Source organism: Triticum aestivum, chromosome 4A (assembly GCF_018294505.1).
Source record: "Triticum aestivum cultivar Chinese Spring chromosome 4A, IWGSC CS RefSeq v2.1, whole genome shotgun sequence".
NCBI lineage: Eukaryota > Viridiplantae > Streptophyta > Magnoliopsida > Poales > Poaceae > Triticum > Triticum aestivum.
The window spans coordinates 631,699,370-631,771,458 of record NC_057803.1 but is presented as its reverse complement, the minus strand read 5'-3'; the positions used below and the strand labels follow the sequence as shown (position 1 = coordinate 631,771,458).

The window sequence follows — 72,089 nt, the reverse complement described above, 5'->3', positions numbered from 1 at the left end:
CATATATTCATGAAAACATAATAGGTTCAGATCTGAAATCACGGCACTCAGGCCCTAGTGACAAGCATTAAGCATAGAAAAGTCGTAGCAACATCAATCTCAGAACATAGTGGATACTAGGGATCAAACCCTAACAAAACTAACTCGATTACATGATAGATCGCATCCAACCCATCACCATCCAGCAAGCCTAGCTACGATGGAATTACTCACGCACGGTGATGAGCATCATGAAATTGGTGATGGAGGATGGTTGATGATGACGACGGCGACAGATTCCACTCTCCGGAGCCCCGAACGGACTCCAGATCAGCCCTCCCGAGAGAGTTTAGGGCTTGGCGGCGGCTCCGTGTCGTAAAACGCGATGAATCCGTCTCTCTGATTTTTTTCTCCCCGAACACGAATATATGGAGTTGGAGTTGAGGTTGGTGGAGCACCAGGGGGGCCATGAGGCAGGGGGCGCGCCAAGGGGGGGAGGCGCGCTCCCCACCCTCGTGGACAGGGTGTGGGCCCCCTGGCCTTGATTCTTTCGCCAGTATTTTCTTATTTTCCAAAAATAAGTTCTGTGGAGTTTCTGGTCATTCCGAGAATGTTTGTTTCTGCACATAAATAACACCATGGCAATTCTGCTGAAAACAGCGTCAGTCCGGGTTAGTTCCATTCAAATCATGCAAGTTAGAGTCCAAAACAAGGGCAAAAGTGTTTGGAAAAGTAGATACGACGGAGATGTATCAACTCCCCCAAGCTTAAACCTTTGCTTGTCCTTAAGCAATTCAGTTGATAAACTGAAAGTGATAAAGAAAAACTTTTACAAACTCTGTTTGCTCTTGTTATTGTAAATATGTAAAGCCAGCATTCAAGTTTTCAGCAAAGATTATGACTAACCATATTCACAATAACAGTTAGGTCTCATGTTTACTCATATCAATGGCATAATCAACTAGCGAGCAATAATAATAAATCTCGGATGACAACACTTTCTCAAAACAATCATAATATTGTCAGTGGAAACGACACCTATGGGATCACCAGAATCCCTACTATGGTTGGCGGGGCGCGGGGTTGAGAGAAGAGCGGATCTAATAGAGAGCACGCGGTTCGTTTATCCAGGTTCGGGCCGCGGAGTGCGTAAAATCCTAGTCCTGCTTTGGTGGATGTATTCTGAGCTCTTGAGCTAGCTACGGGGTGTAACGAGCTCCAAAAAGCCGAATCCTTCTCCTGGTCACCTCGGGCCTCCTTTTATAGGGAAAAAGGGGTTGCCACAGTGGCACACAGGAGGTGGAAAGGGTACAGAGTTGCGAGGTTCTCCCTCCCATTACAAGACAAGATGCATTTAATGCGTAGCTTAGGTGTCCTCTTGCCTTATCAGGGGTGGAAATGGGGCCCGTCCCATCCGTTGCCGCTCCTCCAAGCTTTGACACGCACCCTGGCCAGCGATGCATGTGGTGCCATGTAGGCAGGCAGGCAGTTGAGGTGGCGCGGTGGTAGAGCCTCCATGAAGGGCCGCATGTTGCCACGCAGGTGCCTGCCCAGCGGGTTGGGTCGGCAGCTTCATGCGAACGGCGGCGGAGACTTGGCTAGTGCGGGCTTGATGGTGGCCCTGTTGATGTCCTCGGCAAGGGTCTTGCCGGGGCCCCGGCAAGGGCCTTGCCGTGGCGTTCACTGTCGTCCCCGGCAAGGCGCTTGCCGGGGGTCTTGTGGTTCTCCTTGGCTGGGATCCCGCCAAGGGTCGTCGTCTTCTAATGCTCATTTGATCTTGAATGTTTTTGATCTTGACGAAGATTTGCATGCCACCAAGGAGGTGTCTCCCGATCCCTTGTCTCAATGTAGTAGACTACGCTAGAGGAAGTGGTCTCAAGGGTGACTCGCTCTGTTGGTGTGGGGTGAGCTGCCCCGGCAAGGGTCTCGCCGGGGCTGCTAAGGCTGTCCCCGGCAAGGATCTTGCTGGGGGAGCCTGCCTTGTCCCTTTTCTTCTTGTGGTTTTTGGCCTCGGTGTCGCCCTTGGTCAACTCGCGCTCTGGTCTCACCTTGGCTCTTCTTCCTTGCTCTGCTTGGCGTGGCCGTGGGCGCGGCTCCGACTGCCCGTGCACAGGTATAGGGGTATAAAAAGTGTACCCCTCTTTTTGTACACCGACAGGAGCCCCCGGGCCTGGGCCACACATAAGTGCGACGCGTTGTTGGGCTAGGCCCAGAACGGTGCGCGGGCAGGCGTGGCGGTTTTTACCGTGGTAAGACCTTTCGCGCGCTATGCTTCCCACGACCCACGCGCGCGGCGCAGCGTGGAGGGGTGTGCGTGACATGGGCGGCATGCGTGGGGTGGTTTTCACACGCATGCATCATATCGCAGTAAATGGGCGGCGCGGCCCGCGGCTTTCCCCATAAAAAGGGATAACCGTGGGCACACTGTTTCTTTTACCCTTCGCGCACCCGGCTACGCGCGTCATCCCTGCCGCCTGTGCCGAGCCTGCCTCAAATCGGTATCCCTTCTTCATTGATTATTTTTCTTACGGGCTCTGTCCTCCTTTTTCCAATTTCTTTAGCGACATCATGCACACCTTCGGTTTTCGTCTTTTGGATTTTACTCCGAACGCGGTGGCGTGCATGGCCCTTTTCACGCACCTCTGCCAAGGCTTTGCCGGGGTGTATCCCAACATGGCACTTTTCCGCCACTACTTCTACCCTCGGATCCAGACAGGGGGTGCCACCTCTGGTTGCATCACCTGGATCCCAAGATCCAAGGAGGCGTACCCGGACGACGCCATGAAGGAGAGGTGGGATGAGTGGAGGGGCCGGTGGTGCTGGATTGAGGAGGAGAACCCGACGGCGTTCTGCAAAGATCCCCGGGCACCGCCAGTTCGTGGTAGCGACTGGAGTGATGTTGATGCCGCTGACGGAAGGCTCTCTGTTGCTACCACCAAAATTCTCCGGCTTACTCAGGTTGGGCTCACCCTCGAAATGATCGGGGTGGATTTCATCCGTCGCCAGATCGCTTTGCTGCATAACAAGGGGAGGCCAATCTGGATCTTCATGAACCCTGCTGACATCATGCGACTCCGCCCAGGCCTCGACCACAACTTTACGGTGATGGCGCACTCCCACTTCTGCCAGTGGATTTTCCAGCTTGACGTGGGCCGCAACGGCGAGGTTGAGCGGACCGGCAAGGTTGCGAGGGCCGCCGCGAAGGCCGGCAAGGTCCTCAAGGGGCTGTTGTTCAAGCTGCCAATGGGGGTGGTCCCGTTGTGCAACAACTCGTGTCGGTCCGCGATAATTGCCATGATGCCGGACTGCAACGCGCACGGCCCCGTCCCGAGCTGGAAGGAGCCGAAGGATGCAGAAGTGCAGCAGTTCTTCGACACCCTGCACGAGAGGTATGTTGATGCCGATGCCGAGCGGCTGCTTGTCCAAGACACCTCCCAGGCGGAGCTGGATTACATCGCCACCAAGGCGAGGAAGGCACAGCTCGCCAGGGAGGCCGGCGATGATGGCGGTGTGGAGGACAAGGCCGCGGCGGCCGCGGAGGAGGAGGAGCTTACCCGGTGGGCGGTGGCCGTCGGGGGAGCTAGCAGCGCCGGCACCGAGGTTCCACTGGTTGAGGATGTGACCGGCGAGTCATCATGGTCGGAGCAGGAGGAGACCACAGATCCGGCGCCACCCGTGGGGAGGGGGCGAGTCCTGCGGCGGGCCAGCTCTGGCGAGCCGGTCCGGCCTGGCAGGGCTGCGTAGCCACGGCTGACCTTGGAGGGGTCTCGGCCCTACACGAGGGCCGGGACGGCGAAGAAGCCGGTGAAGGTCACGGTGAAGAAGAAGACAGCCGCCTCTTCTTCATCCAGGCGTGCCCAAACGCCGCCTTCCTCCCCTCCCTCAGCGAACGTCGGTGCGGGGATCACTTATGATTTTGGATCCCTCGGTTCGAGGAGGAAGAGGAAGACCGCAGAGGAGGAGGTGGACGACGAGTAAGTGTCTGGTTCCTTTTTTGTTATCTCTGCCTCCCCACTCTGTGGTACTGATCTTGACTTGTTTTTGTCTTGGCAGGGATGCGGAGACGCTGGCCCAGAGAGCAAAAAGGGCCAAGGTCTCGACGGGTGGCCAGCCCCCGGCCGGTGCTTCGAGGGCGCCCTTGGTGGTGTTGAGCAGCCCGGACAGCAGCCCCCGGCAAAGCCCCTAGCGTAAGTTCATCATTCTTCTCTCTTCGACATGTGTCAGGGCCGCGATGTTTTGGTGCTGACCTTGCTAGGTGTGCAGGAGGGGAGCAGCATCAGGAGGAGCCACAAGGGGCCACTCCCAACATGCCGCCCCCATCAACCACGCCGCCCCGAGGGGCGTCCCCGGCAAGGGCGCCAAGCACCGGGCCCACACCCATGGAGGAGGAGGAAGAGAACTTGGGCGCCGGTGGCTTTGCCTCGGCGCCAAATGTTGACGGGGAGGGGACTTCTGCTTCCCGGCCGGGCACCGGTAGGTCGCTCGCCGTTCGTCCCTGCTTCTTCTTCTTTCTGGTTCTTGGTCTGGGCTTTGTCTCACCCCTGTCTTCGGCGCCCGGATTCCTCTTTGGTAGATCTAGAGGACGTGGACGCCGTGATTGTGGGCGTCGCCAAGGCCGCCGAGGCAGACGCCGAGAGGATCGCCGCGGAAGAGGCCGCCAAGGGGGCTGCCGAGGAGGCCGACAAAGCTGCTGCCGAGGAGGCCGCCAAGGCCGCCGCCGGGGAGGCCACCAAGGCCGCTGATGAGGAGGCCACCGAGGGGCCCACCGGGGAGGCCGACAAGGCTTCCGCTGAGGAGCCCGGCAAGGGGCCTGCCGGGGAGGCCAGCGGGGCCGTAGCCGAGGAGGAGGAGGAGGAGGCTGGCGACCAGCCTTCCTCCTCTGCTGCTTTCGGCTCCGGCAAGTACCTGAGGGTGAGCGACGACTTGTTCGTTCACCTCCCAGGCATGTCGAGCACCAGGGCACCCGCCAAGGGAGAGGTGTTCGACGACGAGGTGCTTGCCGCTGCCGGGCTTGGAGTCGTCGACGAGCCAATTGTTGGTTGTGATGGCTCGCAGGAGGAGCGGCTCCTCCAGGCCATGGGCGCCAGCTTCCGGAAGCTCCAGGCGCTCTACCGCGCCCGCCTGGACAAGGTGAAGTCCAGGACGGCAGTGGTGGAGAAAGCAGAGGCGGGTCTCCAGGAGCGCGTCGCCGAAGCGCAGAACTGGTTCCGCTAGGCCCACGAGGAGCTCAAGGCTGCCCAGGGCGAGCACGCCAGGCACGACGTGGAGCTCACCATGAAGCTCGCCGACGTCGAGAAAGCTCGGGAGGCGGCGAAGAACTCGGCCGAGGCCGCCGAGGCCGTTCGGACCTAGCGCGAGGCCGCGCTGAACTCTCAGGAGGAGGAGCTTGATGCACCCGAGGAGAAGCTCGCCGCCACACTTTGCGGCAAGGATGCAAAGGTGGAGAAGCTCGTCTTGTAGTGGACCGGTGAGCTGGAGCAGAGGCACAAGGAGGCACTCAATGCCCAGGCCCAGGTTCACGCCGGCAAGATGGAGGAGCTGGAGGCAGAGCGCGACAGGCTGAAGGAGCAGGCCCTGAAACTGTCCCAGGAAAAGGACACGCTCAACAGTGCCTTGATGGAGGCGCAGGGCGCGGTTGTCAGCAAGGCTGGGGAGCTCTCCGAGGCCAACAACTCCATCAAAGACCTCAAGCTGAAGCTGGAGGGCCTCGAGAAGGTGTTGTCGGAGGCTACAACCCGAGAAGAAACCCTGGCTAAGGAGCTGTAGGGCGAGAAGCTGTTGCGGAAGACCGAGGGCCTCAACTTTGCAGAGCATGTGGAGGGCGAGAGTCGTTGGCTCGATCGCCTCGCCACCGTCGCCAACCAGGCTGCCGCACAGTTGGCCATCATGGGGATGCCGGACGTGAGGTATGTCCCGGAACGGGGCGTGAGCACCAATTGCAGCCTGACCACGTTCTTTGAGAAGGTCGTCGGTGCTCTGGAGTGCCTCCACGCCAGCTGGGCGGCTAAACTGGCCGATGAGTCCCGGATGCTTTGTCGGGGCGCCATGACCAAGGTTCTCACCAAGGTGGCGCACTGGAACCCCGACCTCGACTTCGACGCCGCGCTGGAGAGCTTGACGGAGGGGACCGACCTTGCGCCGCTCAGGGAGTGCATTGAGCCCATCATCAGCCGAGTCGGCGGAATTCTCAGGGTGGCAGGCCAGCGCCGGGATTAGGCGCCCCGTTTTCTTATCGCTGCTGCGGGTTCACAACTAAGACAATTGCTATCTCTAGTTAGAACCGCGGCAACAATTTGGTGTAATATAACTTTGCAATATTTTGAGATTATGCATGCTATTTTCATGTTTGTTGTACCTTTGTATGTCCACCCTACGCTAGCTGGGTAGGCTTGCTGGCGCGGAAACCCAGGGCGGCGTTTTGGGGACGGGTCCCCATTGGCCTGCCGGGTGTGCGTGCTGCCGGGCGAACCACCTTACCGCCCTTAATGTAGCCGCTCGAACTGTCGAGTTTGACTCGAGTCAGAGTCGAGAGCCTTGCCAATTGCGGAAGGCTACCCTACCGTTTTCAACGTAGCCGTTTGAGCTGTTGAGCGGACTCGAAACAGAACAAAGGCGTTGCCGATTGCGGAGGGCCCCTTTTGCGTACAGGTTTTTCATACAAAGAATGACATCTCCGAGGAGAATAACCTCATATAAAAGAATGGGAATATCCAGGGTTCAGTGTGACTTAGCTTCTGTTTGTAGCTGTACTGGCGCTGATCTTCTGGCCCTCCTTCTTCTTTAAGAGCCATGGCGATGAAGAGCCGCTTGACTAGCTGCTAACGCCGATTCCCACAACTGCGCACCCCCTACCTGGCGCGCCAAAGATGTCGGTGGAAACGACACCTATGGGATCACAAGAATCCCTACTACGGTTGGCGGGGCGCGGGGTTGAGAGAAGAGTGGATCTGACAGAGAGCACGCAGTTCGTTTATCCAGGTTCGGGCCGCGGAGTGCGTAAAACCCTAGTCCTGCTTTGGTGGATGTATTCTGAGCTCTTGAGCTAGCTACGGGGTGTAACGAGCTCCAAAAAGCCGAATCCTTCTCCTGGTCGCCTCGGGCCTCCTTTTATAGGGAAAAAGGGGTTGCCACAGTGGCACACGGGAGGTGGAAAGGGTACAGAGTTGCAAGGTTCTCCCTCCCATTACAAGACAAGACGCATTTAATGCGTAGCTTAGGTGTCCTCTTGCTTTATCGGGGGTGGAAACAGGGCCTATCCCGTCCGTCGCCGCTCCTCCAAGCTTTGACACGCGCTCCGGCCAGCGATGCATGGGGTGCCATGTAGGCAGGCAGGCAGCTGAGGTGGCACGGTGGTAGAGCCTCCACGAAGGGCTTCATGTTGCCACGCAGGTGCCTGCCCAGCTGGTTGGGTCGGCAGCTGCAGGTGAACGGCGGTGGAGACTTGGCTAGTGCGGGCCTGATGGTGGCCCTGTTGATGTCATCGGCAAGGGTCTTGCCGGGGCCCCGGCAAGGGCCTTGCCGTGGCGTTCACTGTCGTCCCTGGCAAGGCACTTGCTGGGGGTCTTGTGGTTCTCCTTGGCTGGGATCCCGCCAAGGGTCGTCGTCTTCTACTGCTCATCTGATCTTGAATGTTTATGATCTTGACGAAGATTTGCATGCCACCAAGGAGGTGTCTCCTGATCCCTTGTCTCAACGTAGTAGACTACGCTAGAGGCCGTGGGCTCAAGGGTGACTCGCTCTGTTGGTGCGGGGTGAGCTGCCCCGGCAAGGGTCTCGCCGGGGCTGCTAAGGCTGTCCCCAGCAAGGATCTTGCCGGGGGAGCCTGCCTCGTCCCTTTGCTTCTTGTGGTTTTTGGCCTCGGTGTCGCCCTTTGTCAAATCGCGCTCTGGTCTCACCTTGGCTCTCCTTCCTTGCTCTGCTTGGCGTGGCCGTGGGCGCGGCTCTGACTGCCCGTTCACAGGTATAGGGGTATAAAAAGTGTACCCCTCTTTTTATACACCGACAAATATGATATAAGAAGATGGTATCTCGCTAGCCCTTTCTGAGACCACAAAACATAAATGTAGAGCACCTTTAAAGATCAAGGATTGACTAGACATTGTAATTCATGGTAAAAGAGATCCAGTCATAGTCATACCCAATATAAATTAATAGTAATGGATGAAAATGATAGCGGTGCTCCCTAACTGGTGCTTTTGAATAAGAGGGTGATGACTCAACATAAAAGTAAATAGATAGGCCCTTCGTAGAGGGAAGCAGGGATTTGTAGAGGTGCCAGAGCTTGATTTTGAAATAGAGATAAATAATATTTTGAGCGGCATACTTTCATTGTCAACATAACAACCAAGAGATGGCGATATCTTCCATGCTACACACGTTATAGGCGGTTCCCAAACATAATGGTAAAGTTTATACTCCCCCACCACCAACAAGCATCAATCCATGGCTTGCTCGAAACAACGAGTGCCTCCAACTAGCAACATCCCCGGGGGAGTTTTGTTTGCAATTATTTTGATTTAGTTTGCATAAAGCGTGGGACTGGGCATCCCGGTGACCAGCCATGTTCTCGTGAGTGAGGAGCGGAGTCCACTCCTCTTGAGAATAACCCACCTAGTATGGAAGATATAGACAGCCCTAGTTGATACATGAGCTATTCAAGCATACAAAACATAATTTCATTTGAAGGTTTAGAGGTTGGCACATACAAATTTACTTGGAACGGCAGGTAAATACCGCATATAGGAAGGTATGGTGGACTCATATGGAATAACTTTGGGGTTTAAGGAATTGGATGCACAAGCAGTATTCCCGCTTAGTACAAGTGAAGGCTAGCAAAAGACCGGGAAGCGACCAGCTAGAGAGCGACAACAGTCATGAACATGCATTAAAATTAATAAACATTGAGTACAAGCATGAGTAGGATATAATCCACCATGAACATAAATATCGTGAAGGCTATGTTGATTTGTTTCAACTACATGCGTGAACATGTGCCAAGTCGAGTCACTCAAATCATTCAAAGGAGGATACCACCCCACTATACCACATCACAACCATTTTAATAGCATGTTGGCACGCAAGGTAAACCATTATAACTCATAGCTAATTAAGCATGGCATAAGTAACTATAATCTCTAATTGTCATTGCAAACATGTTCAGTCATAATAGGCTGAATCAGGAATGATGAACTGATCATATTTACAAAAACAAGAGAGATCGAGTTCATACCAGCTTTTCCCATCTCAATCAATCCATCATATATCGTCATTATTGCCTTTCGCTTGCACGACTGAACGGTGTGTATAATAATAATAGTGCACATGCATTGGACTAAGCTGGAATCTGCAGGCATTCAATAAACAGGAGAAGACAAGGCAATATGGGCTCTTGGTTAAATCAGCAATAATGCATATAAGAGCCACTTCAACAATTTAATTATGGTCTTCTCCTATCGACCCCCAAATAAAAGAAAAGAAATAAAACTATTTACACGGGAAAGCTCCCAACAAGCAAAAGAAGAACGATAAATCTTTTTGGGTTTTCTTTTAATTACTACTACTACAAGCATGAAAGTAAACTAGCTAAAAGCTACAACTGATTTTTTTGGTTTCTCTTAAGGTTTTTCAAACACACAAGAAGAAGACTAAAAAGAAAATAAACTAGCATGGGTAGTACAATGAAAGAGTATGAGCACCGACAACTGGCAATGAGTGTGTGAACATGAATGTAATGTCGGTGAGAAATACATACTCCCCCAAGCTTAGGCTTTTGGCCTAAGTTGGTTTATAGCCACGGATGGCCTGGCGGATATCCAAAATTGTAGTTGGGGTCGTACTGGGATGCAGCGGTTATTGCCTCCTGAGCTGCAGCGTGGCGGCAAGCTGCCTCCGCCCTCCTCTCGTACTCATCTGCCTCCTCTTGGGTAATAACATATCTTCCTTTTGCCTGATAATCAAAGAAGGCAGGAGCAGGAGAGTAATATGGACAGCGCGACGTTTGTCAAAGATTAGTCGGTACTGGAAGGGAGGTCCATCCCTCTCAACAAACTAATGGCGAACCATAACATCATAATCTAAATAAACAGGAGGCAACTCAATATCATTCCCACGTATAGAAATACCAAGAAAGTTAGCTAAACGGGTTGCATGAATCCCACCAAAGAAATCTCCATTAATTTTATTATGATGCAACCTACGTGCAACAATGGCTCCCAAATTGTAATGTTTATCTCCTAGTACAGCACTCCTGAGAACACTGAGATCAGGGACACACATGTGACATGCTTCATCCTTACCATTTATGCACCTACCTATAAAGAGAGCAAAATAATGTATAGCAGGAAAATGAATGCTCCCTATGGTAGCTTGTGTTATATCTCTATATTCCGCCACAGTTATACTAGCAAGAAAATCTCTAAATTCAGATTTGCGAGGTTCACTAGGACTACCCCATTGTCGAAGTTTGCAAGCAGTGGTAAAATCTCTAAGTCCATAGTATAAGAATTTTCATAAAGATCAAACAGGACAGTTTGAGAATTACGTGAAGATGAAAATTCAAACCTCCTCACAAAGGAACTAGTGAGATAGTGGTACTGGCAGCACTTCTCGGCTTCGAAGCTCACAAGATCAGCGTTACGCAAATATGTGTTAAATTCTTCCTTGATTCCTGCTTGATCCATGAAGTCCTCTGAAGGCCATTCACAAGCCCGCACTGGAGCGTCCCTTGGTGGTTCATCGTCCGCATCGCGCATTGCAAGCCTGGGTCCTCGCTTCCTAGAAGAACCACCTTGATACATTTTCCTAAACATATTTCTTCCTCTGAAAAATTTCTGAAATTTTTAGTAACTTCAAATAAAAGTGAACCAAACTCAACAAAATTGATAGCAACTACTCCTACAAGTGCCTAGAGCCTATATCATGCATTAGAACTACTTGTAACCATATAAATTTGACATGCAAGCTCAAGAACCTGGTCACCCAAGCAGCAAAAATATGCAATGAATAAAGCACTAGAACAAAAACTAATTGGACCATTGGAGGAGTCACATACCAAGGAACAATCCCCCAAAGCAGTTTTGTGAATGAGGCTTTGAGCAAGGAGATCGAAAATCACAGCAAAATGAGCTAGAACTCGTGCTTGAGCTAGATGGTGATTTTTTGGGACGAAGAAGGAGTGTGTGGGTGCAGGAATAAGTGGAGGGCAGCCACCGTGGGCCCACGAGGCAAGGGGCGCACCCCAGGTGGGTGGCTGCGCCCAGGACCCTCGTGGCCAGGTGCTTGCTCCCCCTGATGTGTTCTCAGTGCCAGATATTCTCAAATATTCTAGAAAAAATCATATTTCATTTTCGGGGCATTCTGAGAACTTTTATTTTTGGGGTATTTTTTATTGCACAGATAAATCAGAAAACAGACAGAAAATACTATTTTGCTTTATTCCTACTAAATAACAGAAAGTAAAAGGAGAGTACAAAAAGTTGTGCTTTCTAACTTCGTCCATCTCATGCTCATCAAAAGGAATCCACTAACAAGGTTGATCAGGTCTTGTTAACAAACTCATTCTGACTTGCATGAAACCAGAGAATTTTCGAATAGCACTAGGTTACCTCAACGGGGAAATGCACATCCCCAACAATAAGAATATCATATTTCTTCTTGACAGTAGGAAGAGGAAATTCAAAACCTCCAATAATAATCGTTGGAATTTTTCCAATAGAATTGATACTGTGAACTTGAGGTTGTTTCCTCGGAAAATGTACCGTATGCTCATTACAATTAACATGAAAAGTGACATTGCCTTTGTTGCAATCAATAACAGCCCCTGCAGTATTCAAGAAGGGTCTTCCAAGAATAATAGACATACTATCGTCCTCGGGAATATCAAGAATAACAAAGTCCATTAAAATAGTAACGTTTGCAACCACAACAGGCACATCTTCACAAATACCAACAGGTATAGCCGTTGATTTATCAGCCATTTGCAAAGATATTTCAGTAGGTGTCAACTTATTCAATTCAAGTCTACGATATAAAGAGAGAGGCATAACACAAACACCGGCTCCAAGATCACATAAAGCAGTTTTAACATAGTTTCTTTTAATGGAGCATGGTATAGTTGGTATTCCTGGATCTCCTAGTTTCTTTGGTATTCCACCTTTAAATGTATAATTAGCGAGCATGGTGGAAATTTCAGCTTCCGGTATCTTTCTCTTATTTGTAACAATTTCTGTCATATACTTAGCATAAGGATTCATTTTGAGCATATCAGTCAAACGCATATGCAAAAAGATAGGTCTAATCATTTCAGCAAAGCGCTCAAAATCCTCATCATCCTTTTTCTTGGATGGTTTAGGAGGAAAGGGCATGGGTTTCTGAACCCATGGTTCTCTTTCTTTACCGTGCTTCCTAGCAACAAAGTCTCTCTTATCATAACGTTGATTCTTTGATTGTGGGTTATCAAGATCAACATCAGGTTCAATTTCTACATCATTGTCATTACTAGGTTGAGTATCAATATGAACATCATCATTAACATTATCACTAGGTTCATGTTCATTACCAGATTGTGTTTCAGCATCAGAAATAGAAATATCGTTGGGATTCTCAGGTGTGTCTACAATAGGTTCACTAGAAGCAGGCAAAGTCCTATCATTTTTCTTTTTCTTTTTCTTAGAAGGACTAGGTGCATCTATATTATTTCTCTAAGAATCTTGCTCAATTCTCTTAGGGTGGCCTTCAGGATACAAAGGTTCCTGAGTCATTCTACCAGTTCTAGTAGCCACTCTAACATCATAATCATTATTCTTACTATTTAATTCATTGAGCAAATCATTTTGAGCTTTAAGTACTTGTTCTACTTGAGCGGTAACCATAGAAGCATGTTTACTAATGAGTTTAAGTTCACCTTTAACTCTAGACATATAATCACCCAAGTGTTCAAGCATATTAGCATTGCGCTTTATTTCTCTACCAACATAAGCATTGAAGTTTTCTTGTTTAACAATAAAATCATCAAACTCATCTAAGCATTGGCTAGCAAACTTAGTAAGCGGGATTTCAGCTTTATCATATCAATAGAGAGAATTTACCTTTACTACCTGTGTCGGGTTATCAAGATCGTGTGTTTCTTCAATAGGTGAAGGATTAAGACAATGTATTTCTTCAACAGGCGGTAAATTAAGACCATGTATTTCTTTAATAGGAGGTAAATTCTTAACATCTTTGGCTTTAATACCTTTTTCTTTCATAGATTTCTTTGCCTCTTGCATATCTTCAGGACTGAGAAATAGAACACCCCTCTTCTTCTGAGTAGGTTTAGGAATAGGCTCAGGAATTGGCTCGGGAAGTGTCCAATTATTTTCATTAGTCAACATATTATTCAATAGAATTTCAGCTTCATCCGGTGTTCTTTCCCTGAAAACACAACCAGCACAACTATCCAAGTGGTCCTTGGAAGCATCGGTTAGTCCATTATAAAAGATATCAAGTATTTCATTTTTCTTGAGAGGATGATCAGGCAAAGCATTGAGTAATTGGAGAAGCCTCCCCCAAGCTTGTGGGAGACTCTCTTCTTTAGTTTGCCCAAAATTATATATTCCCCTTAAGGCAGCTTGTTTCTTATGAGCAGGGAAATATTTAGCAGAGAAGTAATAAATCATATCCTGGGGACTACGCACACAACCAGGAGCAAGAGAATTAGACAGTATCTTAGCATCACCCTTTAATGAGAACGGAAATATTTTAAGGATATAAAAGTAGCAAGTTCTCTCATCATTAGTGAATAGGGTGGCTATATCATTCATTTTAGTAAGATGTGCCACAACAGTTTCAGATTCATAGCCATAGAAAGGATCAGATTCAACCAAAGTAATTATATCAGGATCAACAGAGAATTCATAATCCTTATCAGTGATAAAGATAGGTGAAGTAGCATAAGCGGGATCATACTTCATTCTAGCATTCAGAGATTTTTATTTAAGCTTAGCCACTAATTTCTTAAGATCACTTCTATCATTGCAAGCAACAAAGTCTCTTTTAGTTTCTTCATCCATAACATAGCCCTCAGGAACAACATGCAATTCATATTTATTAGGGGTAGAGCCTTCATAATCACTATCTTCAATATTATCAATAATTTCATTCTCTCTAGCCCTAGCAAGTTGTTCATCAAGAAATTCACCAAGTGGCACAGTAGTATCAAGCATAGAAGTAGTTTCATCATAAGTATCATGCATAGCAGAAGTGGCATCATCAATAACATGCGACATATCAGTATTAATAGCAGTAGCAGGTTTAGGTGTCGCAAGCTTACTCAAAACAGAAGGTGAATCAAGTGCAGAGCTAGATGGCAGTTCCTTACCTCCCCTCGTAGTTGAGCGATAAATTGTTGTTTTCGCATCTTTCAAGTTCTTCATAATGACCAGCAGATATAAATCCCAAGTGACTCAAAGAATAGAGCTATGCTCCCCGGCAACGGCGCCAGAAATTAGTCTTGATAACCCACAAGTGTAGGGGATCGCAACAGCTTTCGAGGGTAGAGTATTCAACCCAAATTTATTGATTCGACACAAGGGGAGCCAAAGAATATTATCAAGAATTAGCAGCTGAGTTGTCAATTCAACCACACCTGAAAACTTAATATCTGCAGCAAAGTGTTTAGTAGCAAAGTAATATGATAGTAGTGGTAACGGTAGCAAAAGTAACAGTAGCAAAAGTAATATTTTTGGGTTTTGTAGTGATTGTAACAAATAGCAACGGAAAAGTAAATAAGCGAAGAACAATATAGGAAAAGCTCGTAGGCATTGGATCGGTGATGGATAATTATGTCGGTTGCGGTTCATCATGTAACAGTCATAACATAGGGTGACACAGAACTAGCTCCAATTTATCAATGTAATGTAGGCATGTATTCCGAATATAGTCATACATGCTTATGGAAAAGAACTTGCATGACATCTTTCGTCCTACCCTCCTGTGGCAGCGGGGCCCTAATGGAAACTAAGGGATATTAAGGCCTCCTTTTAATAGAGTACCGGAACAAAGCATTAACACATAGTGAATACATGAACTCCTCAAACTACGGTCATCACCGGGAGTGGTCCCTATTATTGTCACTTCGGGGTTGCCGGATCATAACACATAGTAGGTGACTATAGACTTGCAAGATAGGATCAAGAACTCACATATATTCATGAAAACATAATAGGTTCAGATCTGAAATCATGGCACTCGGGCCCTAGTGACAAGCATTAAGCATAGCAAAGTCATAGCAACATCAATCTCAGAACATAGTGGATACTAGGGATCAAACCCTAACAAAACTAACTCGATTACATGATAGATCTCATCCAACCCATCACCGTCCAGCAAGCCTATGATGGAATTACTCACGCACGGTGGAGAGCATCATGAAATTGGTGATGGGGATGGTTGATGATGACGACGACGATGGATTCCCCTCTCCGGAGCCCCGAACGGACTCCAGATCAGCCCTCACGAGAGAGTTTAGGGCTTGGTGGCGGCTCCGTATCATAAAACGCGATGAATCCTTCTATCTGATTTTTTTCTCCCCGAACACGAATATGTGGAGTTGGAGTTGAGGTCGGTGGAGCACCAGGGGGCCCACGAGGCAGGGGGCGCGCCCAGGGGGAGGCGCGCCCCCACCCTTGTGGACAGGGTGTGGGACCCCTGGCCTTGATTCTTTCGCCAGTATTTTTCTTATTTTCCAAAAATAAGTTTCGTGGAGTTTCAGGTCATTCCGAGAACGTTTGTTTCTGCACATAAATAACACCATGGCAATTCTGCTGAAAACAGCGTCAGTCCAGGTTAGTTCCATTCAAATCATGCAAGTTAGAGTCCAAAACAAGGGAAAAAGTGTTTGGAAAGTAGATACGACGGAGACGTATCAATCAACTAGGTGTATTAATGGGGTATGGAGATGTCCATCAATAGATATCAACGTGAGTGAGTGGGGATTGCCATGCAACGGATGCACTAGAGTTATAAATGTATGAAAGCTCAACAAAAGAAACTAAGTGGGTGTGCATCCAACTTGCTTGCTCACGAAGACCTAGGGCACTTTGAGGAAGCCCATTGTTGGAATATAGAAGCCAAGTTCTATAACGAAAATTCCCACTAGTATATGACAGTGACAAAATAAGAGACTCTCTATCATGAAGATCATGGTGCTAATTTGAAGCACAAGTGTGGAAAAGGATAGTCACATTGCCCCTTCTCTCTTTTTCTCTCATTTTTTGGGCCTTCTCTTTTTTTATTTGGCCTTTCTCTTTTTTGGGGCCTTCTCTTTTTTTGGCATTTCCCTTTTTTTATTTCCTCACACGGGACAATGCTCTAATAATGATGATCATCACACTTCTATTTATTTACAACTCAAGGATTACAACTCGATACTAGAACAAAATATGACTCTATATGAGTGCCTCCAGCGGTATACCGGGATGGGCAATGAATCATGAGTGACATGTATGAAAAATTGTGAATGGTGGCCTTGCCACAAATACGATGTCAACTATATGATCATGCAAGGCAATATGACAATGATGAAGCATGTCATAATAAATGGAACGGTGGAAAGTTGCATGGCAATATATCTCGGAATGGCTATGGAAATGCCATAATAGGTAGGTATGGTGGCTGTTTTGAGGAAGGTATATGGTGGGTTTATGGTGCCGGCGAAAGTTGCGCGGTACTAGAGAGGCTAGCAATGGTGGAAGGATGAGAGTGCGTATAATCCATGGACTCAACATTAGTCATAAAGAACTCACATACTTATTGCAAAAATCTACAACTCATCAAAACCAAGCACTACGTGCATGCTCCTAGGGGGATAGATTGGTAGGAAAAGACCATCGCTCGTCCCCAACCGCCACTCATAAGGAGGACAATCAAAGAAACACCTCATGCTTCAAATTTATTACACAACGATTACCATACGTGCATGCTACGGGACTTGCAAACCTCAACACAAGTATTTCTCAAATTCACAAATACTCAACTAGCATGACTCTAATATCACCATCTTCATATCTCAAAACAATCATCAAGTATCAAACTTCTCATAGTATTCAATGCACTCTATATGAAAGTTTTTATTATACCCATCTTGAATGCCCATCATATTAGGACTAATTTTATAACCAAAGCAAATTACTTATACGTCTCCAATGTATCTATAATTTTTTATTGTTCCATGCTATTATATTATCGGTTTTGGATGTTTAATGGGCTATATTATGCACTTCTATATTATTTTTGGGACTAACCTACTAACCGAAGGCCCAATGCAAATTGTTATTTTTTTTGCCTATTTCAGTGTTTCGCAGAAAAGGAATATAAAATGGAATCCAAATGGAATGAAACCTTCGCGAAGATCGTTTTTGGAACAAACGCAATACAGGAGACTTGGAGTGGACGTCAAGGAAGCAACGAGGCGGCCACGATGCAGGGAGGCGCGCCGAGGGGGGTAGGCGCACCCCCCACCCTCGTGGGCCCCTCGTAGCTCCACCGACCTACTTCTTTCGCCTAAATATACTCTTATACCCTAAAAACATCAGGGGGAGCCACGAAACCACTTTTCCACCGCTGCAACCTTCTGTACCCGTGAGATCCCATCTTGGGGCCTTTTCTGGCGCTCAGCCGGAGGGGGAATCGATCACAAAGGGCTTCTACATCAACACCATTTACCACAGACCTTCGGGTCCATAGTTATTAGCTAGATGGCTTCTTCTCTCTCTTTGGATCTCAATACAAAGTTCTCCTTGATTCTCTTGGAGATCTATTTGATGTAATACTTTTTGCAGTGTGTTTGTCGAGATCCGATGAATTGTGGGTTTATGATCAAGATTATCTATGAAGAATATTTGATTCTTCTCTGAATTCTTATATGCATGATTTAATATCTTTGCAAGTCTCTTCGAATTATCAGTTTGGTTTGGCCTACTAGATTGATATTTCTTGCAATGGGAGAAGTGCTTAGCTTTGGGTTCAATCTTGCGGTGTCCTTTCCCAGTGACAGCAGGGGCAGAAGGCACATATTGTATTGTTGCCATCGAGGATAAAAAGATGGGGTTTATATAAGATTGCTTGAGTTTATCCCTCTACATCATGTCATCTTGGCTAATGTGTTACTCTGTTCTTATGAACTTAATACTCTCGATGCAAGAACAGAGTAACTCATTAAGCAAGATGACATGATGTAGAGGGATAAACTCAAGCAATATGATATAAACCCCATCTTTTATCCTCGATGGCAACAATACAATACGTGCCTTGCTGCCCCTACTGTCACTTGGAAAGGACACAGCAAGATTGAACCCAAAGCTAAGCACTTCTCCCATTGCAAGAAAGATCAATCTAGTAGGCCAAACTAAACCGATAATTCGAAGAGACTTGCAAAGATATCAAATCATGCATATAAGAATTCAGAGTAGAACCAAATATTATTCATAGATAAACTTGATCGTAAATCCACAATTCATCATATCTCGGCAAACACACCGCAAAAGAGTATTACATCAAATAGATCTCCAAGAACATCAAGGAGAACTTTGTATTGAGAACCAAAGAGAGAGAAGAAGCCATCTAGCTAATAACAATGGACCCGAAGGTCTGTGGTAAACTACTCACACATCATCGGAGAGGCTATGGTGTTGATGTAGAAGCCCTCCGTGATTGATTCCCCTTCCGGTAGATCGCCGGAAAAGGCCCCAAGATGGGATCTCATGGGTACAAAAGGTTGTGGCGGTGGAAAAGTGATTTCATGGCTCCCCCATGATGTTTTAAGGGTATAAGAGTATATATAGGCGAAAGAAGTACATCGGTGGAACTCCATGGGGCCCACGAGTGTGGGGGCGCGCCCTCCTGCCTCGTGGCCGCCACGCGGAGTTCCAGACATCAACTTCAAGTCTTCTGGATTGCTTTCGTTCCAAGAAAGATCATCGCGAAGGTTTCATTCCATTTGGATTTCGTTTGGTATTCCTTTTCTACAAAACACTGAAATAGCCAAAAAACAGAAACTGGCACTGGGCCTTCGGTTAATAGGTTAGTCCGAAAAATAATATAAAAGAGCATATTAAAGCCCATTAAACATCCAAAACAGATAATATAATAGCATGGAACAATCAAAAATTATAGATACGTTGGAGACGTATCATAACCTTACCTTTTCTGAATGCTACACTTTAAGACGTTAATAATAGAAGAAGAGTAGTCGTTGATTGATTGAAAGTGGATTGACGACATTCAACAGTTAATTGAAAATGGGCTTTTCTTTTCTGATCGAGCGAGGCCGGGCTTAAAAGTCCTTTGAGCCCTGGAATCCCTTTTGTCTTGATTCAGGAGAATAGGGGCACATTGATTAGGTTACGTTGTTTGAGCAATCTACATGAAGTTTATTTTCTATTTATTATATATACCATTCATATTCAAGGAAGATGGAAAGGGCATATGTGGCTAGGAAGCAAGCAAAGCAAGTCTGTCCATACCAGCTAGCAGTCTTGTTTAGGGAATATCCTTCTTTACCGAGTGATACGTCTCCATCGTATCTACTTTTCCAAACTCTTTTGCCCTTGTTTTGGACTCTAATTTGCATGATTTGAATGGAACTAATCCGGATTGACGTTGTTTTCAGCATAATTGCCATGGTGTTATTTTTGTGCAGAAATCAAAGTTCTCGGATTGACCTGAAAATTTACGGAGAATTTTTGTGGAATATATAAAAAATACTAGTGCATGAATTAACCAGAGGGGGTCCACCAAGAGCCCACAAGCTTCGGGGCGTGCCCCCCTGGGGCGCGCCTAGAGGGCTTGTGGGCCCCCTGGACCTCCTCCGACCTCAACTCCAACTCTATATAACCCTATTCGGGGAGAAAAAAATTTAGAGAGAAGGATTCATCGCATTTTACGATAAGGAGCCGCCGCCACCTCCTATTCTTCATTGGGAGGGCAGATCTGGAGTCTGTTTTGGGCTCCGGAGAGGGGGATTCGTCGCCATCATCATCACCAACCTTCCTCCATCACCAATTTCATGATGATCATCACCGAGAGTGAGTAATTCCATCATAGGCTTGTTGGACAGTGATCGGTTGGATGAGATTTATCATGTAATCGAGTTAGTTTTGTTAGGGTTTGATCCCTAGTATCCACTATGTTCTGAGATTGATGTTGCTATGACTTTGCTATGCTTAATGTTTGTCACTAGGGCCGGAGTGCCATGATTTCAGATCTGAACCTATTATATTTTCATGAATATATGTGTGTTCTTGATCCTATCTTGCAAGTTGTAGACACCTATTATGAGTTATGATCCACATACCCCAAGGTGACAATAATTGCGATTCTTTCCAGTGATTACCATAGTTTGAGGAGTTCATGTATTCACTAAGTGCTAATTCTTTGGTCCGGCTCTCTATTAAAACGAGGCCTTAATATCCCTTAGTTTCCATTAGGACCCCGCTGCCACGGGAGGGTAGGACAAAACCTGTCATGCAAGTTCTTTTCCATAAGCACGTATGGCTATATACGGAATACATGCCTACATTATATTGGTGAATTGGAGCTAGTTCTGTGTCACCCTAGGTTATGACTGCTACATGATGGATATCATCTAACATAATTATCATTGTCGATCCAATGCCTACGAGCTTTTCACATATTGACCTTTGCTAAGTTACTTTGTCGTTGCTACTGTTAAAATCACTACAAAACTGTTACTGTTACTTTTGTCACTGTTACCGTTACTTTCATACTACTTTGCTACTAAATATTTTGCTGCTGATATTAAGTCTTTCAGGTGTGGTTGAATTGACAACTCAACTGCTAATACTCATGAATATTCTTTGGCTCCCCTTGTGTCGAATCAATAAATTTGGGTTGAATATCCTACCATCGAAAATTGTTGTGATCCCCTATACTTGTGGGTTATGAAGGCCTTTTTCTGGCGCCATTGTCGGGGAGCATAGCTCTATTCTCTAAGTCACTTGGGATTTATATATGTTGATCAGTATAAGGAATCTGAAAGATACCAGAACCAAGATTTCCCCCTCTACTACGAGGGGAGGTAAGGAACTGCCATCTAGCTCTACACTTTGATTCACCTTCTATTTTAAGTAAGCTTACGACACCTACGTCTGCTATTAATTCTGATATGTCGCAAGTAATTGATGATGCTACTTCTACTATGCATGATGCTTATGATGATACTTTGCTTGATAATACTGTTCCACTAGGTGAATTTCTTGATGAACAACTTGCTAGAGCTAAAGATATTGAGAATGCTGAAACTGATGATATTTCTGAAACTGATGAAATTATTGAAACCGAACACTTTGAAACACCTGCTAGACCTAGCTCTCCTAGATATGAATTGCCTGTTGTACCTGAGGGTTATGTTATGGATGGAGAGGTAGCTAGGGACTTTCTTGCTTGCAAGGAGAGAGATGATCTTAAGAAATTACTATGCAAGTGGAAAGAAAAGTCTTTGAATGCTGGAATGCAATATGATCCTAAGTTTGATACTTCTTCACCTATCTTTGTTACTGATAAGGATTATGAATTCTTTGTTGATCCTGAGTTAATTACTTTCGTTGAATCTGATCCTTTTCATGGTTATGAATCTGAAACTGTTGTGGCACATCTTACTAAATTAAATGATATAGCCACTTTGTTTGCTCGTGAGGAAAAAATTCGCTACTACTATATTCTTAAGTTGTTTCCTTTCTCATTAAATGGTGATGCTAAGATATGGTTTAATTCTCTTTCTCCGGGTTGCGTGCGTAGTCCCCAAGATATGATCTATTACTTCTCTAGAAAATATTTCGTGCTCATAAGAAACTAGCTGATTTATATGAAATATTTAACTTTGTGCAAGTTGAAGAAGAGAGTCTCCCACAAGCTTGGGGGAGGCTTCTCCAATTACTTAATGCTTTGCCTGATCATCCTCTCAAGAAAAATGAAATACTTGATATCTTTTATAATGGACTAACCGATGCTTCTAGGGACCACCTAGATAGTTGTGTTGGTTGTGTTTTCAGGGAACAAACTGTTGAACAAGCTGAAGCGCTATTGAATAATATTTTGAGTAATGATAATGATTGGAATCTTCCCAAACCACCTCCTAAGCCAGCTCCAAAGAAGATGGGTATTCTATTTCTCAGTCCTAAAGATATGCAAGAGGCAAAGAAATCTATGAAAGAAAAAGGTATTAAAGCTGAAGATGTGAAGAACTTACCACCTATTGAAGAAATACATGGTCTTGATAACCCGACACAGGTAGTAAAGGTAAATTCTCTCTATAGATTTGATGAAGGTGATATTCCTTATAATAAGTCTGCTAGTCAATGTTTGGATGAATTTGATAACTTTATTGTTAAACAAGAAAAATTCAATGCTTATGTTAGTAGACAATTGAAACGTAATGCTTATATGCTTGACTGCTTGGGTGACTATATGTGTAGAACTGTTAATGATCTCAAGATTATCAGTAAACATGCTTCCATGGTAAAAACTCAAGTAGAACAAGTTCTCAAGGCACAAAATGATTTGTTGAATGAGATGAAAAATAGGAACAATGATAATGTTGTTAGAGTTATGACTAGAGGTGGTAAAATGACTCAGGAACCTTTGTATCTTGAGGGCCATACCAATAGAATTGAACAAGATTCTCAGAGAATTTATACTGATGCAGCTAGTCCTTCTAAGAGGAAAAGGAAAGATGATAGTACTTTGCATGCTTCTAGTGAACCTGTTGTAGACATACCTGAAAATCCAAATGATATTTCTATTTCTGATGTAGAGACACAATCTGGAGATGAACATGAACCTAGTGATAATGATAGTGATGATGTTCATGTTGATGCTCAACCTAGCAATGCTAATGATGTGGAGATAGAACCTGCTGTTGATCTTGATAACCCACAACCTAAGAATAAAAGATATGATAAAAAGAGACTTCATTACTAGGAAACATGGTAAAGAAAGAGAACCATCGGTTCAGAAACCCATGCCCTTTCCTCATAAACCATCCAAGAAAAAGGATGATGAGGATTTTGAGCGCTTTGTTGAAATGCTTAGACCTGTCTTTTTGCGTATGTGTTTGATTGATATTGTAAAAATGTCTCCTTATGCTAAGTATATGAAATATATTGTTACAAATAAAAGAAAGATACCGAAGGATGAAATTTCCAACATGCTCTCGAATTACACATTTAAAGGTGGAATACCAAAGAAACTAGCAGATCCAGGAATACCAACTATACCATGCTCCATTAAAAGAAATTATGTTAAAACTGCTTTATGTGATCTTGGAGCCGATGTTAGTGTTATGCCTTTCTATTTATATCGTAGACTTGATTTGAATAAGTTAACACCAACTAAAATCTCTTTGCAAATGGTTGATAAATCAACTGCTATACCCATCGGTATTTGTGAGGATGTGCTTGTCGTAGTTTCAAATGTTACTATTTTAACAGACTTTGTTATTCTTGATATACCCGAGGATGACAATATGTGTATCATCCTTGGTAGACCCTTCTTGAATACTACATGGGCTGTTATTGATTGCAACAAGGGCAATGTCACTTTTCATGTTAATGGTAATAAGCATACGGTACACTTTTCGAAGAAACAACCTCAAGTGAATAGTATCAACTCTATTGGAAAATTTTCAACAATTACTATTGGAGGATTTGAGTTCCCTCTCCCTACTATCAAAAAGAAATATGATATTCTTATTGTTGGGGACATGCATATCCCCGTTGAGGTAACCTAGTGCTATACGAAGATTCTTCGGTTTCATGTCATTCAGAAGAATTTTGTTAACGAGACTTGATCAACCTTGTTAATGGGTTCCTTTTGATGGGCATGAGATGGATGAATTTAGTAAACACAAATCTCTGTACCCACTTTTTACTTTCTGTTATTTAGAATAAATAAAGCAAAAATATTGTTATTTCTCTGTTTTCTAAATTATCCGTGCAATAAAAATGACCAGAAAATAAAAGTTCTCCAAGCCCTGAAAATTTAGTATGATTTTTTCTAGAATATTTAAGAATTTTTGGCACTGAAAACACATCAAGGGGTGGGGGTGCACCAGTGGGCCACAAGCCCACAGGGCACGCCCATCCCCTGGGCGCGCCTACAGGGCTTGTGGGTCCCATGTGGATCCCCCTCACTTATGCCAGCACCCATCCACTTTGTCTTCCTCCAGAAAAAATCCCACCATTGCTCAAACCTGTGTTCTTGCTCATTTTGCTGTCATTTTTTTTCTCCTTGCTCGGAACTCCGTCCCCGAAACTGTTTCGGGGGATTGTTCTTCGGTATGTGATTCCTCCAATGGTCCAATTAGTTTTTGTTCTACTGCTTTATATATTGCAAATTTTTGCTATTGTGGTGGCCTTGTTCTTGAGCTTGCATGTCAAATTTATATGGTCAAAAGTAGTTTTGTTGCATGATATAGCCTCTAGGAACTTGTGGGAGTAGTTGCTATCAATCTTGTTGAGTTTTGTTCACTTTTATTTCGAGTCACTAAAAATTTCAGAAATTTTTCAATGAAAGAAAATGTTGAGGAAAGTGTTCCAAGGTGGTTCCTGAAAGAAGAAATCCCCAAGGCCCGTGATACGTGAGCCGGATCTCGAACCACCAAGGGAGGCTCCAGTACAACTTGGTGAATGGCCGTCAGATAATTTCATGACCCGTGCCGGTTTCAAGGATGAATTCTATGCGTATGTGCATAATGCCGAGCTGGCAGACTTCGTGTCACATAAGTGCCCTCAATACTACAACCTTACCGATTCCTTTGTGAGGAGATTTAAGTATTCTGTTCAGCTCAATACGCATTCTATTTTGTTAGATCTTTATGATAAATCATTTACCATGGACCTAGAGGATTTTAATGATGCATGTAAAATTCCACAATGGGGTAGTTGTACTGAAGCTCGTAAATGTGATTGTTCTGAGTTCCTTGCTAGCATTACTATAGGAGAAACCAGAACCATAACACAAGCCACTATAGGGAGCATTCACTTTCCTGCTTTACATTACTTTGCTCTCTTCATAGGCAGATGCATTAATGGTAAACATGATCATAGCCACCTTTGCACCTCCAATCTCATTGTTCTTTAGAGCGCAGTAATGAATGATAAAACATTTAATTTGGGGGCCATCATTGCACGTCGGTTACATAATAATGCTAAAGATGGGGATTTCTTTGGTGGAATTTATGCCACTCGTTTAGCTACATATCTTGGTGTTCCCATAAGGGAAAATGATCCTCAGTTACCACCTGCTTTTGTTGACTATGATGCTATGGAACGCTACCAGTTTCTTGAGAGAGGCGAGTTGCCTTTTCAGTACAGACTAATCTTTGACAAGCGGCGCGCTGTCCATATTACCCTTTCCCGCTCCTGCTTTCTTTGACTCTCAGGTAAAACGAAGATACTTCAGAACCACGGAGGAGGCAGCCGAGTACGAGAGATCAAGGGAGACTGCTCGCCTCCATGAGGCAGCCCTCCAAGCGGTAGCTGCCGCAGCTCAGTACAACCCCGACTAAACCTTTGGATATCCGCCAGGCCAGCCGTGGACCAAGACCAACTTAGGCCAAAAGCCTAAGCTTGGGGGAGTATGTATTTCTCACTGACATTACATTCATGTTCACACACTCATTTCACTTGTCGTTGTTCATACTTTTTCATTATATTATCCATGCTAGTTTATTTTTCTTGCTTTCTTCTTGTGTGTTTAAAAAACCTTGAGAAAATCCAAAAAATTAGTTCTCGCTTCTTTTTAGTTTTTATTTCTAGTTTATTTAGTAGTAATATTAAAAGAAAACCCCAAAAGATTCCTCGTTCTTCTTTTGTTTGTTGGGAGCTTCCCGTGTAAATAGTTTTTCTCATTTTCGTTTTACTTTCTTCAGAAAAAATAGAAACTCCAAAAATTATTTCAGTGTGTTTCTTTGAAATTGTTTTCTTTTTCTGTGGGTCATAAGGAGAAGACCACGATGAAAATGTTGAGTGGCTCTCATATGCATTATTGTTGATCTAACAAAGTGCTGCTCTCGCTCTTGCTCTTGCTTGCGCTGCTGCTCTACTCTTGCTCGCACTGCTGCTGCACGAGCAGCCTATCCTGCCCTCGCTCGAGCCCCTGCAGCTGCTACCCGAGATGCTGCTACATGACTAGCTACCCCGGCTCTCGCACGCGCTGCTGCTCCAGGCACTGTTGCTGCTACTGCTTTTCTACTACTAGTGCGTTTAGTTTCGACAGTAAAATTCAGTTTCAACTGCAAAATTCAGTTTCGACAGCAAAATTCAGTTTCGGCAGTTAAATTCAGTTTTGACAGTTAAGTTCAGAGATGAGCGGCTGATGTATTTTACATATAGCACTTTGTGGTTATGTATTTTACGTCATCTATTGGAGATGCTATTAGAATTCCACTCAGGTTAACGTTGTCTCTCGTGTCCTGCTTCAGCCTCGATGTCGTACAACTCACCAGAGCTGCTCCAACAACGAAACCCTCCATCATAGAGGAGCAGTACCCCTGGCACCATCTCAAGATGCCTAAGATCTTCCCCTCCTCCGACAGCCAAATCAACCGGAGCATCCTCACTGACCAACCCAATCACGCTGAGATTGACATGGCTTCGCCAAAGAGGTTGTACACTTGTTGCATCACTTTTTTACTCTACATGTTATATATATTGTCCACTGAGCACACGTAGTAATGTGAAATATGATTAGTTTCTCCTACTATATGACAAGCAGTGAGGTACCATGCAACTTAGGTATCCGTGATGGACTCTCTTGAACGCCATCATTATTTATTTCTGCGCGTTTGAGCTGTGCATTTGTAGATGGGCCTAGGAGTTGAGCTCGTAGGGAAGTGGTCTGGGTCCAAAGTAGTAGAAGTAGCACAAAAGCATTTTTTGACTATAGGCTTTTCCCTGTTCAAGCTTGTCTACTAGAATCGCCAGTGCTTGAAAGGAAAAGTGAAGGAAAAACATAGGAATCGGAAAGTTTCCTATGGTACTACTATTCATGCATTTGGTTCAAAGGAATGGAGCAAAGGAAAACTGTAGGATTTATTCCTTTAGTGTCTCCTTGAAAGAAAAACCGTAGGAATTTTAATATCCACTTGTCCTCCTTCTCAAATTCCTATTCATGAAGAACAAGACTAAGAGATAGTAGCATAATAGCATTATAACCGTACATTTTCTTGTGGTTTGACTTAATCTCACCATGCTTCTTTGCATCCTGTGATCTTCCAATTTTTGTGAACCAAACACCCAGATTGGCAGAAATCCTGTGTTTCTAAATTCTTTGTTTTGCACATGCATTCCTATCCTATTCATGTGTATTTCCTATCCCTGCATTGTTAGAATCCTCCAATTCAAACAAGCCCTTACAGAATTACTTCTGTTACAAATATGTGTCAAAGAAAACCTTGTGTGATTTGTCCCGCTCCTGCTGCGCTGTGTTCCACCCCAGCTTAGCTGCTCCAACGACGGAAGGGTTCACCACAGCAGGGATCCGCCCTCTAGACTGTCTTTCGTCGCTAGCAGCCACGACAACTGCATTACCATCATCAACTGAGCAAATGACCTTGAGGACTACACCGGTCCGCAAGATAGGTTGCACTCTTTCGTGTCTGCTTACGTTATGCATCGCTTAATACGATGACATGCTACTTTATCGTCTTGTTCACCGATTAGACTCCGAGTCAGGTCCAAACTAATGCTCAAACTTGAGCTTTTAAATGGTTGTGGGGTACATATTGGGGCAGCAATCAATACTATATGTCTACTATCTGGTTAATCTCGGGTGTCTACTATGAGTTTCATGTTGGGTGGAAACAAACATTAAAGGAGCCATTATCTGTATTTTTTAACTGAAGCTATTATCTGTCTGCTATCATTGGTTTTGGGTCTATCCACAGTTTGCTACCATCACTCTGGATTTGTGCATGCACTCCTTACATAATCTCACTATGTTTTACTCCTATGCATGTCAGTTATTGTACACAATGGTACTGAACATGTAGAGCAAAAGAGGCGAGCCTTGCGTGGCAATAAAATTTCATGCAGACGTTGCTCCATGGTCGATGCAAAAGCATCCCCCTCCCCCCATTCTAGACTGTAATCAAGGGGAAGATAACAGTTCAGAGGGGGATTCAGAGGGAGCAGACCACTCCTATTTACCCCCTGAGGTCTTTTGCTCTAACTTGGCATGCTAATGTTGGTCATATCAGGCATATGGTGCCATACATTGCTTACTTTATACATAAATATGTCATCTACTTAGCTTAGACATGCATTGTGTGAATGCCATCTATTTAGTTTCTATATCATATATGTGAATCATTCAATGCCATCTTGTTTAGCCAGGCATCATATATGTGAATTTTGCAATGCCATCCTGGTTAGCCAGTCATCTTATATGTGAATTATATCATGCCATCCTTTTTTATTACGTATTATATTTGTCACCAATTTTAGTACATTCAATTACTCTTCCCGTGCATCAGCCATTCGACATGGCCATGGAAAATCTGGAGTGAAAACAAGGTTTTCAGAGCAGACAATGCTATCGGACGAACGCATGTCTTGCTGGTTATGGATAGCTCCTCAGAGGAGGATTCAGAGACAGATGATCAGTCCTACCCCCCCCCCCCCCCGAGGTGCATGCTCTAACCTGGCAGGGTTATATTGCTCATATCGTGCATATGGTGTCTTGCATTGGCATGCCATTTGCTTAGTTTAGACATGCTTTGTGTGAATGCCACCTATTTAGTGTCTAATTACCATATATGTGAATTTTGCAATGCCATCTTGTTGCAAGACATTATATATGTGAATTATGCAATGCTATCTTGTTGCAAGGTATTATGTATGTTAATTATGCAATGCCATGTTGTTTAGCCATGCGTCATATATGTGAATTATATCATGCCATCCTTTTTTGTATTACTCATTCCATTTGTCGAAAATGTTTGTATATTCAATTGCTCTTCCTGTGCATCAGCCATTTGAATTGGTGATGGAAATATCTGGAGTGAAAACAAGGTCTTCAGAGCAGACAATGCTACCTACCGAAGTAGATATCTTGCTGGTTACAGATAGCTCCTCGGAGGAGGATTCAGAGGCAGATGACCAGTCCTATTTTCCCCTGAGGTGTATGGTCAAACTTGGCAGGGTTCTATTACTCATATCATTCATATGTTATCTTGCCATGCTTAGTTTTTACATCATATACACAATATTGAATGCCATCTGCTTAGTTGACACATCATATATGTGATTGCCCTCTGCTCACTTGCTTAGTATATAGATCATATATTTGAATTATATCATGGCATGATGTTTACATAGACATGATGTATTTGAATTATGGCATGCGAACCCATTTTATAAATACATAATATAGTTATATCATCTCATCATGTTTACATATTCATCATATTTTCAATTATGTCATTCTTTCCGTGAATTATATCATGCCATCATGTTTCCATCAACGGCATGTTTGTGAATTATGGCAAGCGAACCACTTTAATAGACACATTGTATAGTTATATCATGTCATCCTATTTACATAGTCATCATATTTTGAAGTATGTCATTCTATCATGTTTAGTTAGCCATCATACATGTGAAGTTATGTCATGCTATCCTGTTTAATTATTGATCATATATGTGAAATTATGCCATGCTATCCTGTTTGGTTAGACAACATAAATGTGAATTATTTCATGCCCTGTTTTCTTCTCTACTATCCATTGCACCTGTCTATCTTATAATGTATGTACATTGAATTACTTTTCTTGTTTATCAGCCATTTGAATTGGAGGGGGTGACGGTAGTATCTATTGGAGTAAAAACACGGTCTTCAAAAAAGATCATGCTACCTGTTGATGCAGATAGAACCACGATTGTACTTGCCCAAGAACCTGCCCCACCACACATAACCCACACTCACGCAGATTGTACCCCTACCTAGTTGGACAGAGAACTAGCTACACCCCTTCTAACCCCAACCTCAGCAGATAGTAACCCAGTTCCAGTTGACACAACACCATCTCCACCACGGAGTACCCGAACACGAGCAGTTAGTAAGGCAACTGCAGTGCCCAAAGCACGAGGACCACCACTCTGAACCCCAAGTCAACGCTTAAAGCAGAAGAAGAATTGTTCTCAGGTCAGGTGTCGTAGCTATGGTTCATACTCCTTTGCTCTTGCATCATTGTATTTACTCATACCAACTAATTTCAAATTTGAAGGATGCAATTGAAACTCGAATGGCGCAACAGGTATGTTTTAAACCTGTTTCTTTAACGTGTTTGCTGTTGTAACTTGCTCTATGTTGATTTTAGTTTCAATTGAATAAATAGTTCTGTTCTCATGCCATGCACATTACAAGTGTTGTTATTGCTGTGTAGTTTCCCACACTTATATTCTGTCTATGCTGCTTTGTCTTAAATAGATATGATTTGAATTGTCTCTATCTTGATTTGGCAACATAAACTAGAATGATATAGACCATACAGTGACCATACTACATAGATATATGTTTGTTTCATGCTATTATCCTGTCCACCTTACTACTAAACTGGTTTACCAAAATGAGTCTCATATACAACATGGTAAACCTGTGATGTGTCTGTTTGTTTGTCTTGTAGAATGCGGACAAAATATTGGAGAAGAGTACCCCGTTATGCAATGGTAAAGGAAGTAATGCAGATAAGGTTCAAGATAGTGAGACATCCCTGTTGGTCTCCAAAAAGCTGATAAAAACTATATTAAAGACACTGATACAACCCCAAAGTCCTATCTTGATGTAGTGTTCGAGTTACTGGCCACTACTGCTGGCACCAGCTCTTCGAACTCGCTGCCTAGATCAGTTCGGCTTCTTGAGTCTCAACTTCAAGTTGAAAGACATCGATCAGATGTTCTGCGACAGGAAGCTGAAGGACTGAGGAAGTCCTCGCAGAATTCAGATGCATACTTTTTGGTGCAACAGCAAGCGCTGAAGGATTTAAGCGCCAAACAAGAGAAAGCTAATAAGTTTGCTAAGCATCTTGCCAGCATGGTGGAAACCCAGGATATTGTTTCTTGAGCTCTTGTGAAGTGGTTTCAGTGCTGGACTTATTTTGCTGTGGTGTTTATTTGCATTGGTTGCCAACTTTGAAAACTAGTGTATGTAATATGCTGCTTTGTTCCCCATATTTGCACTAGTGGCGAGCTTTGATGCCCAGTGGTTGTAATATGTGTAATAGCCTTGATGGCCTAGCTTAACTTGCTTGCTTATTTATTTCCTTGTTGTCTTGTTTAATTGTTTGCTTGTCGTCAGTGCAGTTCTTTTTCCACGGTTTGCTAGACTAGGCCACAATAACCATGGGCTATATATCTACTATAGTGACCATGGGCCTCCTACTGGCCGTAGTTCTACGGGCCGTAGAAACAATGGGCCTTCTACGGGCCATATAATCAATGGGCCTTCTACGGGCCGTATGATTGATTGGCCAAACATGGGCCAATAACGGACCACATTATGGGCCGTAAACGGGCTAGAGTTCAAATCGTCCATTCATGGGCCGACCATAATGGGCCGTCATTAATCGGACGTATTTGATGACGCTATGAAAACGGCCCAACGGATTAACGGGCCACAAATGGGCCGACTTTAACCACGGGCTGAATTTGGCCCACAACCGGAACAGGCCAGTAACGGACCGTAAGTAATCGAATACTACAAATCAGCCCAAGAATAAATGGGCCCTGAGAAGGCTGAAAGATAACACGGGTTGGCCCAATGGAATAATGGGCCCTTAATGGGTATAAAGTGATACACTGTTCATTACGGGTCAGTTTCACCACAGGCCGTTAATGGGCTAAGAGTTACAAAGGGCTTCATATGGGCCGAAAGACGTCATGAGCCAGACATGGGCCGGAAGTTACAATGGGCTGGAATCATATTGGACGACCCAGATGACGCTACTAGGCCTAATTCGGATAGGCCATAATGGGTCGTGAGTTAGCGAGCTGTAAATGGGCTATATGTGAATAGGCCGTTAACAGGCTTTCTGTGGGCCGGCCTGCTACCTTTTGACTAAGTCAAACGGGCCGGTCTTCTCATGGGAATGGGCCTCTATTGGGTCGTGCCATGTGTCGACGTATCATAGGCGCCTCCTGTCCAAGGAGTGGATTACATATGTCCCAACGCTGAGCTGACACGTGGATCCTCCGGTGAATGAGAATTTTACATGTGGAAAATCTCCATTGATCGAGGCTGTTAACGGTTTATCGGATCCAAACCGGAACCCGATCGGCGACCCGTTATGGTGGATGCCATGTGTCGGTTACCCTTGACGAAAACACTTTTATGACGTGTCATTTATCATCATGGAAGTGGACACTTCCGTGATGATAATTTTGGTATTGTCATGGAACAATTCTACGACAGCACAGGTATGACTATCTTGATTCTGTCATAAAATCGTCATGGATGTACATGCATGACAGAAAACGTGACCTACTATGAAAAACATGTATCATCACGGAAGTGTATTTTTTAGTGATACCAGACATTGTACCTCTATAGTTAGGTCTCTGCCCCCCACCCCCCCCCCACCCGCACACACACACCGATAGTCGAGCGTTGTAGGTAGGTATCCATGCCACAGAGACAAACTGCACATGTCCCCTCTCACGTTCCAATAGGCCAGCCACCCTATATCTTTGACGTGGGCACACACAAATTCGATGGCAATCTTTATCGATCATGCACACACACACACACATCATCCCTCTCTTCGATTCTATGGATACCTCGCACCGATGATACCTCCACTCTCTTCTCGTGGATCGCCCCCTCTATATATGATATATATCCAGACCTCTGTTTCACACACATTGCATATGTTACATTTTTTATTGAAATATCATCGACACATATTCCCTGTCTATCTCTCACGCGGTTACGCCCCCCCCCCCTCCCGCCCCCAAATAAACACTCACGAACCCACACACTATATCTCTCTATGTTTGTATCTCTCTCACACAAACCCACGTGGGTGGTGTACATACACGAAGAGAATAGGTGCACGTACTCACGCTTCGTGCCCACCCACACCCACGCGGGTACATGGTGGAGCTCATTTCTGTATGAAATGGCAGCCCACATGCTAATTTGAGCGCGTGTAGCGGTTGTTTACCTACGGAGGTCGTGTGCCACGCGTGCACGAAACAAAGTTCGACTTGATGCATTGGCGCATTATTTTTAAATAAAGTTATATCACTCAATGGCACGTACACAGAATATAAAACAATTTTTATGGAGAAAAAGGTAGTCCGCTCCACTATATACAATGGAGCCTGCATGCTGGTGTTTGTCTCTCTTCAAAGTATCTCACACAAGGCAGCGGTGGCCTCTCTCTCTCTCACCGTTGGTCACTGATCCGGTCGCATCCCGTTCGCCGGCGGAAAGGGAGGATGTGCATCGTTTCTCCGTTCGACGGTGCCGAGGCAGCACGTCTCGATCTACGATACCTGACGTTCTCTCTGACCAAGCTCCGGTGCGGTAGGGCCTACGCCACTTGCTCGCTGCTGCAGTATGGGCAGATCCCGGCCGCCGCCGCCCTCCTAGTTACATCTCGACGACCCCCAGGTATCCCCTCCAGCCTTGCTCCACTGCCCATCTTCCCACGTCGTTGCATGTGGATCTTCCCTAGTTCTTTGCCCAAAACGTAGCTCTTCCGGCGTACTTTCCATATTGCTATCTCGTCCTCACACCGTTTTAGATAAACACAACCGTGTTGTTATCTTCCCTTAGGAAAAGGAATATGCTTCTTTTTTGTCATTGTATGTGTCATCAACTGTTATTGGCCAGTAATTGTTTCCTTTCTACCTCTTTTTTTGCAAATAGGGTTGTCCATTTCAGCTCATTGCTATTTGCGACCTTTTGGTGAACTGCACAAATCACTTTTTTCTTAAGAGTATTTTGTGCAGTTCTACTAAAATGTCACATGGGAAACATCTCTACATTTCAGTGCGACTGCACAAAGGGAGATTGGTTTTGCTCTATCCTCCTCATCCTACTCCAAGCCTAATCTTCTCAAACTATTTGCTTAATCTTCTCCAACTAGTTAGTCTTAAGAGAGACTGCAAAGATGATTGGCTTCTATTTGTGTGTTTATTGTTTCATCAATAGTCCTCTATTATTGTAATCATACTTAATATCTTTGGAATAGGGACGCTCAACTCTATTTTAGTGGAACTGCACAAAATGATTGAAATATTGCATGCTCCTGACAGCTACTTTTTTCCCAACGTGCCTTGTTGATTTAGACAGAGCTGGGGGAAGTTGCTGCCAATGAAAGCATGGATCAATTTTAATTTAACACCTTCTCACAACTTTGTCTTCAGTTGTGATGTAAATATTAGCTCTGATCTACTAATCATTGAGATGCATTAGCAAGGAAGTTAGTTTTTTATTTTTTCTGAAAGAGCATGGATGGCAAGACACATGAAAAAAAGCTGAAAGCACAGAGCATTGTACAATTTCATGTCGCTAGAAATTTATTTGTGTAGTATGTCAATTATGTAAACAAATGCTGGAAGCTTGATAGCATTGCTAGAAGCCTCTTCAGCATCCGGGTCCATGTGCCATGCACAAAATTATACTCCCTCCATTCCTAAATATTTGTCTTTTTAGAAATTTCAAATGGACTACTCCCTCCGTCTAGGTGTGTAAGTCATCTTCTGAAAACCAAATAATTCCAAAACACTTAGGCACGGTACATTAACTCCCTCCTTGTTTCTTGTTTCGTGACATATCAACCAATAAGAGATGTGGGTCGTGCATGGTTTCAGTGGCTTGAGACTTTCAAACATGACATGCAGTGGTTAATTCATTGCACGCAATGCTATTAACTAGCAAAAAACATTAAGTTCTCTTGTTTTCCCCTCCGCCTTGGTCGCGATGCACAACCTAAGACAACTTAATACACCTAGGCGGAGGGAGTACCACATACAGATGTATATAGACATATTTTAGAGTGTAGATTCACTCATTTTGCTTCGTATGTAGTCACCCGTTGAAATCTCTAGAAATACAAATATTTAAGAACGGAGGAAATAGTGCACAACCACATGGGAGACTCAGCTCGGTCGTTGCGCCGCACTAATAGTGAGTAATGAGCAGTCAAATCATAGGCCCCACCTTTCCCACTGTAAGTTGCTCGGAAGAAGCAACCATCAATACGCTCTTCTTTGAATCCGCTCATACTACTCCCTCCGTCACTGTTTATAGAGCGTGCTTCAACAATCTCTGGGACCAAGGCGACTAGCGATCGGCCTAAAAATAGCATTGCTAGTTATAGCACGACGTCTATTACTAGAGGAAATAATGCGTACATACATGCATGCACTTAATCCACTCCGCGTACGCACCTACATCGAGAGAAAATTGTGGACTTGATTGTGGTTACCACGCCCTAATTAATTGAGCTTTAAAACGAACGCGTCTAAAATCTCTCACGTGGTGGAAATGCATGGCGAGAAATGCATGAGAATGAAGAGCGCCTTGTAAACTGTGATGGAGGGAGTAGTATGAAGGTGCAAAAGCAAGTACGCGTATGGCCAGTCGGTCAACGCACTTCCTCTTGGCATATCACTGACATGTGGGACTAGAGTGTGAGCAAACCAATCTGAATTGACGGTAAAATGGCCAACCCGCCGTTCATTGAGAGAGACGAGGAGCGAGAACACACAGACAGGCTCGCACAGAGGCTAAGATATGTTCGAGCATGGTTGATCGATATCATCATTACATGTTTGATGTTTTTAATAGTACTATTGGGCTGCCATTTTCCGCACTTCACCTGAATAAATATGTACTTTATCAAAGATTAAATTAAAATAAGAGTACAGACACTCCACCATGCGGTTCCTAGTACCTTAGTACCTGTATACTAGTAGTAGTAGTACTCGTACTACTAAACCTTGCGCTTGGCTCTTCGCCTCTTTGGGAAGTCGACTAATGATGGTACTACAGTGTATGCCTCTCGCAATCTGACACCGAATGAATTGTTGCATGTCCATCGCCTGGGTGAGGGTAGGTTGCATTAGTAAAAAGCTTCTCCTCGTCCTGCGAGCCACCAGGCTTGAGGTAGACGGAAAGGGCGTAAGCGAGCTTCACCTTGTCTTGCAAGCTTCTCCTCGTTCTGCGAGTTGACGGGACACACCAAAAAGTAGTGCTAGTCCATACTCCCTCATTTCCGGTTAATATGGCTTAATCTTTTTTGCGGGTAAATGAGAGAGCTTTATTCATATATAAGTATTCTTAGGACGATCAGCCAAGAGATTGGTCACTAGGAAGCGAGGTACCCCGCAAAAAAAGAAGAAGGAAGCGAGGTGTTTCATCAAGCCAGCTCTCGGTCACATTTAAAGTGCATCAAGCATGGTTCGCACAAAGATGCGCCGCAAGGTTTGCTGGCCTGTTTACATGCTGAATAACAAAAAAAGAGAAAATATTACCGAGCACGCCTATTTCTAATAGGATAGGAGCCAGAATTAAGCGAGAATTGCAGCGGGTGTCCATGCAATCAACTTTCATTATCACATGCGAGAACCCTCGAAGAGAACCAAATGTGTTGAAGATTGCTTTATCACATATTAAAATAAAACAAGAGTGCAGACGCTCCATCATGCGGTTCCTAGTAGTACTACGTAATACTAGTACTCGGAGTAGTAAACTTTGCGCTTGGTTGTTCGCCTCTTCGGGAAGTCAAACAATAATGGTACTAGTACAGTGTATGCTTCTGGCAATCTATCACCAAATTAACTGTTGCACGTCCACCGCCTGAGTGAGAGAGAGCTTGCATTAGTCAAAAGTTTCTCCTTGTCCTGCGAGCCACCACGCGCAAGCTTCTCCCGTCCTGCAAGCTTCTCCTCGTTCGGCAAGTTGACGGGACACAACAAAGTAGTGCTAGTCTATACTGCCTCCTTTCCGGTTAATATGGCTTAATTTGAAACGAGATAAATACACTGTCTGTCATTGGATATTTGTAAAAATACGGTCAGTGGACTTCATAGTATGCTCATTGCGGTCAATATATCATTTTCCGGTGTTTATACGGTCACAAGCTCACCCTGGCTGAGTATGTGTGTGCATGCACGTGTAGGTTGAGCACTTGAGCGTGACCGTGTGTGTTCTATCGTGTGCTCGGACATGCATGCATTAGGGCGTCGCGCCTGTTTTTGCGTACATGTGCACGTGTGACTGTTGCATGCATGCACGAGGTTGTAGTTCCTCACATTCACAAGTTCATAAGTCAATGCTTTGTCAAAACATTGCATGCAAGGTTTAATCATTCATTGTTCACGCATGCATTCCCGATATTAATACATTGGTAAAGACAATTTCTTGAGGAAAATGAGCCCATGAATTGAGTACAAAGGGGACCAATAAGCCAGGACGGAGGGAGTACTAGTACTGAACCGGAAGGAGGGAGTAGGTACTAGTAGTACTACATAACAACATGCAGTAACAAAATTCCTCTATGCGCATTTTGTCTACGTGTCATGCAAGAAAATAGAGATAAGTACAAGTGAGACACAGGAACGGTCATACACGTAGGGGGAGTACGTGTAGGGGCCACTCAGGAGCAGTCAAATCACACAGTAAGTTAGTCGAACAAAGCAACCATCATTTCACTCTTCAATGACATGTACGCAATATAAAATGGTTGATATGGAGAGAAAAAGAAAACCGCTCCACTATATATACACTAGCAGGAGCCTAAGCTTCAAGCCTGCTTGCTTGGGTTGCTCTCTTAACAAGCATAGAACGATGGTGGCCACATCATTGGTCACAGATCCGGCCTGATCCTGCCGCTGGGGGAAGGGGACGATATTCTGCGTAGACGCGGTCGACAGCGGCGAGTGGGTGTCGGTGGCCAAACCGGCCGATCTCGGGTAGGGGGTCCTGAACTGTGCGTCTGAGGATCGAAGGTAACAGGAGGCAGGGGACACGATGTTTACCCAGGTTCGGGCCCTCTTAATGGACGTAATACCCTACTTCCTGCTTGATTGACTTTGATGAGTATAGGGGTTACAAAAGTTGATCTACCTCAAGATCGTAATAGCTAAACCCTAGATGTCTAGCATGTATGAATTCTGATGATCTCTAGCTACGGACTGAACCCTTCGGTTTATATAGACACCGGAGGGGGCTAGGGTTGCAAAGAGTCAGTTTACAGAGAAAGGAAGTTTCATATCCGAACGCCAGGCTTGCCATCCACACAAAGGAGAGTCCCATCCGGACACGGGGGAAGGCCTTCAATCTTGTATCTTCACGGCCCATTAGTCCGGCCCATGTCACACAACCCGGATGCATGGGGACCCCCTAATCCAGGACTCCCTCAGTAGCCCCAAAACCAGGCTTCAATGACGACGTGTCCGGCGCGCAGATTGTCTTCGGCATTGCAAGGCGGGTTCCTCCTCCGAATACTCCAAAGCAATTGAACAAAAGAACTGTATTCGACTTCTCAATGACGAGGCAGTATCCGGCTTTATATCTTCGGCTTTGTAAGGTGGGCCCTCCATGGTACTTCGGGCAGCTTCGGCTTTACATTAAACATCATACCATTCGGCTTCTGCGCCACCGTCGCCTCGGCTTCCACGTGTCAAAGGAATACGAAGGGTCCAAGTGTTTTTACAGATAACACCCTGACTTTGTAGGGAATGCGTCTATTTAAAGAGATTGGATCTCATATGCCATTCCACACCAAGCGAAAACCCTTAGAGCTTGCCATAGGAAATCGTGCAAACATGGTTGGCACTCCCAGTTCTTTGTCACACCCCCATGGCCCTCAAAAAGGCGATTGGGAGAGCTGCTTGGTATCCCACGCCCAGCTGACCAAGCTTCAGGGGCAGGGATATCTCCCTCCCGCGGATCTAGTCCCCGTTCGGGCGGGATTAACTTCCATCAATGGCAAAGCCCTAGCGGAAAATTTCCCCAATCCTACTAAAGGGGAGCGTGTGTGCTTCGTTTCCTTCCTGTTAAGAGGCATTGGATTTCCAATCCACCCTTTCCTCCGAGGTCTCCTGGAGTATTATGGCCTCCAACTGCACAATCTCACGCCGGGCTCCATTCTGCACATCGCGGGCTTCGTCGCTCTTTGCGAGATGTTCTTAGGCTGCGAGGCCCATTTTGAGTTATGGAGGAAACTTTTCTGCCTCGTCCCCCGCTCCCAAAAGGGATCCATATTCAAGGTGGGCGGTGCCGAAGTATGATGTGTAGCCGGCACAGGATACCTGTCCAGCACTCCGAAGAAGGCATCCGAAGAGTGGCCCTCAGAATGGTTTTATATTGAAGAAGTTGTTCTCCCAGACCCAATCCGACGAGGCCTTCCTGATTTTTTCAGTGCTCCGTTAAAGAAGCGCACCAGCTGGCGTCCCCGAAGCCTCGAGGAGGAAGACAGTGCAGAGATTAAGAAGTTAATGATCAAGATAAAAATACTCGCCCACTCCGGACTATCTATAATTGAGGTAATGGCAATTTCTATAACGCGAGCCATTCAGCCACTCCAATCCAAAGGACTCCACATGTGGCATTACAACGGGGAAGATGACGCATCACACTGTGGGCGCAAGGGTCCAGACAACTTTGCCACCTTGGCGGCTGATCTTTACAAAGGAGGGAAGGAAGATTTTACTCGCCTTAAATGCCGAGAAGGTCTTTCCATGTACAACCCTGCTAATTGGGTGAGCTTTCAGTCATTAGCCTTACTCAATCCTCTTCCTGAGTCGTGCTTAGTTGAACTTAATCCGACTATTTTTAACAGGAATGGAGAAACGTCGTCGCGGGGATCTATAGCCCCGCTCCACAGCCGGAGGACTATATTCGAGACCTGGATCCCGGGTTCAAAGAGGATCTGGATATATTTATAGAGCTTAAGGAGGGGGTCTTTTATCAGGCGAGCTACGATGGCACAGAAGTAGCCATCACAGCCGATTATCCCAGCCTTCTCCCCTCCTCCCACGTAAGTGCCCAGGAGACATCTCTTCAACAAGAGCTTTCCCGTTGCGCCTCACCCACCGCACTATCTCATGCTTCGAAGGGGCGGTGCTCGTCCCGCCAAACCATATCGAAGGTGTCCTCCAAGAAGGCGACGCTCGCGCAGGGCGAGTCTTTGAAAAGAAAGGCGGGCGGTGATACTACCGAGCCTCCTCATTCACCGAAGAGGTATAATTTTCAACCTGCACTCAACGAATAGGCTGGATTGTGACGTGCTCCGATGTGCTATATTTCAGGAAGAGCGTACATCGAACTATATCCGGAGGTCTCGCCGGCCATGCGTCGGCCAATCCGGCCTCGGACCCTGCCACAAGGACTAGGGTGGGTACGGGCGCCACGCCGGATTGTCACCTCCATGAGGATTTGGATAATGTATCTATCACCAATTCTGAAGTGGAGAGCGCGATGGTCCATCGGCGGCGGAAAGAGGCCATGCGTGATCCAAGTTTCACCGAAGAGGCGTTCAACGCCCTTAGCTCTGCGGATGCATATATCCGGGCTGCTCGGGGTGGACTTGCCGGAGCTACACACCATCTTTCAAAGGATATGCGGGTAAAGGCTTTGTGTAGATTCAATAATCATGTGCTAGTAGCCCCCCGAGACTTGAAGCAGTTGTCGCAACTGATTTAAGGATCGTTGTATAATCAGGTACTCACGGAGAAGAACAACACGTTGTCTCAGGAGCTTGAAGAATGTCGGACCAAGCTAGCTGTTGCCACCGCCGAACTGGAAGATTTAAAGAAATCCCAGAAGGCATCGAATGGTAAGTACAACCATTTCTGAAAAGTACGATTCTGTGGCAACAATGATTTTTTAATATGCATTGTTTAATAGCGGCAGGGTCAGTAAATCAGTTGGAGGAGAGGCTAAAGGCTGCTAAGGCGGCCAAAGAACATGCCGAAGGGTAAGAAGCCGCTGGTCAACATGTGTTGACACGGACCATTAATGAGAAAAACAAACTACAGGATACCAACATCCAGCAAGCCGAGGAACTGAAGGACGTAAGAGCCCAACTGTCGGATGCCTTGAAGGAAAACAGAAAGCTGAAAGGCGGCATATTTAGTATGTCCTTTTAACCTGTCTTTCATATGGTCCCTTGATGGAAATTGTTGTTTTACGAGATTGTTCCTGTAGGCTTATTGGCTGGGCGGCCTGAAGGAGAAGTGTCCGGATTTCAAGGCGACTTGCTGCAAGAATTATCTAAGGTGCACGAGCGAGCTCAGAAGGCGATGAGGAGTATGGCGAAGGCGTTATGGCCATCCAATTCTCCTCCAGGTATGGACTGATTTCTTTGCTAGTGCATACAAAGAGAAATAGTCCATACAGAACCGAAGAGAATGTTGTCTCCGGTGCCAAGTTTGAGGAACTTCACCGAGGTATATCTACGTTGTACAGAAGAACGAGCTACATCTGATGAAGTCATGTAGACGAGAAGATTGTTGTGAAGGAATTATCCCCTCTAAAGTTTAATGCTGAAGTGAAGCATTTGGTTCGATATTGATGTCCGAAGAAATTGACTGCAACAAATGGAAGTCGAAGAAAAAGTGAAGATGTAGTATTCATTTCGTTGTTCTTCTTTCGTTCAATTGAGTCATAGGGCCTCCGTACTATTAAGAGGGGTATAGGTTCTCGAAGCTTAGATCCGCTGTGATGCTTAGCCCAAAACCTATGCAAGTTGCGAGAGAAATCTCTTTATGCTTTGGATGATTACCTGTCAGCAGTAGACGTTGTTCTTCGTGCTGTAGGAGATATCTTTCGAACTGAGGAGTTTGCATTACTTGCTCTACAAGTAATGTTACCATTGTGCTCAATTTCCGACCGTTGGACTCGTGTTGTTCGGCCATTGGCTGCTCCACATGTCCAATTTGGTCATTTCCCATCAGGTAAGGCTACGGCTATAAATAGCCACCCCACGCCAGCTTTGTCTAGTGGCTGCTCCGCTTAAGATTTTAGAGAAGATTGATTTGAGCACCCCCTCTCCGAGTGATTTGAGTTTAAGATCCACCGGGAGAAAAATCAAGAGCCCAAACTTAGACAGTGGTTTAGAATCACAGTAGTTTTGAGTTAGAGTTCTTGTACCTATTACTCTTGAGAGTTGCGCACTCTCTAGATGGATAAGTTTCGGCTCAAGTGTTGAAGAGTTGTTGTCTTCACCGAGCTAGATCTTCAGCAACCAAGAGTGATTGTGGTTTGCGAAGGTCGACCGAAGGTTTGGAGATCACCGACAAGTATCTACCACGAGTGAAATCAACTGGAGTCTAATGAGCTTCGAGTTGAAGGAGAATATGGTGAAGAGAGTTGATCTTCCATGTTAAGTCACAACCCCTCCAACCAGACGTAGCCCTTTGGCAGAAGGGTGAACTGGTCTGTCAAATCTCTCTGTCACCATTGAGCACCACTGGTTCATTTTAGTTCACTGCATTACTTTCGGCAGTTTACATTCGTGCTCTACGACGATAGTTTATCTGATCATTCATTCACTGTTACATATCTTTCATCTTTTGTATCTTTCCGTCTTTTCCATCAGTAATCATTCATGCTTCTGTATAGTGAACCTATTCACGGTCAATATAGAAAATCAATCCCAACTAAAAAAATTTGTAGAAATCAACCAAAGCACCAACACCAATGCAAAAATAACTGGATAAATAATTCGAGTGATGGATGGTTTCTTATTTTGGGGCAGGGGAATGTCCCTCTTTACTTCCTCGATACTTCAAACTATTATTGTATCTATAATCGTACGGTAAATGTTGGGAACTGAAAAAGATTGAAATGGTGGCTGCATAAAACAGAAAAGAGGACTGGGGCTTAGGTTCCTAAAAGAATATGTCGCATACTAGAGATGTTGAACCATTGAAATGCGTTAATGCTAAAAATCCCCTTTAGAGATAGATTTATTTATTCTCTAAGCTAGCTAAACGCCCGAAACATAATAAGCTAAGCCTTCGTCGATTTAGCCAAAGCAGGCCTGGAGAAAATAACGTCGGGTTTTTAAACATGGCAGACCGAATGTTTTTTATGACAATTAGTTGGCGTGAGGATGGCACTTTTAGTTTATGAGCACGGAAATTTTCTGAATAAAATGAACTAAAGCGGATGTGTCATGCTTGCCATCCCCCACAAACACAAATTGCCATAAAAAATGTTTGATTTATCATGGTATAAATTTTAAGAAGCCCGTGGCAACGCACGGGCGTTTTACTAGTTTACTTTAGTGTAGCTATTTCTAGAAGTTACCTATCGCAATTCATTTCTAGCTCTCTGTCATGGTATTATATCTGTTGGCATATTGCATTACCATCATTATCATCAAGCCTGTTGTATCCTATGCTCGAACCATTATTGCATCCTACATCGAAGGTCTTGTTCCTTAATAGTGTGCTTGATTGATTTCTGTTGTTGTGTTTGGGATCAGTTCAAAACGTTTGAAAGAAAATTTTGAATCCCCCCTTGGTGGATATACTCTTCGTCCTAACAGTATGTCTTTCGTTGTGAACTTCTACTCTTCAGAGAAGATCCCGATCCTTGATGGAGTGGACTACCCGTTCAGGAAGGAGAAGATGCACATTCGTCTCTAGCACCCTCGTAATCACACGTGGGTCGACCATTGGGAACCCACGGCCTGGTAACCGAACTAGCACCCTCGTAATCGCAACGCTCAAGTGGTGATCGATGAAGCATGAAATGTGTGTGTACTTGTCTGTTTCAATTTTGTTCTCCATGCGTGAGGCTGGTAAATTTGGAACAAGCGCCAAAGACCAGCTACTCAAGCGGTGATGACGCAATATCACTAACCAGTCTAAACTTAGCCGGTCAGTTTCAGCTGCCTAGGTTAGCCATCAGAGACTCATCACTGTTACTAGTAAATAGGGAGTGATGACGGGTCAGTCTTGTCTCGGCCTGTAGTAGTAACCAACGAGACGAGAAGCGGTGTCTTGGCTTGTTTGTCATGCCAAGAACCTGCACGGAGGCGACGATAAGGATTCTTGGCAACACATCTCTGCACGACTGCGCTGCACTGCTACACCGTGTGTGGAACCAAGACTCTGGCAATAGGCACGAGTCTTCCTGCGACCGGGGTTCTACTACATGGACAAAATCCTAGTAAGTTGTGAGAGAGAAGGTGCACGTTTTCGAACAATGGTTCTGAAATTTGAGTCGAATAAATTTGTGATATCTAAGTTTGGCTCCTTTGTCGGTAAAGGTTATGAAAGCAGAGGCATGTTCCACTCAAGTAGCCGTCTTGTTCAATATGAAAAGGTTGCACAAAGAAAAACGCACCTAGTCTAAAGATGATCTAAATATGTGTCTAAATAATTTTCTTTGCAGAGTCAACACGTTGAGTATGATTATATCCGTGCTTATTTGCTCTTAACCCCTGTAGTTGATTGTTGTTACTACTTAGTTCCAAATTTTGAGGTACCAGAACAAGTATATGAAATGGCGGCCCCTATTTCATGCTTATGGTGCGGTGTATGTGGAAGGAGCGGAATACCACTATCGAACGAACGTTGCTTGTTGTCACTTGTGACATCAAATCGGAGCTAGCCACATGATCAACTTTCCTGTACCAAAAAAAGAAAAAGAAAAAGAAAAGAAAGAAAAACTAACTTTCCTGCAGCGGCGGCAGGGGAGGGTCGAAAAAGAAGAGTTGGCGCTCATGAGTTTGAATCACAATTCGGATACATGGAAAAAAGAAGAGACCTTTTACGGTATATCAGATAAATATTGACCATCCAATTTTGCGGATCTAAAGGTTAATATTCATTCATACTACTAGATTAGATGTGTAGTATTCCTTGCAAAAAGGGTAAAATTGGAAAAGTTCAATTTCATCGAGACGGTAATCCTGCAGGAACGTCGACAGGATTGGTGATCTTTAAGCCATCCGGTGACTAGCAGATTAGAGAAAAGGTCCGCGGCTAGCAGAGGAGCAGAGCTGGGCGGCAAGAGGGTAGCCCATCAACAAGACAAAGCAGCCCTCTTGGCCCGCCGTGCCGCAGGCCATCACAACAATAACGCCGACGAGGTCAAGCCTGTATAAATCTGAGCGATTCACCTGGTCCCAGCTGAAGAAAATATGGCCTGATTAGTTTGGCCTCCGTGTCCCAACAATTGAAGCACAACCGGCCATGGACGCATGAGTTGTGGTTGGGGCGCTGGGCTAGCTGAGGCTGGATTTGTTCAGACTTCGTGTACCAAAAATTGAAGCCATGGTGAAGAGCAGCGCAGCAGACTGCGAGGGGCTTGGGCGCCGCTACGTCCGCGCCTGTACTGGGTCGAGTGACGCTGGGGGCGAGTGACCGGCGACAGCCGAGGCGAGGAATTAGGAAGCAGGTGACCTGCGTGGTGATGTGGTGAGGAAGATGGACAGGAATGGTCCCGGCTGTGCGCGATGACTACGGGGAGGAAGACGCCCATTGATTTGAAAGAAAATTGCAAATTAATGAGAATTGACTAAAATACTTTTTACATCTACCGTTGGATTAAACTAATACTACCCACCACCAGCGGTAGTATGATGCACCGTAAAAACTCTCTAAATAATACTCCCTCCGTTCCATAATGTAGTGCCTATAGATTTTTGCAAAAGTCAAACATTACAAACTTTGACCATATCTATAGAGAAAAGTAGATACATCTAGAATACCAAATGGACATCACCGGATACATCGCGAGTTATATTTTCAGAATGTATATGTTTGATATTGTAGATGTAGATAGTTTTCTCTATACACTTGGTCAAAGTTGGCAAAGTTTGACTTTCACAAAAATCTATAGGCACTACATTGTGGAATGGAGGGAGTATATATTGACTGCTTACTTTAATCATGTTCGATAGCATGGCCCTACTACCCTCTTCTGTCAGCCGCAGCTGCACAGTTGGCGTGGCAGATTTCAACCGTCGACTTGTCTGACCGCGCAGACTGCAACAGGAAGTATGTTTCTTTACATCGAGATCATGGAGATTTAAAACAGATGGTGTGTTCATTGGTTTGTTAGACTGCTTATGAAGTGCTTAAACTCATTGTGTTTCATCTCTACTCCACAGATTTGTGTCAAACAAGTGGTTTGGAGCTCTGGTATTCTGGGGAATTTTTTTTGGGCGACTTGCATCGTGATACATGCATCATTTTTGGTAGTTCTGATAGAACCAGTACATTTTTGTGGCTAGTGCGAGAAGGACAGGCAGTTTGTTTTAACCTTCCCATCTGCTAAATGCAGTATACTGCGGCATGAATATCTGTAAGTTTTTTCTCTCATTACTTGTGCTTTTGTTTCTTCTCTGCTGAACATGAAAGGCAAACCCTGATGATAAGTTTTGATGGTCTAGCAGGGTTATTTCCTGGGCATTTCAGGGCGTTGTTCCCCCTTTGGCTCCCATTGATAAACAAGGAGCCAGTGAAAATGCATTGTTCTAGAACACATTGTTGTGCATTGATGCAATTATCCTTATATATGTACTCTCCATGACACAAGACCATGGTGGCGATAGACTTTGAGGACCAAAATCAGGATTCGGTCTAAACAGAGTATTTTTGGATGTGCTAAACTGTCTGTCTTTTACATTATTTGTTCACACATGTAGCCCAGTGCTTCTGGGGACAAAACTTACTGCAGTAAATCAATTCTGACAATTCGTTCATGACACACTTGATTATGTTACCACCATGATCCCATTTGACAGCACTTTTAGGTAGTAGTTTGACTTGGTAAATGGAGTCTACCATTATACTGCCAGATTAGGCAAAGTGATTTTTGTTCCTAGTGCTGTAACTTTATTTTAAATGACTGACATTTTTTTTAAGAAAGTTTGTGTGTGTTGAGAGCCACTGGAACCGCCCTTATTCTGTTTGAAAAAAAAAACAGCCCTTATTCTGTGAGTAATATTAAAACTGAAGACCCAAGAAGATCTCGTTACTGAGCTTAGCTTATTCAGTTTCCAGATCTAAGTGCTGTCTTCTTAGCTGAGCTCAGTGCTGATAGTTCTCTTAAGATCTCCAGGTTGCGCACTCCGCCATAAGTGGCCACTGAATGCTGTATCTAGGTAAGGACTGGTTGTTTTTACCATAGCAGTACATCTTCTAGAGTATTTGAATTGCATGTTTGCATCAGTCGCTGAACTGTGTTTTTTCGTGCAGCTACAAACAGTCCATCAGTTTTCGTAAAGCTTTTACTTGGAAATAACAACTGCATGGTCAGGAGCAGTGCTTATTAATCAACGGTTGCAGTTGTAACAGTTGGGAAACAGATCTCAAGCAGACATATGGTTGTAAAAGTGTCGCATCAGGAAGTATTTCTTCTATTAAAAGGCAGAGTTAAGAATCCTCAGCTCTATTTCTTTCGAATTAATAGCCAGATAAACATCGACACGGTTGCGGCAAAGTTTTTGCAGCAGTGCGCAAGCTGAATCAGGTATGGCCATTGTCCACTCTATTTTCAGAAGCTGAATCAGTTTTTGCCGCCCCTCCTTTCGTACCTAGACAAAACAAAAGGTAAAAACACATCTAGTTGTGAATTTGGCGAAAATAAAAACATATAGATACTCTCTCAGTTTCAATGTGTCTTTCTTGGGCCTCTGTAAACAAAAAGGATGTAATGATTGTTGTATTCCGACTTAATTGGTTTGGGAATGTCTGATTGGTCGTAGTGTGTCATTTACATCTGGCATATAAGGCCTTGTCAGATTGGCACACTGTAGTTCAGAAACATCACCACAAATAGCAGGTGCTCATACAGATCGGTTATGCTAGAGATCAAGGAGCGTATGAAAGATTTTGAAGATATTGATGTCATCCACGAAAAAGGGACCTTAAACCACCATGCTCAGAGTGTTGTTAAATTTTCCTTATCTTTGAATTTTGGTCATGTCTAGTTCCTGCACCCAGCGGCTGTGTACATTTGCACGTTTTTGGACCAAATAAGGCGAGTGCGGTTTCCCCTAAACATGCTGCTAGAACAAAATTGTGGCTCTGTAAAGCTCACTACTATCAAATTGGCGCTAGTAAATATGGGCCAGTTGTTAGCACCTGCACATGCACATAAACTGGAGGCTCGCAAAACCTTGTTTACAAGCATTCCAACATGAATGCAAGAGCGGTCGAATTTTCCTTTTGCTACTGTTCAAATAGTTCTCTTCTCCAGTGTTCCCTTAATGATTTATTCCATTCTCCATGAACCTGCCTCCAAAAAAAGAGATATCTGAAGGAAATCAAATTCTTTATGCTTGCCATATTGTGAGCTTCTTGCTTCCTTGGCTTAGAGATCTGCAACAGGAGAAGATGGAGCAAAAGAAATTAGAGGCTAATATACAAAATATGGTGTTCGTGGACCTCGGGGAATTGATGTTCATATTAAATGTTCATCTGATTTTGACGGAAATGAAGTTGGAACAGATTAACCGTGATCCTGATGAACGTGTGTGCTGGTCACGGTATTTCCATATAATTACTTGATTCATATATGTAACTGTAGCAAGTATCTGGTCCCGTTTCATTCCTCTACCGCAACGAGTGTAGAATCTCTACATTTCATTTTCATCGAAGCCGTAAGCATTTTCTCTATGACTTGTGCCTTATCTGCTGACCGGACCTTAGGGAAGTTGACATTCCCGGAGAAGAGGCGGAGAGTATGCAATATTAGGCTTAGAGAGTACGCAATATTAGGATTAGGAGCCCAAATCGTAATATTGCATACTCTCCACCTCTTCTCCTTTAGGGATCTCAACTTCCCGAACCTCCGGGCGGCCCATAAAGCACAAGTCATAGAGACAATGCTTACAGCTTCGATGAAAATCAAGTATAGATGTTTAACGCTTGTTGCTACTGCAGTAGAGAAATGAAACAGGATCTGATACTTGCTACTTGCTACAGTTACATATGTGAATGAAGTTAATATGATAATATCCTAACAGTAGACACGTTCATCAGGATCATGGTTAATTTGTTCCAACTTCATTTCTGACCATCGAAACTCCTGTAAACAAAACCAGCTGAACATTTATAGGAACACCAATTCAGCCGTGTCCTACCATAACTCGTATAGTAGCCTCTAATTTCTTCTCCATCTGCTTTTGTTGCACTTCTCTAAGACAAGGAAGAACAAGCTCATAATATGACAAGCATAAAAAATAGTTTCTTCAGAATTCTCTATTTTGGAGGCTGGTTCATTAAAACTGGAATAATTATCAAGGAAAAATTGTAGAAACAAATGATTTGAACAGAAACAAAATGAACACGAAACAAATACTGTGAAGTGGAGCGAAGGTGCCAAGTGCCAACGTCTTCAACTCCTCTCATTGGTAATCATCCCTTTTAATTACAGTTCTTGCGAAATATTGTCAGTTCACAAAAAATTAATCTTCTTACAGATCGGGATACCTACAGACCCAAAAACAGTAGTTTTATGAAATATATCAGACCAATCAGATGAAATATTAAAAGGGGTGGCATTAAAATTTGGGTTGTAGCATGATGCGAAAATAACACTATCAATTAAGGAATCAGTATATTTGTACACTTCATCTCTTTCTTATGGTCATCGTCGATGCCAAGGAAGAAGGTACTCATGCTCGTTTGTCAGTCCAGTTCATTCTTTCTCATCACACCATCTTCTCCTCCAACTAGTTGTGATAGTATCTCATCTGAGACTAATGACAGAGAATGTAGCAGCATGAAAAGTCCTCCTTTTAGGAAAAGTATCAAACATTAGCATGCAAACGGAGGGAGTACCTATATGTTCTACTCCCTCCGTTCCTAAATATAACTCTTTTTAGAAGATTTCCATATTTCATATGACTACGTATAGAGGAACATGGGTGAATCTCACTCTAAAATCCATCTATATACATCCGTATCTAGTCTACATTGAAATCTTTATAAAAAGACTTATATTTAGAAACGGAGGGAGTAGGAGGCAAGCAAACCAGAGAGTCGGAGGTGTGAAACATGGCGAGCGTCTAGCTTCACCTGAGTTTGCGCAACCGCCATCAGACCATGGTGTCAACAGCGGTGGCGCCGCCAGCACCCAACCATGATTTTTCTTCCTCCATGCAGTGGGCGCGTGCTCCAGCGGAAGCGGACGAACCTGACTCTGCAGGTGAAGATGGTGTCACGCTCGTGCAGCGGCAGGGTCGGCTACACGAGGATTGTCGGGGGTGGCGGTGGCGGATTGGGGGTGATACAGAGCCAGCGAGTGGCCAGGCCATGAGATGTTTTTTTAGCATAGTGTTACGTGATATGTGTGGTGGTGTGAAGGCTTTTGGCTGGACAACATACCACCAACTGCGCTGTAATTAAGAGTAAAAATTGCGCCAAGTTCTAAGGCAGAAGCGCACGGGAAGGCCCTCCAATTTCATATGGGCACTGCTCGGATCCACGTGGATCCACCGAAGAAAAACACCGATTAAATCCCGCGAGATCCGCCAGAGAAAAACCTCCACACGCCCTCCGACTATGCTAGAAACACCACCGGAACGAGGACAACCACATTTCATCTTCAGAGAGCCACCGCCGCCTCGCCTCTCCGAGGAGGACACAAACCCTAACAAAACTCAACAGAGCATGAAAAAACAAGAGAAACCAAGCTCTAACACCAATTGAAGGATCAAAGATACCGATAATTACGCCTAGTGGGGGTGAATAGGCGGCTACCAAATTGAATTCTTTTTTAGTTGATTTTAGATAAATGCAACTAGGTGATACGACCCTATACGATGTGTTACAAACAAGCTAGTAAGCTACACAGGGCAACACACAAGCAAGTAGAAACAACAAGTAAAGCCAGAGTAAAGAGACAACCAAAAATGGCGGAGACGATGATGTAATATGAAGTTCACACACTTGGGGATGTGCTAATCTCCGTTGGAGAGGGGGAAACAATGAATGCTCCCACAACAACGAATGTCTCACCTTCTTTTCTGAGAACCACAACCAACAAATGCTTTGGCTCCCTTCCACTAGGAGTAGCTCTTGGGGCGAGCTCCAAACCCTCACAAACGAGCCCGGGTCACAATCACACGACTTAGAAGCTCCCAGGTAACACCAACCGTCTAGGGTTCCCCACAAACCCAAAAGTAACAAGATTTGCTAGGATTTCGCGAGGAGTCAATGAACTCAAGTGTTCTTGGATGGATTGGTTGATCAGATGTTCATATGATGTGGATTGATTTGCTAGAGTGTGAGGAATCGAAGGTTGAAGCTTTGAATCAATGGAGAACAGAGTAATGGAGTCATCCCTTCCCCGTAGGAAAGAAGGGGTTATTTATGTCTCCCATCTGCCAAGATGTGCATCTGGAAAAAGTTGGAATATCTAGGCAATATACAACGATTATCTGACTTTAGAGAAGCTACTATCATCAAGTCAGATAATGGCCAGATATTAGTCAGATATTCCCACTAGTCAGATTAACTGGGCAATATCCAACGGTTATCTTACTTTACAGGCAATTCTGTTACCATGTCAAATAATGGCCAGATATTAGACAGATAGTCCAACTTGTCCCAAAGTCAAATAACAAGTGAAATTATCGTTTTCATTGATTTCACACACGATTCATGGCGTATACCGTCTTAATAGTACGGTGTACCTATGACTCACAAATGAGAAATCATGGGTAGAAAATGGGTGTGCCATCTTCTTTTATCCTTTTAGCTTAGGGGATCGCAGATGAGCTTTATGTTCCATTTCCAATGATGTATATACTCAAAGCTTACTCAAAATGTAGTTAGTGGTCTACTCACTATTGTCATTAACACCAAAACCCTAATTAGAGGTGGATGTCCTTTCAAATAGTTTGTCAAGTGTCTTATCTTTGTCAAGTATTTTCCGATGGGCACTCGACAAAGTTTATAATGCATTAATAAACAACCAAAAACATTTAGCGAGTGCGACTTGGTTGACACTTGGGCAAAGGTGAACCGTACTAACGGATTAACGCTTTCCAAATATTGCCTAAAAACACTCGACAAATGAGAACACGCCATCAACCGCGGCGATTAGAGACATGTAGTGCTTCATTTGCCAAGTGTTTTTTGACTGCCATTTGGCACAAACATGGCTTTGTCGAGTGTTTTTTTTCTTGCACTCGGTTTAGGAGAGCCTTCGCTGATTGTCTGGCAAAAAATACTCGGCAAATGTGTCGATTCCGATAGCGAGCTGAACATGTACAGAGCAAGCCAATACAATAGCATGAGACAATCATGGCAACAATCAGTTTTTACATCAAAAGCAGCCACTCTTGATTGAGAATGTCATCTATGTATGTAACATATACCTTCATAGCATCCGTTGCAAATCATTATACTTGTTGAATCACACACAAGCAATCCTAACAAAAAAACTACATGCACTAGAGGTTCAAATGGAGGTATGAACTAGGGAACAAGGTATCATTGGATTCCTAGAATGAGAGTAAAATTACCAAAGATTGTGCATTGAATAGAACATAAAACAAATTGGGGCAAAAACCTACTAAAGCATACAAATTTCTCAAACATTAAGTTGAATGGATAAGTAAATCCAATTCATTTCTCACAAGATTGAGGGGAATGGATAAAATGATTCTAGTTCCTGGTAATAAATGGACCTGAATCATGATCATGATGATCATCATTCACAGAAGTTCAAACCAAGTCAGGAAGAACTTGTTGGGCTAATCTTGCCAGAGATGGCTGCAAATAGTAATGAGCTGGAAGTGGAAGGGGAAATCTATCTTCATCCTTCAAGGTCTCTCGCCAGCTCCTTGGCCCCTCCTTCATCATCTTTGTAGCCTCTGCTTCGTCATAGTCAAAGGGGTCCAAAGATGTCAAGGTCATATGTCTCATCGTCTCTGTCATCATTATATAGAGATCAAGGCCCACGACGCAAATATACCGGCTGAAATCACAAGAGATGACGTGGTTGATGTCAAGGCTGCCAAAATAGTCCGCAAGACATGTGGAGGCCTAGATGGTGTTATTCCGCATGTTGATCGCGAGCAAATAGTGTGCACATTTTGGGATGAACTTCCATATTCTCCGGCTCTCGCGGCACTCGCCGAGCGCGATGTAGACAATGTCATGATCGTCTGTACTCAAAAGAGGGTACATGGGGGTTATGTCCTTTGGGAGGTCGCGCAATCCATCGAGTCCCCAGAGGGTCTCGAGGCGGAGCTCATACTCTTTCTCCCACCCCATGTCAGGGTCCAACAATCTCCACACCGTCACGGTGCGGTCCTTGAGGTCGACGTGCTCGAGGAAGCCGTCGATGGAGACCAACTTGATGATGGAGTCCTGGACGATGTGCATGGTGCGGTAGGCTTCCAGATGCGCCACCCGGGAGTTGCTGCGTCGGTGATCTGCTCCGGGCAACTCTGGGGGCAATGGAAAGAAGCCAAACTCCAGCACAGGGTCGTCATCACCGTTGTTGTTGAATAGGGTGTCCAAGAGGCAGTACGTGACGCCACGCAGGAGGTTCACCCAGTAGCCGATGCCGTTGAACGAAAACACCACGTCGGGTTGGAACACGCGCATGTCGACGGAAGACTTGTTTGGGAATGTAGCCTTCTTGACCTCAGACCATGGCGGCAAGGACGAGGAGGCGGGCCGCCACAGCAGGAAAGCATCTTGCTCCTCTCCACCACCGGCGTCGTCCGCCAACTTGCCCGCGAGGACTAGGGCAAAGTCCTCGCCATGGCGTGGCCGTGCGATGAGCATGTGAACGGTGAGGCCTGTGAACCTCCAACAGGGGCTTTCCGGCGCGGGGATCATGTGGAGTGACCCATCGACGGTGTCGTAGACAAGATAGAGCATGTGGCCAAAGTCGTGGAGGAAGGTCGTCGTGATGACGACGACGCCTCAGTCGACGGCTTCGATGTTGGTCAGCGGGCTGCCGCCTCGTAGGCCCATGCAAGAGATCCCCGGCGGCGCGTCGGCGAGGTGCACCCCAATGTCCATGCGCCGGACCGTCTCGTCGGCGTGGGACTGCAGCTGGGGTGGGAACCCGGACGCCGCCTTCTTGACGCATCTCAGGATCTTGAACGGCTGCAGGGCGATTAGGTCTGTCTGGTCGTTGTCGTCGAAGTCAGTGCGCACGCGGCGGTGCAGCAGGCAGCCGGGCGGCAAGCTGGAACCACTGCCCGACATGGCGGTTAGGTTAGTGGATCTACGGCAGAGGCTAGGTTTTCTTTGAGGAAGATGGCCGATGGGGATTAATTGGATGTGGGCGACGCGGATTATTAGGTGTTGTGTATATATATACACAAACGTGTTGGAGTACGTCGACAGCACATGGAAACAACTAGGATGCTGACCCCGATGCAAAACAAAACTAGGAAGCTGACTCGGACATGGTCTCAGCCAAGCAAATCATGCGCCAACGTTACTTTTTACTCCCTCCGCAAGTACAATGAACGAACGTTCACACTAGATTTGTTCTTGGAGCAACGCAATGTCGTCCGTCCAATTCGTGGGCGAATCTCAATGCGAGGATAGCCAGGCAAACACCCCAAGCGCGGCCGTTCGCTCCCAAACTCCCACGTGCAATGTGATTTGGGCCGTTTGATCACACGAATGGTCGATGGGTCATGAATTGCTCACGAGCGAGCTTATCATCATGTTGTCACTATGACTCCCCATTTTGACCTCCGTTGCTTTGGGGGGGGGGGGGGGGGGGGGGGGGGGGTTCATGGCGTGCGCGCTCAACGTGGCGGAGAAGCTCATCCAACATCAGCACCACCAATGCATCCTCGGGCACCACGACATGGCGAAGAAGCTCATCCAACATTAGCGCCACCAATGCATCCTTGGGCACCACGGGGGTGCTCCCATTCTTGGGGTGCTCTCTATACTTCAAGTCTGAAACATCAATTTTTTAAATGTTTTAAAAATTCTGAAAAAAGTGAATGTTCACAAGGGATGTGACTACACTCTCAAAAAATTTCAGGTCCAAACTCAAAATGCACATTGAGAAAAAAAAGATAAATTCAGATGTGAATAGTGTCAAATGTTGCTTTTGTCTTTTTATGACACTATTCATGCTAGATTTCATATTTTTGTTTCTCAATGTACATTTAGAGTTTGGACCTCAAATTTTTTGGAGTTGTAGTCACACTCCTTGTAAACATTCATATTTTTTTGAAACATTTAAAATTGATTTTTTTGTAGTTGGAGTATGGGGAGCACCCCAAGGTTGGGAGTACTTGATTGTTGGGTTTCGTAGTAATTTCAAAAAATTTCCTACGCACACGCAAGATCATGTGATGCATAGCAACGAGGGGAGAGTGTGATCTACATACCTAGTAGATCGACAACGGAAGCGTTTGGTTGATGTACTCGTACGTCTTCACGATCCGACCGATCAAGCACCGAAACTACGGCACCTCCGAGTTCGAGCACACGTTCGGCTCGATGACGATCCCCGGACTCCGATCCAGCAAAGTGTCGGGGAAGAGTTCCGTCAGCACGACGGCGTGGTGACGATCTTGATGTACCACAACAGCAGGGCTTCGCCTAAACTCCGCTACAGTATTATCGAGGACTATGGTGGATGGGGGCACCGCACACGGCTAAGGAATAGATCACGTGGATCAACTTGTGTGTTTCTGGGGTGCCTCTGCCTCAGTATATAAAGGAGCCAAGGGGGAGGGGGCCGCCGGCCAGGAGGAGGGCGCAGGAGGAGTCCTACTCCTCCCGGGAGTAGGACTCCCCCCCCAATCCTAGTTGGACTAGGATTCCCCGAGGGGGAAAGAGAGAGGGGGGGCCCTGCCACCTCTCCTAGTCCTAATAGGACTAGGGGAAGGACTAGGGGAAGGGGGAGGCGCGCGGCCACCTTGGGCTGCCCCTTTCTCCTTTCCACTAAAGCCCATTAAGGCCCATATGGCTTCCGGGGGGTTCCGGTAACCTCCCGGTACTCCGGTAAAATCCCGATTTCACCCGGAACACTTCCAATGTCCAAATATAGGCTTCCAATATATCAATCTTTATGTCTCGACCATTTTGAGACTCCTCGTCATGTCCGTGATCACATCCGGGACTCCGAACAACCTTCGGTACATCAAAATGCATAAACTCATAATATAACTGTCATTGTAACCTTAAGCGTGCGGACCCTACGGGTTCGAGAACAATGTAGACATGACCGAGACACGTCTCCGGTCAATAACCAATAGCGGGACCTGGATGCCCATATTGGCTCCTACATATTCTACGAAGATCTTTATCGGTCAGACCGCATAACAACATACGTTGTTCCCTTTCTCATCGGTATTCCAATACCTAGTTCAATCTCGTTACCGGCAAGTCTCTTTACTCGTTCTGTAATACATCATCCCGCAACTAACTCATTTAGTTGCAATGCTTGCAAGGCTTAAGTGATGTGTATTACCGAGAGGGCCCAGAGATACCTCTCCGACAATCGGAGTGACAAAACCTAATCTCGAAATACGCCAACCCAACATGTACCTTTGGAGACACCTGTAGTACTCCTTTATAATCACCCAGTTACGTACCCAAAGTGTTCCTCCGGTAAACGGGAGTTGTATAATCTCATAGTTATAGGAACATGTATAAGTCATGAAGAAAGCAATAGCAACATACTAAACGATCGGGTGCTAAGCTAATGGAATGGGTCATGTCAATCAGATCATTCTCTTAATGATGTGATCCCGTTAATCAAATAACAACTCTTTGTTCATGGTTAGGAAACATAACCATCTTTGGTTAACGAGCTAGTCAAGTAGAGGCATACTAGTGACACTTTGTTTGTCTATGTATTCACACATGTATTATGTTTCCGGTTAATACAATTCTAGCATGAATAATAAACATTTATCATGATTATAAGGAAATAAATAATAACTTTATTATTGCCTCTAGGGCATATTTCCTTCAGTCTCCCACTTGCACTAGAGTCAATAATCTAGATTACACCGTAATGATTCTAACACCCATGGAGCCATGGTGCTGATCATGTTTTGCTCGTGGAAGAGGTTTAGTCAACGGGTCTGCAACATTCAGATTCGTATGTATCTTGCAAATCTCTATGTCTCCCACCTGGACTAGATCCCGGATGGAATTGAAGCGTCTCTTGATGTGCTTGGTTCTCTTGTGAAATCCGGATTCCTTTGCCAAGGCAATTGCACCAGTATTGTCATAAAAGATTTTCATTGGACCCGATGCACTAGGTATGACACCTAGATCGGATATGAACTCCTTCATCCAGACTCCTTCACTTGCTGCTTCCGAAGCAGCTATGTACTCCGCTTCACATGTAGATCCCGCTACGACGCTTTGTTTAGAACTGCACCAACTGACAGCTCCACCGTTTAATGTAAACACGTATCCGGTTTGCGATTTAGAATCGTCCGGATCAGTGTCAAAGCTTGCATCAACGTAACCGTTTACGATGAGCTCTTTGTCACCTCCATATACGACAAACATATCCTTAGTCCTTTTCAGGTACTTCAGGATGTTCTTGACCGCTGTCCAGTGATCCACTCCTGGATTACTTTGGTACCTCCCTGCTAAACTTATAGCAAGGCGCACATCAGGTCTGGTACACAGCATTGCATACATGATAGAGCCTATGGCTGAAGCATAGGAAACATCTTTCATTTTCTCTCTATCTTCTGCAGTGGTCGGGCATTGAGTCTGACTCAACTTCACACCTTGTAACACAGGCAAGAACCCTTTCTTTGCTTGATCCATTTTGAACTTCTTCAAAATCTTGTCAAGGTATGTGCTTTGTGAAAGTCCAATTAAGCGTCTTGATCTATCTCTATAGATCTTTATGCCTAATATGTAAGCAGCTTCACCGAGGTCTTTCATTGAAAAACTCTTATTCAAGTATCTCTTTATGCTATCCAGAAATTCTATATCATTTCCAATCAGCAATATGTCATCCACATATAATATCAGAAATGCTACAGAGCTCCCACTCACTTTTTTGTAAATACAGGCTTCTCCAAAAGTCTATATAAAACCAAATGATTTGATCACACTATCAAAACGTTTATTCCAACTCCGAGAGGCTTGCACCAGTCCATAAATGGATTGCTGGAGCTTGCACACTTTGTTAGCTCCCTTTGGATCGACAAAACCTTTTGGTTGCATCATATACAACTCTTCTTCTAGAAATCCATTCAGGAATGCAGTTTTGACATCCATCTGCCAAATTTCATAATCATAAAATGCGGCAATTGCTAACATGATTCGGACAGACTTAAGCATCACTACGGGTGAGAAGGTCTCATCGTAGTCAATCCCTTGAACTTGCCGAAAACCTTTCGCGACAAGTCAAGCTTTGTAGACAGTGATATTACCGTCAGCGTCAGTCTTCTTCTTGAAAATCCATTTATTCTCAATTGCTTGCCGATCATTGGGCAAGTCAACCAAAGTCCACACTTTGTTCTCATACATGGATCCCATCTCAGATTTCATGGCTTCAAGCCACTTTGCGGAATCTGGGCTCACCATCGCTTCTTCATAGTTCGTAGGTTCATCATGATCTAGTAGCATGACTTCCAGAACGGGATTACCGTACCACTCTGGTGTGGATCTTGCTCTGGTTGATCTACGAGGTTCAGTAGTATCTTGTTCTGAAGTTTCATGATCATTATCATTAGCTTCCTCACTAACTGGTGTAGGTGTCATAGAAACAGTTTTCTGTGATGTACTACTTTCCAATAAGGGAGCAGGTACAGTTACCTCGTCAAATTCTACTTTCCTCCCACTCACTTCTTTCAAGAGAAACTCCTTCTCCAGAAAGTTTCCGAATTTAGCAACAAAAGTCTTGCCTTCGGATCTGTGATAGAAGGTGTATCCAATAGTTTTCTTTGGATATCCTATGAAGACACATTTCTCCGATTTGGGTTCGAGCTTATCAGGTTGAAGCTTTTTCACATAAGCATCACAGCCCCAAACTTTCAGAAACGACAACTTTGGTTTTTTGCCAAACCACAGTTCATAAGGCGTCGTCTCAACGAATTTTGATGGTGCCCTATTTAACGTGAATGCGGCCGTCTCTAGAGTGTATCCCCAAAACGATAGCGGTAAATCAGTAAGAGACATCATAGATCGCACCATATCCAGTAAAGTACGATTAGGACGTTCGGACACACCATTACGCTGAGGTGTTCCGGGTGGCGTGAGTTGCGAAACTATTCCACAATTTTTCAAATGTACACCAAACTCGTAACTCAAATATTCTCCTCCACGATCAGATTGTAGAAACTTTATTTTCTTGTTACGATGATTTTCAACTTCACTCTGAAATTCTTTGAACTTTTTAAATGTTTTAGACTTGTGTTTCATTAAGTAGATATACCCATATCTGCTTAAGTCATCTGTGAAGGTGAGAAAATAACGATATCCGCCACGAGCCTCAATATTCATCGGACCACATACATCTGTATGTATGATTTCTAACAAATCTGTTGCTCTTTCCATAGTACCGGAGAACGGTGTTTTAGTCATCTTGCCCATGAGGCACGGTTCGCAAGTACCAAGTAATTCATAATCAAGTGGTTCCAAAAGTCCATCAGTATGGAGTTTCTTCATGCGCTTTACACGACCTAAACGGCAGTGCCACAAATAAGTTGCACTATTATTATCAACTTTGCATCTTTTGGCTTCAACATTATGAATATGTGTGTTACTACTATCGAGATTCAACAAGAATAGACCACTCTTCAAGGGTGCATGACCATAAAAGATATTACTCATATAAATAGAACAACCATTATTCTCTGATTTAAATGAATAACCGTCTCGCATCAAACAAGATCCAGATATAATGTTCATGCTTAACGCTGGCACCAAATAACAATTATTTAGGTCTAATACTAATCCCGAAGGTAGATGTAGAGGTAGCGTGCCGACTGCAACCACATCGACTTTAGAACCGTTTCCCACGCGCATCGTCACCTCGTCCTTAACCAATCTTCGCTTGATCCGTAGTCCCTGTTTCGAGTTGCAAATATTACCAACAGAAACAGTATCAAATACCCAGGTGCTACTGCGAGCATTAGTAAGGTACACATCAATAACATTTATATCACATATACCTTTGTCCACCTTGCCATCCTTCTTATCCGCCAAATACTTGGGGCAGTTCCGCTTCCAGTGACCAGTCTGCTTGCAATGGAAGCACTCAGTTTCAGGCTTAGGTCCAGGTTTGGGTTTCTTCTCTTGAGTAGCAACTTGTTTGCCGTTCTTTTTGAAGTTCCCCTTCTTTTTCCCTTTGCCCTTTTTCTTGAAACTAGTGGTCTTGTTGACCATCAACACTTGATGCTCCTTCTTGATTTCTACCTCCGCAGCTTTCAGCATCGCGAAGAGCTCGGAATAGTCTTGTTCATCCCTTGCATATTATAGTTCATCACGAAGCTCTTGTAGCTTGGTGGCAGTGATTGAAGAATTCTGTCAATGACGCAATCATCTGGAAGATTAACTCCCAATTGAATCAAGTGATTATTATACCCAGACATTTTGAGTATATGCTCACTGACAGAACTGTTCTCTTCCATCTTGCAGCTATAGAATTTATTGGAGACTTCATATCTCTCAATCCGGGCATTTGCTTGAAATATTAACTTCAACTCCTGGAACATCTCATATGCTCCATGACGTTCAAAATGTTGTTGAAGTCCCGATTCTAAGCCGTAAAGCATGGCACACTGAACTATCGAGTAGTCATCAGCTTTGCTCTGCCAGACGTTCATAACATCTGGCGTTGCTCCTGCAGCAGGCCTGGCACCCAGCGGTGCTTCCAGGACGTAATTCTTTTGTGCAGCAATGAGGATAATCCTCAAGTTACGGATCCAGTCCGTGTAATTGCTACCATCATCTTTCAACTTTGCTTTCTCAAGGAACGCATTAAAATTCAACGGAACAACAGCACGAGCCATCTATCTACAATCAAACATAAGCAAGCAAGATGCTAATCAGGTACTAAGTTTCATGATAAATTTAAGTTCAGTTAATCAAATTAATTAAAGAACTCCCACTTAGATAGACATCCCTCTAATCCTCTAAGTGATTACGTGATCCAAATCAACTAAACCATAACCGATCATCACGTGAGATGGGGTAGTTTTCAATGGTGAACATCGTTATGTTGATCATATCTACTATATGATTCACGCTCGACCTTTCAGTCTCCGTGTTCCGAGGCCATATCTGTATATGCTTGGCTCGTCAAGTATAACCTGAGTATTCCGCGTGTGCAACTGTTTTGCACCCGTTGTATTTGAACGTAGAACCTATCACACCCGATCATCACGTGGTGTGTCAGCACGAAGAACTTTCACAATGGTGCATACTCAGGGAGAACACTTCTTGATAATTTAGTGAGAGATCATCTTATAATGCTAGTGTCAATCAAAGCAAGATAAGATGCATAAAAGGATAAATATCATATGCAATCAATATAAGTGATATGATATGGCCATCATCATCTCGTGCTTGTGATCTCCATCTCCGAAGCACCGTCGTGATCATCATCGTCACCGGCGTGACACCTTGATCTCCATCGTAGCATCGTTGTTGTCTTGCCAAGCTTGTGCTTCCACGACTATCACTACCGCTTAGTAATAAAGTAAAGCATTACATCGCGATTTCATTGCATACAATAAAACGACAACCATAAGGCTCCTGCCAGTTGCCGATAACTCGGTTACAAAACATGATCATCTCATACAATAAAATTCAGCATCATGTCTTGACCATATCACATCACAACATGCCCAGCAAAAACAAGTTAGACGTCTTCTACTTTGTTGTTGCAAGTTTTACGTGGCTGCTACGGGCTTAAGCAAGAACCAATCTCACCTACGCATCAAAACCACAACGATAGTTTGTCAAATAGACTCCGTTTTAACCTTCGCAAGGACCGGGCGTAGCCATACTTGGTTCAACTAAAGTTGGAGAGACAGTCGCCCGCAAGCCAACTATGTGCAAACCACGTCGGGGGAACCGGTCTCGCGTAAGCGTACGCGTAATGTTGGTCCGGGTCGTCTCGTCCAACAATGCCGCCGAACCAAAGTGTGACATGCTTGTAGGCAGTATGACTTATATCGCCCACAACTCACTTGTGTTCTACTCGTGCATCTAACATCAACATAAATAACCTAGGCTCGGATGCCACTGTTGGGTTTCGTAGTAATTTCAAAAAAATTCCTACGCACACGCAAGATCATGTGATGCATAGCAACAAGGGGAGAGTGTGATCTACATACCTAGTAGATCGACAACGGAAGCGTTTGGTTAATGTACTCGTACGTCTTCACGATCCGACCGATCAAGCACCGAAACTACGGCACCTCCGAGTTCGAGCACACGTTCGGCTCGATGACGATCCCCGGACTCCGATCCAGCAAAGTGTCGGGGAAGAGTTCCGTCAGCACGACGGCGTGGTGACGATCTTGATGTACCACAGCAGCAGGGCTTCGCCTAAACTCCGCTACAGTATTATCGAGGACTATGGTGGCTGGGGGCACCGCACACGGCTATGGAATAGATCACGTGGATCAACTTGTGTGTTTCTGGGGTGCCTCTGCCTCGGTATATAAAGGAGCCAAGGGGGAGGGGGCCGCCGGCCAGGAGGAGGGCGCAGGAGGAGTCCTACTCCTCCCGGGAGTAGGACTCCCCCCCCCCCAATCCTAGTTGGACTAGGATTCCCCGAGGGGGAAAGAGAGAGGGGGGGCCAGCCACCTCTCCTAGTCCTAATAGGACTAGGGGAAGGGGGGAGGCGCGCGGCCACCTTGGGCTGCCCCTTTCTCCTTTCCACTAAAGCCCATTAAGGCCCATATGGCTCCCCGGGGTTCCGGTAACCTCCCGGTACTCCGGTAAAATCCCGATTTCACCCGGAACACTTCCGATGTCCAAATATAGGCTTCCAATATATCAATCTTTATGTCTCGACCATTTCGAGACTCCTCGTCATGTCCGTGATCACATCCGGGACTCCGAACAACCTTCGGTACATCAAAATGCATAAACTCATAATATAACTGTCATTGTAACCTTAAGCGTGCGGACCCTACGGGTTCGAGAACAATGTAGACATGACCGAGACACGTCTCCGGTCAATAACCAATAGCGGGACCTGGATGCCCATATTGGCTCCTACATATTCTACGAAGATCTTTATGTCGGTCAGACCACATAACAACATACGTTGTTCCCTTTGTCATCGGTATGTTACTTGCCCGAGATTCGATCGTCGGTATTCCAATACCTAGTTCAATCTCGTTACCGGCAAGTCTCTTTACTCGTTCTGTAATACATCATCCCGCAACTAACTCATTTAGTTGCAATGCTTGCAAGGCTTAAGTGATGTGTATTACCGAGAGGGCCCAGAGATACCTCTCCGACAATCGGAGTGACAAAACCTAATCTCGAAATACGCCAACCCAACATGTACCTTTGGAGACACCTGTAGTACTCCTTTATAATCACCCAGTTACGTTGTGACGTTTGGTAGTACCCAAAGTGTTCCTCCGGTAAACGGGAGTTGCATAATCTCATAGTTATAGGAACATGTATAAGTCATGAAGAAAGCAATAGCAACATACTAAACGATCGGGTGCTAAGCTAATGGAATGGGTCATGTCAATCAGATCATTCTCTTAATGATGTGATCCCGTTAATCAAATAACAACTCTTTGTTCATGGTTAGGAAACATAACCATCTTTGATTAACGAGCTAGTCAAGTAGAGGCATACTAGTGACACTTTATTTGTCTATGTATTCACACATGTATTATGTTTCCGGTTAATACAATTCTAGCATGAATAATAAACATTTATCATGACTATAAGGAAATAAATAATAACTTTATTATTGCCTCTAGGGCATATTTCCTTCATTGATATCCCCCCCCCCCACCCCCACGGGGGTGCCCGCCCGTCGCTGGTGGCCTACCTCATCCCCTCCTCCGAGAGTAGAGGCCTTCATGGCATGTAAGCTCGGTGCGGCGGAGCAACTCTTCCTCCATTAGCGGGGAGTTGCAAGTTTTAATTTTGCATATAGTTTTAAGTGGACGAGTAGCTTGCCGTACATGGGTAGGCCCTCGAAGCTTGTTTCAGTAGGGATACAAGGTGAGATCTCGAGATGGTAGTGTGATGCGACTTGTGAGATGTCGAAGGCCGCGTGAAGCGGCGACCTTGTGAGACGGTGCTGCATGAAGAAGTCGGCCCTGCTAGCTAGCGGGATGGCCTGGTAGTTAGTTTGCATGAGTTTGGTAGGGCATGTATAATGGTTGATAAGATAGTCTTATCTTAACCCTTGCATGTAATTAAGAGATGACAAAAAATATCTATAATGGGTTATTTCTTAGCCTTATCTTCAATAACTAGTTATTCCTAAAAACATGGTGAGACATATTGTGCTAAGAGATCATCTCTTGTCTTCTCTTAAATAAATAAGAGAAAACAAGTCTTTTTTTTATGAGTCTCCTCCACCTCATATTTTATCCTACGTGGCATTATTAAGATAGCACCATTGTACATGCCCTTAGCCGGTGATAGGGGTCCTAGAGAGATTCTAGAAGAGATGGTGTTGTGCGTGCATATTGTTAGGGTATGTACAATGGTTGATAAGATAGTCTTATCTTAAGTTTTGCATGTAATTTAAAGAAGACAAAAAAATATGTCTACAATGGGTCATATCTTAGCCTTATTTTAAATAAATAGCTATTCCTAAAAATGTGGTGAGACAAATTGTGCTAAGAGATCATCTCTTGTCTTCTCTTAAATAAGAGAAGACAAGCCTTTTCTTATAATTTTTCTCTCCTCCACCTCATCATTTATCCTACATGACATTGTTAAGATAGAACCATTGTACACGCCCTTAGGGATTAGTTCTGTGCATGGATTAGTTGGTTAGTGGCCGAACGTGAAGGCCGGTTAGTGGCGTGAATGGCACCGGTGCCTAAGTCTATGTATTTTTTGAATACAGTACAACGCTCATACGTAAGCGTATACATTCATTCCTATAAACGCATGCATGCAGACCCTATTTCTATAAGTACCTTCGAGAGACTGAGTCGGCATATCATCTTGAGATTTACAAAGTCATTGTAGTCACCTCGTCGTCGACGGGAGCGTCTTCTCCTACTGAAAACGCATCGCTGGCCAGAAATCCTGAAATAAATCTAGAAATAATGCGAGCACTAGAAGTTAAACATGATGGGCTGGGATACTATGTACGTATTTAAGAGTAACACTCATGTTGTTTAAGAGAGGGAATGGGAGAAAAGAAAATGTCGGCAGCCAGCCACCAAATATTCTTGTGTCTCTGTTTTCTTAGTGTGTCGTGAGAAACAACGTGAGTAAGAAGAAGGGGTTGAGCGATTCAGCTCCAACAAGGCGGCCGACCCATCGCCGTCAGACTTCTCCCTCACCTGATTCAGTGGCTCTAGGAGCCCTCCCAAAGCTCAATGCCGGCCTGGAGCTCATCAGGTCGAGTCGAGGAGGCCTTCATGGCACACGAGCTCGATGCGGCGGAGCAGCTCTTCCTCCATTAGTGGGAGCAACACATCATTGGACACCACGGGCACCCGTCCCGTTGCCGCCGGACTTCTCTTGTTAGGGAACCAATAGTAGGCACTCTCGATCTACTATTATCTCGCACTGACTCAGGATTCAAGTTTCGGTTACACTCAGGCACAGAGAGAGGAGCGAGAGGTAGGAGAAGTAGGAAGCCGCCGTCCGTGCCGTGATCCTACGCAGATGATCTGTTTGTTGTCTCTCTCCCAGATACTTGTAGCAGGCAGCGCCAATATCTTTTTTTGACCGGAACGGCAGGTGCTCTGCCTTTTCATTTAAGCAAGGGGAAAGACTATACAATAGTAGCTAGGCTACTAGGATAAAGCGAAAGGTAACCAGTACAAGCAGCGCTTGCCTGGCTATACAAATATGCGGGAATCCTTCGTGCACAGCTGCTCCGAATTCATCAGCTTATTTTGGAAAACTCTACGGTTTCTCTCGTTCCAAAGATTCCAGGCCACGTAAGCTGAGAAGGTGCAGTCGTCAGTGCCTTCTCCTTTTTTCCGAAGAGGCAAAATCGCCTCCCACCAGGTGGCAACCGAGGGCGAGTGTAATGCCGCGCAGCATGCCAATGGCCTCAGGTTTTGGAATTTAGCCCAGACTTGCTTGGCATAAGGGCAGCCAAGGATCAAGTGATGGGCCGACTCGATCACTTGGTCGCAGGAAGAACAAGAGTCTTGATGATTCCAGCCTCGCCAATATCGCAACCTCAAAAGTAGGGTGACCTCTCCGTTGACTAGTACGCGCGCCGCATGAAGCTTCTCACTGCTGGCCTCGCCGACATCGACCACGCCATCACCGAGGTCGACCTCACGACGCAATTCCTGCACGGTCTCGAGTCTCGACTAGCGTCTCCACATCATCCGCGCCGTCTTGGGTGACACCGTCTCCTTGCCGCCATTCGAGATTGTCTTTTCGTGAGTGAAGCTTGCCGAGAAGAACCTCGCCCTGCGTGCCTCCGATGCCAGCGCCACGATCCTCGCCGTCCACCAACGCCGGCAGCCCTGGACCTCGTCAAGATGATCGCGTGGATCACCCACCTGCGCGTGGGCTAGATCGTAGTCCAGGTCAGTCGACCGGACGCGGCGGCAACTCGCGTTAGGGTGATGGTGGTGATCGCGGTCGCGGCTGCGGCCGCAGACGCGGGCGTCGGCGTGGTGACCAGGGCGGCCGCGTCAACAACCCGCCATTCAACCCCTACCTCAGGTTCTTCGCACCATATGGCATGGCCATCTCGCAGCTCCGACCTGGCGCGCTAGACTCCTCCAAACTCCGCCGGTGTTCTTGGTCCACGCCCGGGCTAGCATGCCCATGCCTATCCCATGCAGCACTCGGCTACCCAGCGCCGGCGCCATACTAGCAACCCTCATGGGATCACCTTGCCATGCTCCATGCCGCCTATAGTGTACAAGGGTTTCCCACCAATGGTTCCTCCTCCCATGAATGGTACCTCGACAGCGGCGCCTCCAACCACGTGACCGGCAACCCCGGTAACCTAACCGTCTCGCATTCTCCATTAAAATACAATTTATCTAGCATTGTAGTAGGCAATGGCAGCCACCTTCCTATTCATGCCACTGGATCCACCACTTTTTCACCCTCTAATTTTCATTTACGCGATGTTCTTTTCTCCCCCATGTCACCACTAGTCTCATTTCCATTCGTTAATTTACCAAAGACAATTCTTATTCAATTGAGTTTTACCCCGTTGGTTTTCTTGTGAAGAATCTTCGCACTCTGATCTCCACTAGCTCCGGCGATCTCTACTTTTTTTCGGCAATAACAAGGCTTGGCGCACCGCCTTCACCACTACCTTCTCCGATGGCGATGATTGGCATCGGAGACTTGGCCATCCTAGTGCTCAATCTTTTAGTTCTATAGCCCATGATTTTCTTATTCCATGTAATAAACCTCACATGCCGTGTGATGCGTGTCAAATTGGACGCCAACCTTGTCTCCCTTTTACTTCATCTACTAGTCGCACATTTGCTTCGTTTGATTTAATTCATTGTGATTTATGGACCTCTCCGGTTGTGACCTTCTCCGGCTACCAATACTATTTAGTTTTACTTGATGACTACTCACACTAACACGAGATCAGTAATTCCATCGTTCAACTAACACAACTGCTGCTTCCATGCCATGCCGTGTCAGAAGTATCTACAATTCTCTCACATATCTTACAGTATTGCCTAAAGAGCACAGATCCATGGCAAAAGTTAAGCAGTATTTTGCCCCCCTACTTGTGTTTATCTACTGATATTGTGGCCTGCTGACCGAACACAATAACACACGGTATTGCCTTACGAACACAGAAATCCACGGCAATATTTATGGAGTGTTTTGCCTACTTATCTCTCTCTGATTGCCTATAAAAAAACTCTACCAAATTGTTGTTGCCTACGTCCTGAAAACTATGCGGTGTGTTTAGAAGCTGATACAGTGTCTTTAGATTTTCACATCGCTAATAAAACCTCTTCCGGGATCCTCTCGTGGAATCCAGCTACCCTGAATTTAAACCAAAACCTACGAACTGAAAATTCCCAAGGACACCAATTTGGTGCGCGTAGGCACCCCTTGTGTTCGATGCGCTCCTGGCTTCGGCGCGTCGCTTATCTTCGGCATAGTGCCCGCTGGCACTCGCCACTAGGTGGCTTTTTACTTATTTCTCTTATATTTACTTGGGCATGATTGTGCTGTGGCCCCGTCGCTTGTACGGTGATGTTCGAATTTGGATTGTCTGGATCGTTGCTTTATTTATAAAGTGGGGCGAAAGCCTATTTCGAGAGTAGGCACCCCCTGTGAAATTCATCTACCCCCGAAATGATCCGCTTGTGATCTACATCCACCACCGTTAACCCCCTTCCCCCCCCCCCCCTCCCCCTCCAGCGCACTAGTGGACGTTTATAACGACGAGTCGTCAAGGCGTCGGCGAAGGAAACCCCACCACCCATGCGATGTGCGAGCCAAAAACGTTGGAGAAACTGACCTTGGGTCGTAGATACAGCAAGATCTCCCGTCTCCGGCCATACGCCGCCTCGTGTTCCTACTCCGGGTACCCGTGATGAGAATGGGGACCTGCCTTTCAACACCAGCTTGCGGGCACCGGAGGATAAGAAGGGCTCGGGATCGAGTGATAGTTCATCTAAGGAGCCGCAGAATTCAACAACTAGTAAGAAAGATGCTTCCTCGACGAACAACAGAACAGATGGTACTGCTGAGGTTAACTCTCCAAAAAAGAAATTCCTCTCAAAAGGAAGGGTCGACCGCAGCAGGAAAAAGTATACCGAAGGGTGGATACGCTGGCTTTGCCAAGTACTGAGAACAATATGATATCTGGCGACACCGCTACTGATATGATGATCTTTCAAGTGAAGGAAAAGGGTGGCTTAGTTGTACCTGATGAGAGGGGTGGAGAGATAAAGGGTACAGAACCAGACGCAAAGAAGAAGAAACCGACTCCGCCATCATCTGGAATTTCGGCAGAGGCTGCTGGGCAGCCCTGCCAGTCGCAATGAGATGCCTAAGTTGGAACTGCCGGAGGCTTGGGAACCCCGAGGCAGTTCGAGAGCTTCGCAAAATTGTGAAGCAAGAAGGGCCCGCCCTGCTCTTTGTATCGGAAACGAAGATTAGGGCAAAGAGGGTAGAGATTTTGCAACACAGCTTGGGTTTTGCGGGCTGTTTTGCGGTGGATAGCTCCGGCCTTAGTGGTGGAATTGGCCTTTTTTGGTCAAGGGAAGTGAAAGTTAGTTTACAGAGTTTCAGTTCTGGGCACATTGATGTAATGGTTCAAAAAGCTGATTTGACATCTTCGGAATGGAGAATGACGGGGTTCTATGGAGCTCCTAGGAGTGAGGATAAGCGCCATAGTTGGAGGTGTCTGAGAACGTTGCATACAATTCCACACCTGGCTTGGCTGTGCCTTGGAGATTTTAATGAGACCATGTACGGATCAGAACACTTCAGTAGGGCTGATCGACTGGAATGGCAAATGCGTGCGTTTCGGGAAGCCTTGGAAGACTGCTCTTTGCAAGACCTCGGTTTCACAGGAGTACCGTTTACATGGGATAATACACAAGGGGGCGATCTAAATGTGAAAGCCCGTCTTGATAGAGGAGTAGCAAATGGTCAGTTTCTACAGAGATTCGAGTCAGCGCAAGTTAGACATATCAGTGTTGTTGAATCAGACCATTGTTTTGTTTTGGTCCCAGGAAACACAGTTTAAACGGGGACCAAAACTTTTTCGTTATGAAGATGTATGGCAGTCTCATATGGAGTATGAAAAATTCGTTGCGGAAGCATGGCGACGGAATCATGCTGGACCAGGACTTGCAGGGATTCAGGAGACCCTACAGAAGCTTCAAACTGACCTTGGGGCGTGGGGTGCTCGAGAGTTCGGGTGCCTTGCTAAGAAGGTGAAAAAATTGCAGAAGAAACTTGAGGCTTTGAGAAAGCAATCTATTGGCAGAGGCCCGCCGGAGGAAGAGAAAGCTACGGTGTTGAAACTTCGAGAAGCACTACGGCAAGAAGAGATTTGGATGAGGCAACGCTCGCGGGTACCTTGGCTGCGTCAAGGCGATCGTAACACGACATACTACCAGGTGCAAGCGGCCTAGCAGAAGCGTGTGAATAGAATTTCCTGGCTTCAACGATCAGATGGTTCGTTTTGTGCCTCTGAAGATGACGATAAGTTGGAGGTGTTGTCTTTCTATCAAAACTTGTATTCCTCGCAAGGTTATAATGATATGAATGATTTGTTGCAATATGTCCCGGAGCGTGTTACTGCGGATATGAATTGGGCCCTGGATAGACCTTTTGAACCTGAAGAAGTTCGAGCTGCTCTCTTCCAGATGTCTCCGTCAAAAGCACCCGGTGTTGATGGGTTCACCGCGGGGTTTTTTCAGCGTCACTGGAATCTCATTCAAGGGGATCTAGTGCCGGCAGTTCTTGGTTTCTTGAATGGTGGTGATATGTCGTTGGGGTTTAATGACACATGGATTACATTAATACCAGAGGTACGTAACCCACAATCCATAGCACAGTATCGCCCCATATCGCTTTGTCCAGTGCCTAAAAAATAGGGGCCAAGATGATTACTAACCGTCTTAAAGAGTTGATGGATTCCGTGATTGGGGAAGAGCAAAGTGCATTTGTCCCAGGCCGGTTGATCACGGATAATGTGGTGGTTGCTTTTGAGAGTATCCACACGATGAGAAGGCGCAAAAAGGGCAAGAACTATACATGTGCTATCAAGCTAGATATGATGAAGGCCTATGACAAAGTTGAATGGCACTATTTGCAAGCTATCATGCTTAAGCTTGGTTTTAGTGAAAAGTTCGTGAATCTGGTTATGAAGTATGTCTCTTCAATCCGGTTTACGGTGAAAGTGAATGGTGAGCTCCTACCGTACTTCACCCCGTCTTGTGGACTGCGGCAAGGTGATCCCGTGTCACCATTTCCTCTTCCTTCTGTGTGCAGAAGGCCTCACTTCCATGTTGAATCATTATGGAGGGCCCGGATTGATAGAGGGATCAGAGTATCCTTTCGAGCACCGTGGGCAAGTCATCTATTATTTGCTGATGACTGTCTTATATTCATTAGTGCAGTTCAAGAGAGTGTTGTCCGGCTTAATGAAATCATGCATCTATATGCGTTGTGCTCTGGGCAGTCGGTGAATAGAGATAAGAGCTCAGTCTTTTTCTCGCCGAACACCCCAAGTGGTAGACGGCAGGAGCTGAAATAGGTTCTTGGCATTCATGTGGAGGCGCTTAGTGAAAGATATTTGGGACTCCCGACTGCGGTGGGGAGGATCACCAGTGGCACCTTCGAGCATATTGGCGAGAGATTTAGAAGTAAAATGAATGGTTGGGCTGAGAGGCTCCTTGCATGTGCTGGGCGGGAGACGTTGATCAAGTCAGTAAGCCAAGCTATCCCAACTTTCAGCATGCCTTGCTTCCTTTTAACAAAAAAGGTGTGCAAAAATTTAAGTTCGAGTATGGCAAAATTCTAGTGGAGTGGATCCCTTGATAGACGATCGTTACATTGGTTGGCTTGGGATAAACTAGCATCGCCGAAGGCGTGGGGGGCATGGGTTTTCGCGATCTGGAACTCTTCAACCTGGCACTTCTTGGTAAACATGGTTGGAGGTTCATCACTAACCCCGACTCGTTATGCGCACGAGTCATGAAGGGACGCTACTTCCCTGACTGTGATTTTATGGAGGCCACCAGACTGAAAACTTCTTCTGCCATTTGGCGTGCGATTATGGCTGGCAGGGAGGCGCTTCGTGAGGGGCTGATCAAGAGGGTTGGGGACGGGTCAACTATATCTATTTGGCATGATAGGTGGATTCCGGGCCTCCCAAATTTGGCTCCAATGGTAGTTCCGGATGGTACTACCCTCGCAATGGTGGATCAGCTGATTGATATGGAAAACTGGACATGGAGGCGGGATTTGATCCGGTCTGTGTATGCTGCACCCGATGCTGATGCCATTTTAAATATC

The 72,089-nt window shown here is 45.1% G+C and overlaps 1 pseudogene; it reads left to right on the top strand.

Moving 5' to 3' along the window:
* The first annotated feature begins 70,375 nt into the window (after positions 1-70,375).
* The window catches only part of LOC123084148 (uncharacterized), a 3,474-nt pseudogene continuing 1,760 nt past the window's right edge, over positions 70,376-72,089 (top strand).